Source organism: Diplotaxodon limnothrissa, linkage group LG3 (assembly GCF_057381915.1).
Source record: "Diplotaxodon limnothrissa isolate DT_005_m linkage group LG3, D_limnothrissa_male_GT1.1, whole genome shotgun sequence".
In the NCBI taxonomy this organism is placed as follows: Eukaryota; Metazoa; Chordata; class Actinopteri; order Cichliformes; family Cichlidae; genus Diplotaxodon; species Diplotaxodon limnothrissa.
In genome coordinates, this window is record NC_140598.1 from 53,019,433 (window position 1) to 53,073,807 (window position 54,375).

General features: G+C 41.8%; 3 protein-coding genes and 1 pseudogene across 6 annotated transcripts; 3 read left to right on the forward strand and 1 right to left on the reverse strand.

The window, feature by feature from the left end:
* The first annotated feature begins 659 nt into the window (after nt 1-659).
* per1b (period circadian clock 1b) lies at nt 660-21,195 on the forward strand. Its single transcript, XM_085349556.1, has 20 exons — nt 660-854; nt 9,237-10,179; nt 11,135-11,388; nt 11,504-11,625; nt 12,200-12,401; nt 12,487-12,681; nt 13,327-13,405; nt 13,626-13,732; nt 14,282-14,435; nt 14,652-14,922; nt 15,604-15,712; nt 15,901-16,060; nt 16,141-16,256; nt 16,387-16,533; nt 17,045-17,428; nt 17,632-18,446; nt 18,540-18,726; nt 19,055-19,268; nt 19,484-19,634; nt 19,733-21,195. The coding sequence occupies exons 2-20, from the start codon at nt 9,767-9,769 to the stop codon at nt 20,006-20,008; spliced, it is 4,356 nt and encodes a 1,451-aa protein (XP_085205682.1). The 5' UTR covers nt 660-854; nt 9,237-9,766; the 3' UTR covers nt 20,009-21,195.
* A 2,027-nt stretch (nt 21,196-23,222) lies between these two features.
* pcolceb (procollagen C-endopeptidase enhancer b) lies at nt 23,223-31,882 on the forward strand. Of its 3 annotated transcripts, none has more exons than XM_085350873.1 (10): nt 23,223-23,311; nt 24,467-24,575; nt 26,111-26,369; nt 26,548-26,672; nt 29,355-29,491; nt 29,653-29,919; nt 30,010-30,479; nt 30,590-30,670; nt 31,147-31,317; nt 31,752-31,882. In XM_085350873.1, the coding sequence occupies exons 1-10, from the start codon at nt 23,223-23,225 to the stop codon at nt 31,880-31,882; spliced, it is 1,839 nt and encodes a 612-aa protein (XP_085206999.1). The 3 variants fall into 3 exon arrangements, with proteins under 3 accessions (XP_085206999.1, XP_085206998.1, XP_085206997.1); XM_085350872.1 differs by having other exon boundaries at nt 29,653-29,845; nt 29,921-30,479; XM_085350871.1 differs by having other exon boundaries at nt 29,653-30,479.
* A 5,184-nt stretch (nt 31,883-37,066) lies between these two features.
* LOC146636528 (transmembrane protein 272-like) lies at nt 37,067-39,239 on the reverse strand. Its single transcript, XM_085350874.1, has 4 exons — nt 39,185-39,239; nt 39,047-39,097; nt 38,760-38,924; nt 37,067-37,272 (listed from the first exon to the last, which is right to left on the reverse strand). The coding sequence occupies exons 1-4, from the start codon at nt 39,237-39,239 to the stop codon at nt 37,067-37,069; spliced, it is 477 nt and encodes a 158-aa protein (XP_085207000.1).
* Nucleotides 39,240-50,700: 11,461 nt separating this feature from the next.
* On the forward strand, nt 50,701-52,551 carry LOC146636529 (cornifelin homolog B-like; annotated as a pseudogene). Its single transcript, XR_014905480.1, has 4 exons — nt 50,701-50,774; nt 51,094-51,221; nt 51,549-51,694; nt 52,329-52,551. The product of XR_014905480.1 is annotated as a cornifelin homolog B-like (transcript).
* The last annotated feature ends 1,824 nt before the right edge of the window (nt 52,552-54,375 follow it).

Sequence of the window (54,375 nt, forward strand, 5' to 3'; positions counted from 1 at the left end):
CTCCACTATAGCCTGGACTTTGTTTGATCTGCTGGTCAAAGTTCATTATGACTTAAATATAGATATGATGTTATTGATTGATACCGGATAAAAGTAACTTGGGTTGTCTGTTTCCAGGATTAAGCGGTATTGACTGTAGGGCTGAACTCTTCACAGAAAAACCTACGGATAAAAAGTAGTTGTAAATAAGTAACTTTCATAGTATAACAAAAAATATATCTAAATATAATAAGAATATAAAACTACTACTACACAGATGCCTACAGATGATGAGGAATAATTTCTGTTGGTAGCAGCAGTGAATTTAATAAACAATTACAAAAAATCACAAACATAATATTTCTGGAACTACACAAAATTACTTATTAAAAACAGGTAATCTCTTAACCAGCTGCGTGCTGAAACTATAATTGCGCTGCTACGGCATCCATTACGGCCAACTGCACCAACTGTGGGCAGTGGCTACGCCCTCTCGTGTTCCAATGTGTTTTTTGAAAGGAACTCAGGACCAGTCACTCTGCAACGTGACCGCCAGGCCCCGTGCCGCTAACCACGCCCCTCATAACCAATCATATCGAGCCGAGGCGGGCTTTGGGCGGAGAAACCGTCACCTGTTGTCCAATCACAACGGCTATTTCAATATTAGTTACCAGACCATGTACTTGCACGTGTGTCCCTGCGTGTAAACTACAGTTGGGGGAAGAATAAAAAAAATGTCTGAACATTCAGTACAGACCACTAAGCGAAGGCTGTCGTTGCTACCTGGATTTATGCCGTCTCTTTCAAGAATTTTGAGTTCCCCACCGCGGGATATTGAAGCACTTGCGTTATTGTTATTTTGAAGCATATTTAAGGTAAGCTGGCGCCTTTGGCACTTTGTTTTACAAGAGTTTGGATCTTTGTAGCTAGCATATAAGCTGTTTTTGTGATTACTGAGCATCAGTGTACAAATTGGAGAGATGAATACATTTAACTGCCTCACATTATAGCTACAGTACATAACTTAATATCAACTACAGTCTGTTCATCTCACAGATCATACGCGAGCTTTTTTCTTTTAACCTCCTCTGTTAACTTGATGTGAACTGATGACTTCGCAGTGTAAATGTATTTAGAAGAAGATGCCAACACTTTGAACTAATGTAACACAGCAGTAATCTACATCTACTACATCCCACCCAGTTTCCAAGACCTATTTTTCGTGAACTGTGTGAAACTAGCCCCTTTGGTTTGTGCGTGGTGGACTTGCATACACGAATATTGCACCGTGTGCTAAGAGGGGAGGAAATTTGCCCCCATGTGTTTACGATATGCTTGCTAGCGATGGGGCATTTATTGTTTTTCAGATATATTGTGACCGATCATCAGTTTAATCAGTTCATTAACTACCCATATTTTCATGATTCCCAAAGTAACCCCCCTCCTTTTTTTATTACTTTAAGGGAGGGGTTTGTGACGTGCGGTGGTCGTCTGGCAGACATGTTAGTTATGTTAAGCATTGCGTTTGGACTCTGATTGAGGTACTAAAGCAACATAGCAAATGTTTACTCTGTGTTTTAGCCAGACTAGTGTAAACTGCACGTCCAGCTAAAAGGGATTCTTAGAGGCCTCTCTCCTAATGTACACATACTGTTCTTGGTGCTGGCAGATTTTTACTGAAAGCCAAACACAGTTTTTACAGCTCTGCTCTCATTTGATGTAGGACTATTTGACTTGTGCATTCACTGTAGACAATTGCATGCCACTGCTCCTGTGACTGAACAGTGGCGATCCACTCATGCCTGTGAATTGTATTTTGTCGCCCCCAGAGGCTGCATAACTTTATCATTGCATCATAATAATATAAGAAACCATCACACGGCGTTGGTGTTTTCACTCAACCAGTTTCAGTTGACACCTGTGCCAAAATCTTGTGACATTTGCGATGGTGTCCTGTTCCAGGCTTGTAATCCCCTCTGAGTGGCAGTTTTACAGTAAATCTTCCATAAACAGTGTGGCGCACCGCAGAGGCTTGAGGGTTAAACATGAGCCTGCACAAATGCAAGCCTGCAGCTTCTTTGCACTCTTACCCTCCTGAGTGACTGAGAGTGCAAAGAAGCTGCACAGAATCTACTCTGAGCCGCTCCCTTATTCACAAGGGGTTGCCATAGTGGGTAGATTTTTATATGGAATGCCCTTTATGACACAACCTTAAAAGGATTGGTGTCTCTTTCCAGGATCAAACCAGGAATCTTTTGCTTTTTAGGAAAACGTGTCAACTACTTATTATTACAGAAGAAACTGTAGAGAAAGAAGACTCCAAAGTCAATGTCTTTCACCCAATAAGTGACCTATCAGAAAGTCTGAGAGCGGACCATGGATGGGCAGGAAACAATGACTCTCCTAGCTCATAAAGAAAAGTCAAACTTGATTTCTGGCAGCAGCGAGCTGTGCTAATGTTGCACAAGGTTGATAGAGGCAGAGACATGCAGTGGCAGCAGGGGTAATTTTCTTCGTGCTGCAATCATTTGATCACATATATGTGGGGTAATGACTCAACTCATGAGACAAGTAAACAATCTTTAGTTTCCCTCGCAGTGATACATCAAAGCACGAATGACTAATTTACCAGCGGTTTAGTCAGCAGAAACAGAGCACCACGTTCTTCCCGTTATGACTTCACAAAAAATAAAAATGTTTGAGATGAATCTTTAGTTCGATGTAAGTTATTTCTTTATTTGAACTATATACTTTTAAAATGGTCAGGTATGTTTGGAAAGACAAAGAGGGTTTGGATATGAGCAGATAGAGGGACCGTGTCTGTCTTAGTTTTGGATAAGAGAAGAAAAAACAAAAAACATCAAGGTTACCAGACTGACCGCAAACTGCTGGGAAATGTCTCAGGTTTTCTTTTTAAATGTCTCTGTTTCTGATTTGGTTTTGAGGTTTTACACTCAAAGCTGCCATTGCCTCACAGGGTTTTTTTCACTCTTGTATTACATGTTCATTGTTAAAAGTTTCCAGCTGAACTTGTTACAGAGGATGTTCACAACAGACACGTGGACAAGTCTGTGGATGTAGGGTTTTTTACCTGCTTCTTACAGGCTTTTATTTTACCCTCTTCAGGAGCTTATGTGCTGAGGTTTGTTGGCAGGCGGTCCAGAGTGTGTGCAGTCATGCATATATTCATGCAACCGGTGCTGTTATTAAATGATCAAGTTGCCACATGTTGATGTCTGAATGTAGTAATTTACACCACACACTTGATTTTTTTTAATGTTAGCCAGTGACACTAATGAAAAGCATTTTTGTTTTGGGGATTTAAGTGGACCTATTGTGCTTTTCCTTATTTTCTGTCACATATAGGTTGTTACAATGGAGGATGCTCATATTAAACATGGCCAGAATTTAATGATGATGATGGATGTGGATGTAATCACTGTGAACCAAAAGCTTGGGCTTCAGACCGTACTTAACACATGGATTGAGTCTGTTTCTATTTTTGTTTTTTTTACTCTTTGCTCTGTGTGATGTCAGACAGAGGGGATATCCTTTATATGGTCCTGTGTAGGAGTATGACAACCCCACCACCTGCTGTTAAAATCTTATGTTTTCCAGCAGGAAGAAAGTTCAGAGAATGAACTGAGGGACTGGATCAAGGCCAGGAATATGAGTGAGAATTATTTTGAGATGTGTATCATGCAAAAAAGACAATAATAGAGTCCAAGAATTAAAAAAATCAATAGCATTTGTACCTTAAGGATCACCTTTCTGCATAGAAACACTGGGAACCTGCAGTAACACCATCAGCAAGAAGGATTTAAGGCAGGCTGGATTTGTTTCTGGAAAACCTCAAGACTCTCTTTTTTGGTTGTTATAAAATTTATTTTCAAAAGCGTCTTAGCTCATAAATGGAAATATTTCCAGCTGAATCTAGGCCGCAGATCACTGCATGGAAGATTTACTGAAATCCATGAACAAGTGTTTGGCAATCAATTTTGTTAGATAAAGGGGCCCAGATTTGATGTTAAGGCTGCAAAACTTAGACTTATGACATTTTCTTTGTCTTCTTTTTATGTACATTTTTGTGAAAGTTTGCTTGGAAAGGGTAATGGAGTCATAAAAAAGTACATGTTGATTCTGTGCAGTACTGCTCTATTATTTTGCAGTATTTGATTCCAACTAGTCCCATTCCATGTTTTTACTGTCATGACCCCCATACACAGTTTGACTTATTTGTAGGTCTAAGCAGAGATATCTCAGATCATACTTTGTGCCATTGTGCCATGAATCAACCCACAGGCTACTTCCTGTGTACACCAGTGTGCATGCAAAGTGTGCATAATTGGTTAATGTGATAGCTTTGGCCATTATTGCCATCAGCTCTTCTGAAAACAGTGTTTTAAAATGAAAACCTGTTCATGCAGATGCAGTTTGAGAAAGTTCATGGCTGGCTGTTGTTGTGTTTTTTTATTTTATTTGGTTGGCACATATTATATTAGAGGCAAAGATACTAGTAGTACAGGTGTGGTCCGGCATAATAAGAACACGAGCCTTCTTTGTGGTTGGGTAGTACTAGCCAAAACAACGAGTGCTAATTGAGCTTCCTGCCATTTGTTGACAATAGACTGACAGTATCTTGGAGAATGATGAAGCTTGCAATGTAAGCAAGACCCAGTGAGAAAGTAGCCAGATGTTGTGCATGTAATGCCAAGATGAAAAAGAAAATAAGCAGAAGGAAAATCAAACTAGTTTACAGAATATTTATCAGGCTTTATTGCCATTTGTTCAGCTGTTGCTGAACCACTTTATTGCACATTTATAACCTTCCAACTAGGTTATTGCAACATAGGTTTGCACAGCTTAAATTTGAAAGTCCCCTGCAGGCTTTGCAGCTTGGAAATGCAGTCCGAATATACCTTTCGATTATAGGCTCAACCTGAAAGGTTTTTTATTATTTTATGTTGTTGCTGTTGTTTAAATCAGCTAATGGTGAAATAAGTTTATTAAATAAACATACTTCAAGAGGTACAGCAAATGTAAATAAACATAATGAAAGCCCATATTTCTGTATTATTAGTGTAATGAAGTTATTATATTATAATGCGATCGTGTGGCAGTGATGTGAAGGGGCGTGCCCGTCTCACAGATGTACACCATGTACGTTTATTACTGTCGCTCATAACCGCTGGTCTAGAATCGGCTCGCGCGTCTGCTCGCAGCGTTGCATATTTAATAGGCAAACCTATGTGGGCGGAGCTGAGACCAGTGTCTGGCAGGCCGTGTGGGAGCCCGGACTCCCTACGCTGCAGCCCAGCCTCTGAGTAGCGCGCTCTGCGATTGGTCGAGCGAGCAGACCAATCAGCGGTCGGCGAGACCTGCGGAAAACACCGCCGTGTACACGTGCCGCATGTACACAGAAAAGCCAAGAGAAGCGGGGATGCTGAGCCAGCGCTGTCACACTGCACTGTGCTGAGATGTGGAGCAGTGGGCGCTCATGCCGGTGAGGGGAAATTGAACTAACACACTTGTTTAACGCGCTCGCTGGGTTTGCAGTGATGGAGCTGTTAGCTTGAGCCCAGAGGAGTAGTTCACACATGTCCGTGCACGGAGCGTCGCCACACCTTCCTGCAGCCTCCATCTGTGCTTTACAGCAGGGAAGTATTTCATGTTACTGCCAGCTTGCGTCAGGTGGCTGTTGTTTGGTAGATGCGCTGGTCTGTGTCTTCTGATATTGTCCCAGTGCATAGCTTGGAGTGTCATATAGTTTGGTTAATATACAGCATCAGAGGTTCTCATGCACGTTAGAGCTGCTGGCTTAATTTGAGTTTTATAGAGTCTTTAGGATATGAATTTTCTCTCCATAGTCTACTGTTGGAAAACAGTAATGCAGTTACAAGAACAAGTGCTGATTTTTTTTTTCTTTGTTTAGTTAAAATGACAGAAAAATTGTAAACATTTTCTATGAAGCTGACAGTTTCAGATTGTTAGTTTGGTGCAGGCAGGCATCCAAATGAGCAAATATTCACATTTGAGGAGGAGCAAGCATTGAGCTGTGTGCATTTCTTTTCCCTTAAATCCGGTTTGTTGTAGATAATTATTGTTTCAGTTTGAACTTCAACCTGCACCATACCCTACCTGCAGTGCACTTCATGAATGCAACAAAGAAGCCTCCTCTGGTGTTCAGTTTCAGGCTCAACACATTGTTGTCAACTGTTTGCTTTTACAGCCCCAGGTGTTAAACATTTGCAGGTTTCATTAGAGATGTGATTAGATGTTTTAGGCAGCTTATCTTGTTCAGATGTCCAAAGTGTGAGATTGTTGTGCTGATGCTTCAAATAAGAATTTGGATAGCATCTGATGCATTTATTTCTTTATTCATTCTCCATATGAATAAATAAATCTTTGTCATAAAAGCTACAGACAGGTTTATGGTTTGTTTGACATGTCAGTGTGTCTTTAGTGTTAAGCCTTACAGTTAGTGTTTGAATCAGATCACTTGCTTCATTACCATCACAGTGAACAGATTTATGGCCAACTGTTGGAGCAGAGCCCAGCCAGTGTCAAGTGGAGAAGTGCTGTTTTACTGGCAGGAAAGCTGCAATGCTCCTTTCATTGGCTGATCTATATTTGTCACCATAGTGAGCGTGTGGTGTATTTATCCCGTGCAGACATGAGTTCTTTGCATTTTTGTTTACAGTTTATCATTAGCAGTTATTTTCTGCCCGAGCACTTTGCCTGAAGGATTGTGAACACAGCCATGCTGTCTGTTAGGTGACATCTCAGAAGTATTTTTGTTGGTCCAAACATCAAAGGTGATCAATGTGCAGTGATTTAAGACAGAGAAAAGCAACTGAGAAATTCAAATTAGGGTGTGTCTGACATTTTCTCCTACTTTCTCTTCAGCATGTGTCCTGTTCAGAGCAGTCCCAGTAGGATTAATGCTGTACTTTAAGGTCTGGTTATGTAACGCTGTGTGAATGAAGATAAATGCAAACTGTTGAATACCAACACTTCTGCATTTCCAGATACTGGACATTCTTGTGTCTTTTTATCTGTCATGCCACTTGACAGGTACTAGGTCAGGACATGCTAGTTCACCTAAATTGGACAGGAAATTACGCAGAAACAAGTGCTGCTGTGATTATTATCACACTTTTCGAGCTTTACCTGTCATTCAAAGCGATTGTTCATCTGATATAATGTGGTGACTGCCGGCCTTCACAGTAGGTGTGCACCAGTATATCAGCCGAACATTGTTACTGGCCTGTCAGCAAATGCAGCTTTTGATTCATAAAAATCTGGGACGACGTAGTTTCTGCTTTGCGCTGTGGTTAACTAATATGTTTACATATAAAAATAAAGCAGATTTTAAAAAAAGAAAAGAAAAAAAAAGAAGTATATCTGCATATCATTTGCATTTGACAGAAATCTAAATTAAATGAATCTCATCCCACCTCCTATGACCCGGCTCTGGATGTCTTAGAGACTCCGGTCTCACAGGGGTAGGCGAGTGATTTTTGCCTCTGTGTCACGCAGACAGAGACAGAATGATTCATTTAACCTTTCTGCTAAATGTGTACAACACAGGGCAGTCGTGAGCAGCGCAAATCAGATACAGAAAATAAGAAGAAACCGAAGACATGTTTTTTTCCAAGTAACGTGTTAGTCCTGTAGTCAGCACGCCTTGTTACATATTCTTTCCCACAGCACGACAGACATATCTTGCATAATCAGAGCTTGGTCCTACAGCGTGTATTTCCTGTGAATAATTCGAAAAAGGTGGGCGGCATACTGGCTCAGTGGTTTTTTGCAGCGTTAGCTAGTGGTCATGGGTTCAAAAGCGATCTAACATTGCGGTGTGGAGTTTGCATGTTATTCTCGTGTCTGCGTGGGTTTTTGCTTTCCTCCCACAGTCCAAAGCCATGCATGCGCCCCAATCCTGACTCTCTATCAGCCTGTGTTTTTACTCGGCATCTGATTGGCTGCGGAAACAGAGCTGAGGTTTAAAGCTGAGCTTTAAAGAGTCCACCGAGTGGACTGGGATGGTGCAGGCAGGTACTGTAATAGCCTGAGAACAGTTCTTCACCACCACCTTTGCGTGCGTCTCTGCCATCACCTGTGGAAGCATGCATGGATGCCAGCCTGCCTCACACCCACTCACTCCCTGCTTGCATATTTCTTCATCATAATTGGTCCCTTCCCTCCGCCCAGTCTGGCCATAGCACATACAGATTGTCATGTGCAAGTGTGCATCATCCATCTGACCAAACATAATGCTGATTAGCATTTCATGCCCAGAAAGGAGGGAGCTTAGGCGCAGCGCATGAATTTGTTAATCTCCTCTCCCCAACCACTGTTTGTTGCGTTTTAAGTTATTTATGAGTTACCCTCGTCACAGGCCCTGACTTGTTATCGCCTCCTGTCCCCTCAGCTGTAAAGGGCCGTTGCGTCAGCACAGGTATATCTGAGCATATTTAAAGCCGTCCTGAACAAATGCAGCATCACTGCACACCTGTCGGAGGCAGGTAAAGAGGGTTGTGGGTCAGCCAGGTGTATAAAGTTGAGAGGATTGGCGACTGAATATGAGGCTGTGTCGTCTTTTAGTTGCGTCTGCCGGTCTTAAAGGATTAAGGGGTATCACCTTTGCTCAAGGAATAAATAGCACTAGACTCTCACTTGCGTAGGTGGGCCGTATATATATACTTGGAGTTACCTTTCCCAATTATTCTTAGCGCTCTCTGATGTGAGCTTTGTTCTCTCCTCCCAGCCAGTGTTTGTTTTGACTGTCCCAGGGGTAAAAAGAGACTGAGCTTTGACGAGCGACCAGTGTCCTATGTCACACTTTGGCACCAGCACAAGTTCACCTGATCTATATTCAGATCTATGCGTACGCACTTGCAGCATACAAATAGAAACAGGAGATTACTGTTATTCCGTGGGCAGGATGAGGAGATTGTTTTTGTTTCCCAGATAATCTGAGTAAAAGGAGAACAGCTGGGCCCTAAACAAGAGCACACTCTTCTATCCTGACACGCAGCCCGCATCGCTCGGCAGGGAGAATATTTCACGCCGTATTTGATTCGTCTTCTGAGGTTGACATGATGATAAACTGATGATAAGCTTTTTAAAGCCGCAGTCCTGGAGAGATACTTGAGAGAGACCATGACAACCAAGTGTTTTATAATCCTAATATTGCTGTCCTTTCTCCCCCTCTCCCTCTCTCTGTCCATCTCGCTCTTTTTCTTTCATTTCAGGTGGCCTTTAGCGCCTAGAGCACCACATCTCTAAAGAAGCGAGAAAACCAGACACTGAGTGAAAGGAATGTTTTTTGCTCTCACCGAGAGCTGTTTTTCTCACTCTCCCTCACAATCTCTCATCCCATCTGTTGGAGCATTTATGCCAAGGCTGTTTCATAACCACAAATTCATGTCTTGTCTGCAGCGCTTTGAGTGACACTTTTTTTTCCCCGAGATAATTACTGTTCTGTTTGTTTAGAAAGGCAGCTTTGGAGCAGCCTGCACCTTTTTTTTTTCTTCCTGAAAATTCTCAAAGAGGGGTCTACAGCGCGCGCACCCCCCCCCCCCCCCCCCCACACACACACACACACCCAAAAAACCAAACCAAACAATGATATGGTCTCTGTTTGATTTGTTAAACTAACAGCCAACAACTATGATTCACATGTGCATACATAGTAGTCCCACTTAAAGCAAAGTTCAATTTTTTTTGTTTCGCCTTGGCTGACCCCCTCAATCAAGCTGTACCAGCCTCATCCTACTCTAGTATGAGTTATGACAACTCTAAATCAATGCCTAGCAGCAGCAATCGGGGGCGATTGGCAGGGGCCAACGGGAAAGACCCGGAAGCGGATTCACAGGGGTTAAATGTGCACGAAATCTGCAGCAGTGGTCAGCTTGGTGCCAGTGTCACCCACAAGGACCAGGAGAGCGGAGGGGGAGGAGGTTCATCCCCCAGCGACGGATCTCGGTCTGGAGGTTCGTCCAGAGATCAGAGGTGTCCGACTTCAGACGATATGGATGGAATCTCAAGCGGAAACGACTCCGGGGAGAGGGAGAGCGAGGGCGGGATGGAGAGGGAGAGCAGGTCTCGCGGACATCAGTCCGCACGCAGCTCCCACAGCTCTTCAAATGGCAAGGACTCTGGCATGATACTGGAGACTACAGAGAGCAACAAGAGGTAAGAGAAGTCACCCACAGCTCATTTTTTGTGTGTGTGTGTGTGTTCAGGGTGAAATCAGTATGATCTTAGTCAGATTACAATGAATGAAATGAGTGGCTGCACCAAGGCCAGGCCTAAAGAGTCTAAGAGTAAAAGCTGGAAATGAGTAGAGAAAGATTAAGATGGTAGATAGCTGGATGCTTTTATTATAAGACAGATGTCAGCATTAGTAATGCTGACGATTACTACTCTGGTTTAACTGAGCGTGTACGGTGGCTGGCGAGGACCAACGTTGTGTGGCATGCAGAAAGGATGTTTCAGCTTTTATTGCACCTGTTTTCAATGTAAGTGCTTTAAAATCAGAAATGTAATTGTATTATTCATGTTTGCCATAAAAGTGCCACAACATTAAAACTGCCTGCCTAATATTGCTCAGGTGCCCCTTTCGAATAATGGCATGGACACAGGACCCCCGAGGGTGTCCTGTGGCGTCGGCTTGTGGCAGAGTGTGGGTTGCAGAGTCGAGCCTCGGAGGATCGAGCTTGTTCCGGGGCATCCCACTGTTGCCTTATTGGACTGCTGTCTGGGGAGTTTGGAGGCTGGGTGCACACTTTGGGCTCTTTGTTACGGTAGTCGAACTGGCTGTGAGCAATTTTTGCGGTGTTGCAGGGCGCATTGTCCTGCCGGGAGAGACGGCTGCCATTGGGAGTTTCGTTGCCATGGGGGGGTGCGCCCTGGAATAGGTGAAGTTGTCGAGAAACCTCTTCTCTGCTTATACCCATTTTCATCTGAAAAGCTTCTTCTAGCTGTCAGAGTGGACACCAGTAGCCGAAACTACCTATTTAAAATAGTTTCTTTGGATTTTTTTTAAATTTATTGACACTTATGTCTGCCTGGTCGGCAGCAGCAGTGTTCACGCACTCACCTCTCACTTTCTGAATAATCATTGTCTGAAACTGTCCTCCTTACCCAGCTCCAACTCCCAGAGCCTGTCACCTCCCAGCGGGTCCCTGGTCTACAGCCTGCCATCGTCCAGCTCGGAGCACGACCCCCTCTCCACCTCCGGTTGCAGCAGCAACCAGTCAGCCAGGGTCCAGACGCAGAAGGAGCTCATGAAGGCCATCAAAGAGCTCAAGCTCCGACTGCCAGCTGAGCGCAAGGCCAAGGGCCACTTCAGCACTCTGAATGCACTCAAATATGCTCTGCAGTGTGTCAAACAAGTCCGAGGTGAGGGTCTTTTTTTTTTTTCTTTTCTAAGAAGGTGGCTGTTCTTATGTGGGAGGCAAAACACAGATGATGAATTTTAGGCCCATCTTAACTGAGAAATGTTCAATGTTTCCAGCTAACAAGGAGTACTATCACCAGTGGAGTGTGGAGGAGTGTCACGGCTGCAGTCTGGACTTGTCCGCCTTCACGATTGAGGAGCTGGATAATATCACCTCAGAGTACACCCTCAAAAACACTGTGAGTTTAAATTCGTATCCACTTCTTCCTGCATCTTAAAACTACTCTTAAAGGCTTTTAAAGGAGTGGGGCTAGTACACTATTACTGTTGTTAATGAGCCATGGGCATTATTGTTTTATGACTTTCGGTACCTCAGAGTTTAACACGTAACTCAGAGGAAAGGAGGGTTGCCTCCTGGTTACTGTCAGAGCATTTGATAAATCTACGCTATCCAGAAACTGAAGAAGCATCTGAATGTCCTTCAAGGCACACTACTGATTTTAAACTGAGATTTAGAGGTTCAGTCGACCCTCAATGAAACTACTACACAGGCGGTTTGGGGTACTGGGGCAGATGTTTAGATTTGTGCTGATGTTTGAGGACAACCAGTACATACAGGCATGAAATTTCACAGGATTAGTAGCCCAGAGCTAAATGAATTTGAAGATGGGTGTGGCCTTCAGCTTTGTGCTTGTGTTCAAAAATATCCATTTTCACAGTTTTTTTCCTGAAACAGGAATTGAAATGCGCCCCAATGAAAGATCCCAGATTGTTGGAGAAGATGGCTCATTAAATTCCTTCTGTTTTCTCCAGGACACATTCTCCATGGCAGTATCATTCTTGTCAGGGAAGGTTGTGTACATATCGCCCCAGGGCTCATCCGTGCTGCGTTGTAAGCCTGAGTGTCTCCAAGGAACCATATTCTCTGACCTTTTGGCTCCGCAAGATGTCAGCACCTTCTACAGCAGCACGGCACCCTGCCGCCTGCCCCAATGGGCCTCCTGCATCGGCTCTGGTGAGCACACGCTGACTGAAAGCGCGAGCAAGTTTAGCTATGTTTCCTTATGTTTCCTGTGCTGACTGACTCCGGTCTCCTCCAGCATCTCCTCCAGTTGACTGCACCCAGGAGAAGTCCATGTTCTGTCGGCTCAGTGCTGACCGGCCGCAGGGCGGCGAGATGCGCTACTACCCATTTCGCCTCACGCCCTACCAGCTCACCATCAGAGACTCGGATGCTGCTGAGCCACAGCCCTGCTGCCTGCTGATCGCAGAGAGGGTCCACTCTGGATATGAAGGTATTTGATACGATCCCCTGTTGTCTGTGTTTGTGTATATATGAGTTAAAATTACACCATCATCAATTTGACACTGAGAGTCACACAAGCTAAAGAGATGTAACATAGCATTTTAATTATATCGACACTTTTTACACTGTTCTTTCCTTACTGTTTGGACTGATTATGTGAGGTGATGTATGAATATGATTCTTGTAACCAGGCAGGCCCCACCTGTTTGAGTAGAGTAGCAGAACGCAGGGCAGCTTTTGGTATCAGTCGCTTCAGGTCTGACATGTGACAGGTTACTAGTTTGGTTTCAGAGCGCGTGTTTGTTTTGGTGAGACAGGATGAGTGGGCGGTGCGTTGGTGTTAACTCTGTGGCAGGATGTTTCAGTGGAAAACAAAGCAAGCGAGCCTGGGGTTATCAGAAAAGAGCGAGAGAGTCTAGTTTGTGTAGTTGCACTCTAACAGGTGCAAAGTCTGCTTCCACTATAGCTCTGGAGGAAATATAATGAAAGAGACTGGAATACCATATTCCTTTGAATATGGATAATGTAGACAGTTGATACTGCATGACTGTCAGAACAGTGTCAGACACAAAGTCTGTTTCACCCTCCAAACATGCTCCTCATCTGTTCTGTTTGTGTCCTCTGTGCCCATCAGCTCCTCGCATCCCACCCGACAAGAGGATCTTCACCACCAGTCACACTCCCAGCTGCCTCTTCCAGGAAGTTGATGAAAGGTCAGTTATCTTTGCTCTGACCCCATGCTTACTGCTGTGTCGCCTTCTGGTAATTGGTGTTTTAAGCTTAAGGCGTGCGATCGACTCATCGTTTCACTGTGGATTTGGAGACGGTTGTTAAAAATAAACAGCTATAACATGTTTTGCGATTTCACTTCTCTGAATGTTAAGGTGTGTGTAAAATGATAACTCTCAGTGTGGAAATGTGATGTGTTTGCAGGGCAGTGCCACTGTTGGGTTACCTCCCTCAGGACTTGGTCGGGACACCGATCCTGCTCTGCATCCACCCTGAGGACAGGCCCATTATGGTGGCTATACATGAGAAGAGTAAGCCTATTTAAGCCTTTCTTCAAAATGTAATCACGACCAAATTCACACAGGGCTAATGTAAAAAACACACTTTAGCTCGAATAACAGGCTTGTTAGCAGAAGACTAATTAATTGGGAACCTGTGCAGTAGGAGAGAAACGTGGACGTTAATCTGCTGATGTAACGACAGCTGCTGTTAAAATGTATAAAACCTAAGCAACCAGGTTCTCTGTGCACTGTGTGTGTCAGAGCTGCAGGTGGTGTGCACATAGACACACAAAGGCAGCTACAGGGGACAGGGTGACGCCTACATTAATCCAGCAGAGGCAATAATGATCATTTATTATGTGATCTTTCTCTCTTCTTTTACTTCTGGAAAAAATAAGGGTCCTCATTTTGACGTTCTAGTTTTGTGGCTGTTGCCGCCTGTATCTGGGGATGTTTTTGGTAGGAGCTTATGTCACACAGAAGCGTAAGGGCTGTGTAAACCGTTCATGGCTTTCATGTTTTATTTTGTTCTTTCACAACTCAGGAAACTCACATGTGTGCTTTGTCATCTCTCTTCAGTCTTTCAGTTTGCTGGGCAGCCGGTCGACTACTCGCCCCTGCGGATGTGCGCCCGCAGCGGGGAGTATGTCACCATGGACACCAGCTGGTCTTCCTTTGTTAACCCCTGGAGTAGAAAGGTGGCGTTCATCGTGGGGCGGCACAAAGTCAGAACGTAAGCGTTTTCTGTCTCACTTCACCAAAAGTTTTATGTAATTGTTCAAACTTTGTGCGTCGGTCATCTGTCCTTAAAGCTCATTAGATGCACGTTTAATACTGCCTTTAGTGACTAAACAAGGATCTTCTTAAAAAGTGGCACTTTTAGAAGACCTAAAAAAAACCACAGATAAAGAGTTTGTTTCTATTATAAACAAACTCTCCTTGTCTCCAGGAGCCCGCTGAATGAAGACGTGTTCACCGCGCCGCAGGACTGTGAGAATCGGGTCACCACGCCCGACATCGTCCACCTGAGCGAGCAGATCCACAGACTCCTGGTGCAGCCGGTGCACAGCAGCAGCTCTCAGGGCTACAGCTCTCTTGGGTCCAGCGGCTCACGGGGCTCCCACCGCTCCAACCAACAGCACCTCAGTGCCTCGGCCGCCTCGTCCAGCGACAGCAACAGTCCCGTTGTAGATGAGGCCGCAGGTGCATTCCACAAACCTGTGAGTCTGAGAAAGAAGTGCTTTTGTGTTGTTATTTTTTTTAGTTATATAACCACAGTACAACCAGCTTTGCAATCAGTTGAGTTTAATCCTCTGATTGCAAAGAGGCACATCATAGACACACGAGAAGAGCCAGAGTATAAAATTCATTCATTCTAGCTCGTTACCTGATCCAGTCTGTCTGGCAGGTTTTTTTGGATAAAGGTTGCCTTGTGATTGAAAGTGGCTGCCGAGAGGTTGGTCACTGCAGCTGCTGAAACTTCAGTTGTCACCAGGCAACCACCAGTGTTTTGTTTCCTAGCTGCAAGGGGGTTGCTGTCCTTTTACTGTAGTGTGGCTAAATGATAAAATATCTGGATTCAGACATTAGATGACTAAAGGGGCTGCATAGAGGGTTAGACTAATAAGGATTCTTTTTAACTATGAATCATGTAAGGCTACTCAAACAAAAAAAGAAATCCATCTGAAAATGCGCACAACATGTCCCGCTTTGTGAAATGCTTTCTCACAAGATTGTTTATCCCCTTGTTTTTGATACAGCCGCATTTTCCTGGGTACTGTTGCATCACATTTAGACTGTAGTGTTACGCACGAACAGTATGACAGGTTGGCAGAAGATTCAGTGCAGTGTCATTCTCTCGTTGGTTAGCTGTGATGTTTCTGGTCTTCATTTTTCTCTAGATGACGTTTCAGCAGATTTGCAAAGACGTCCATATGGTGAAAACAAACGGGCAGCAGGTTTTCATCGAGTCTCGTAACCGCCCACTTCCGAGGAAAAACACCAGCACGGGTAAGAGGCTGGAGTTGTATTTGAACTCAGAATGTCACGGGAGAGTAAATAGTTTGGTTTTTTTAATAGTTTTAGTATTCCAGGAAAGAAAAAGGCATAAAAGAAAGTTTTTTAATAATAACAATAATGTCCAAAAGCCTTCACAGAGGACGATTTTAATTTCTTGAACCTGTTTGTATCTGATCCAGTCACGGCGGCCGTCAGAGCGATCAACAGCGATCCAGTCAGAAGTTTGATAGCAGACATGACAAACCCATCCAAAAGTTTGGTCCCTGCACCGCTTGTACCCAAGGAACCATCTACGAGCTACTCCTACCAGCAGATCAACTGTCTGGACAGCGTCATTAGGTTTGTACACAAACCTGAAGTCGTTTCTGTGTCGACATTTGCCCTTTGACCTCCCACTTACCCAGCGATTTCTCACACAGGTACTTGGACAGCTGTAACATTCCCAATACAGTCAAAAGGAAGTGTGGTTCCTACTCCTGCACTGCCTCCTCAGCATCTGATGACGACAAACAGGAGCCCAACGGCAACAGCAAAGGTATTTCACTATGATCTGGAATTGATTAAGTTGTTAGGTAGGTAATGATGCAGCTAACTAGGTAGAAGACAACAAACCTGGTTGATGTTGTGTCTGTGCGACTAAATTTCTGACCGTATTGTCTCTCCAGGTGGTTCAGTTAACCTCGTAGGTGAACCACCTCCTCTGCCTCCTCTGACCATGGCCACAAAGGCAGAAAGTGTAGCCTCAGTTACGTCTCAGTGTAGCTTCAGCAGCACCATCGTCCATGTTGGAGACAAGAAGCCTCCCGAGTCAGGTGGGCCTCGTTAACACTCACGCTCTCCTTCCTGGAAGTTGCAGGACGAGTTCCTTGCACACCCTGAATGGAGTTCTTTTTTTTGTTTTTCATGTTTAACAGTGGCGTTCAAGTTGTGCTTTTTATGTGTTTGTTTTGCAATTAAACTCGCTTTTGTTGCAGGCATACTACCTGGAACATTTCTGGTTTGATGTGATGTGTTTCATTCTTCTCCTGTGCACACTGTTTTACATATTGTAATTGGGTTTTTTTTTCAGTGAATGTTAAACTTTAATGACACAACAGCTCTAGCAAACACGAGGCTTCAGCTAACAAACTCGTGTTTATCTGCAGCTGTAGATTGTATAAGATATATACGTGTATGTATGTATACCTGAATCTTTTGGTCCTACCTGCCTAATGACAGCACTGAATTGTGTCAGTTAATTGCAAAAAGAGTGATCTTTATTTCTTCTTTATATCGTTACATCCCGCCTTCTTGTCCTCTTCTCCTCTTCTTCTCTTCTCACAGACATCGTCATGGAGGAAGCTCCTACAACTCCCACACCGGCTGCACAGACTCCTCTCGACACCACCCCGACTCCTCCCGCAAGCAGCTTAGAGCTTCCCGCTAACATCGCGCCTCCTCCACCTCCTCCTCCGCCACCTCCTCCTCTCCTTCAAGCCAGCCAGCCTGATAGGGACAGCCGGAGAAGCGGAAGTGTAGGAGCCGGAGCAGCGGGAGGTGGAGGTAGCAGGCTGGGTCTTACCAAGGAGGTGCTGTCCGCCCACACTCAGCAGGAGGAGCAGGCCTTCCTCGACCGCTTCAAGGACCTCAGCAAGCTGCGCGTTGTCGATCAGACGGTGTCTTCAACTGTGCGCTGCCACGCCGCAGCTGTCAACCCCCTGTCACGAGGTAGGAGCACACTGTCACAGTCTTAGAAATGGTTTTGTATTGAATAGCTGTTTTGCAAAGTGAAGAAGTATATTTGAACTTCATCTTTGGGAACCTGTATCACCTTTGATACACTAACGTCTGTGAAACTGTTGGTGTGAAAGCTTCAGAATATTTTATGTGAAGCACCAAACTGATTGTAGGGCGTCTTCTATCTTTTGCAGGGGTGCGTTGTTCCCGTGACTACCCAGCTGCAGGAGGTAGCAGTGGTCACAGACGCGGCCGTGGCGGTAAGAGACTCAAGCACCAGGAGTCTTCTGACCAGCACAGCTCTCTGGGCCTGAGCGGGGGTCGTCAGGACCTCAGAAGCAGCACTGCTCCCATGCCCCTCAACATGCCTCTCGGCCCTCCAACAACCTCATCCTCCTGGCCTTCTGTAGGTTCCCAGGCTAGCATGCCACCCGCTGCTTTTCCCCCTGGTATGCTTCCAATCTACCCCATCTACCCACCTCTTACTCAGCCCTTACCCGTCCCAGATCCATCACGTTTCCCCCCCACCCAGATGGTTCCTCCCATGATGGCCTTCGTTCTGCCCAACTACATGTTCCCGCAGATGGGAGTGCCCATGTGTCAGCCAGGCTCCACCCCTGGACCATTTTACAATCCCAACTTCGGTTACCAAGGGGTCCCCACAGCCGCTGTCCCCACAGCCGCTGTCCCCACAGCCGCTGTCCCCATTACAGTTTCCAACCCCATGCCCACACCAGGCACATGTGCCCTGTCTCGCAGCAGCACGCCACAGTCTTACACTCAGACGCCAGCTGATCGCGAAGGCGCGGAGTCACCCCTCTTCCAATCCCGATGCTCCTCCCCTCTCAACTTGCTTCAGCTGGAAGAGTCGCCGAGCAACCGGTTAGAGGTCGCCACGGCACTAGCAGCATCTCAGCAGGCATCGCCTTCGGTGCAGGGTGGGGCAGCCAGGGGGCAAAGTTCCACCAATCAGAGGAGCTCAGATGACACCTCCAAGGAAAATGAGAATGTAAGTGTTCAGGATAGGATGTCTGACCTAAAAATGTAGCAATTGCTCACAAAAGACTTAAAAAAAAATTAACATTAATGTTTTCCCCATTAGGGTGAAGCTAATGAGTCCAACAACGATGCCATGTCCACCTCCAGCGACCTGCTGGACTTGCTGCTCCAAGAAGACTCGCGCTCAGGCACCGGATCAGCTGCCTCTGGTTCAGGGTCTTCGGGAACAAGATCCTCGGGTTCGGGCTCCGGTTCCAACGGCTGCAGCTCCTCTGGCACCAGCGGCACCAGTCAGTAGATTTAAATCATTAGTGCCATTTAAAAAAATAAAAAAAACATCTTGTTCTCGGCTGTTGATGGAATTCTTTTTAGTTTAATGGTTTCTATCAGGGACACAGAGTTCTGGGGCACTCTGACATTTAATTTAGTTGATCGTGATATGACTGTTATTAGTAAAGTGAGATGATACCAGATGAAATAAATCAGATGAACTCTAAAAGTTGCAGTAAAAAAAAAAATGTTTTGATTGAGATTGTCTCTAATTAACACTGTGATGGTCTTTAATTCTCAAGTACAGACTGAAAACTCTTCTAAACTTTTTGTGTTTTTCCCATCTAGTCAGCAGCCAGGGCAGCCACACCAGCAAGTACTTCGGCAGCATCGACTCATCGGAGAATGACCATTCCCGCAAACAGCCAGCAGGGGGCAGCAGCAGCGCGGGAGGAGACGGTGGAGAGGAGCAGTTCATCAAGTGTGTGCTGCAGGACCCCATCTGGCTGCTGATGGCCAACACAGACGACAAGGTCATGATGACCTATCAGCTGCCTGTCAGGTACAGCACTGGGCAAAATGACATACACGACTTTGATTCACTCATTCAGCTCTCAGATGACAAACTGGTTTAGAAAAAGTGAGGATTGTTTTGTTTCTCAAGACATGAAGTATAAGTGGGACCGATCTAGTCATACTGTAGAGAAATACAAGCAGCTGTTAGTCCAGAAAGGCAGCAGCTTAATACTTGTCCACTTTATTTGTCTTCGTCAACAGGGACTTGGAGACGGTTCTGCGAGAGGATCGTGAGTCCTTGAGGAACATGCAGAAACACCAGCCACGCTTCACAGAGGAGCAGAAGAGGGAGCTGAGCCAGGTCCATCCCTGGATCCGCACCGGACGCCTGCCGCGAGCCATCAACATCTCCGTGAGTACAACAGATCCACCCTGTACCATGTCAACGTGCGATGTACGATCTGTTTTGTGGCAGAAAATACAGGAAGTCGCTTCTCTCTGTGTTTTCAGGGCTGTACCGGCTGCAAGTCTCCCCCCGCTGTGCCCCCCGCCGCCCCATTCGACGTGGAGATCCACGACATGGAGCTGTGCAGCGTGCTCAAGGCCGAGGAGGAGAGCGCCGGCGAGGTGATGAAAAGCCTCACAGAGGCGGCTCACCCTGAGGACGAAGAAGAGGAGGAAGGAGTTGAAGATAAAGGAACAGAAAAACAGGACAGCAGCCAAGACATGGCGGCAGAGGAGGAGGGAGCGAGGTCAGACACTGTGGAAGGAAAAAGTGAGACTTAGCCACTGGAGTCTGACGGGACTCACCTCGCAGGTGGCCCAAAATGAAAAGCACTAGCGCCAATCATGAGCTTCATCATGAGACAATATGCGCCGTCCAGGACTTCCTGTGCTCAAAGCATCATTACAGAGGCTGTAATCCAATGAGCTTGCGCTGGGATGCTGAGGTGCGTACTGATGCAGACGACTGCCGTTTATTGTCGGACAGCAGGTCAGGCGGGACACGTTGATTCTTTGAGTCTGATTTCGATGTCAGCAGTCCAGGCACCCACTGGAACTGATAATTAAATGCCTTGGACACCACCGGACACGCACACTCAGTTTTAGAGAGTGAATTTGTCCTGTTTTCTTTCTTTTTGTCTATTTTTTTTATTTTATTTTAATTGTCCTTGTAGTTCATGTTATATTTATTTAAGTTGTAAAATAATCAAAGGAGACTAAGGTTAAAAAGTGCGCCTTTACATAAAGATGGATGTGCTTCACTTGTGTTTTCATCTCTCCTGCCCAGAGTTCTCAATCCTCACTTTTTCTTCTTCTTCTTTTCTTCTTTTGTATGAATTGTGACCCCAAATAATTAAACTACTTTCACCTGATAGAGGAAAATGTACAGTGAGAACCAAGTAATTTTGTAAGCATTGTGTATATTTTTATAATTTGATGCACTGCAGATGGAGAACACCCAAAAGAGGGTGTGTACTGTAAAAAAAAAAACAACAACAAAAAATGTGTTTAAAAAGCTATTTGTTATACGATAGATCGCACTTTTTGGAAATGGAGACAGTGTTTGTGACTCGGCAGTCGAGTTGCTTTACTTGTGGACGAGCGTGGAAATCAGCGGGAGTCTGACCCACACCTTTTAAAAGGCTTCTCATCTGCCAGGCATTAGTTTGAGCACGACAACAGTGAACAAACACTACAGACAGCGTTTCCCAAATTATCAACCCCCCTACGGACCCTGCAGCGCTTCTGTGTTGCGGATGGTGGATGTAACTCTTAAAAAGTCCTCCGAAGAGTTCGAAGAGTGTTTTACTATCTTCTCTATTCCACTCTGTCCCTTTTCCCTGTCTCTTCTCTGTGGCACTGTTCTGGTCATGTGATATCCTTTGCTTCATGGCGTCAGTGGTGTCTGCAACAGTTTAATATTTTTGAAGTTCTTTGTATAAAAAAAAAAAAACAATAAAATGACTTTAAATGGGTTTAAATGCGAAGTCAGATTTTTCTTCTTTTCCACCTCATGATTACATCTCTTTGCAGTCTATTTTTGTTGTCAGTTGGCGTGGATACACAGAAGCGTCCAGAGCGAGCTGGAAGCAGAGAGCGGATCGGGGCAGCTGCTTTCTTACCCGACCGCAGTCTCCTGCTGTTCTGCTGTGGTTTCTACCCAAAGTGGTCACCGCAGCTTAAAAAAGACAAAAGGCACGTCCTCGTTCAGACAGGCTCGAAGTGGTGAAGCTGACTTCAGTGCATATTATGATTATAACAATGGCAGCAATGATTGTAATGTGCGTGGGTCTGCTGGCAGACCGGCTGGTATTAATAACACAGCTGAAGATGCTCCATCTTTTATTATGCAACAATAAAAATGAGTCTTACTGTTGTAATAAAACATTTTACTGTAGAGTTCAGCATAACTCACGTTTTTAATAATTGCTTTTACGAGCCCTGTATGATTTTTATTCTGGTTCCTGCAGTTTTTTAAGCTTTCCTGTGCTTACACTGGATCGTTTTGTGAGGCGAGGTTAATTCTGTGGAAAGAATTTAATCTTTTTAATGAACCGTCACCTAAATTGTGCTTGTGTGCCCATGATCTTTAAAAACAGCAGTCAGGATCCACGCTGGCAGCTGTGAGATCGCAGCAGTACAGAAGTAAATGCTAAATTTGCATGCTAATGTGTGAGCCAAAAGAGGGACTACCATTATATTGAGATTTAAACACCGCAATACAAGTGCTGTTACAAGAAATTTTATTATATGTGGGAAATAGAAACCAATTAATGATAACAAGAAGAAAAATCCACCAGTCCTGATAAGATTAAGCTAGCAAACAACAGGACAGACAGAAGCTGCACCACAGTTTGGGCCATGATTAGAATTACCACTCCCCCTGACCAAGTGATCACACTCAACTGCATTAAAGTTACCCCAAGGGTGCACACCGGCTGCCATCAGAAAATCCTGTGAAAGACACACCAAGAGAAAGCTACATCCTCCAAGCTCCTTCTTCTTATTCCTCTTTCGGCCGATCACCAACTATCTGCATATCCTCCCTCCTTCGCTACATCCATAAATCCTCTGTGGTCTTTTCCTCCTGCGTGGCACCTCCATCTTCAACATCTGCTTCACCCTGTCTGCAGTTTCCTCTTCACCTTTCCTTTGCACTGTCTATTGCGTTGTATGGTTAACCTTATGTATTCAAACTCGTCTACTTTTACTACATCTATTACTTGCATGTTCACCTTTCCACCTGTTTCCCTCTCATTCACACACATGTAATCTGCCTTGCTTCTCCAGTGCACACCTCCATCTCTCCAGGCTGTCCTCCACCTGCTTTCCACTCTTGCTACAGATCACAGAGTCATCTGCAAACATCACGGTCCTTTGCTAGTCCGCATTTCACGAGCTTGTACAACCAACTTTTCATTTCTTTATCAGTCTCTCACATGGTTATGGAGGAATTTTGGGAATCCTTTACAGCCCATTGAGGTTTATTCACAGTTGTTTTAAAGTCCCACCACAGCATTTCGGTCGAGCTGAATTCTTGACTAAAAGTCCAACATGTAAACCTGATGGTTCCAGATGAAGATGGCGAACAAAAGCACGGCTTGTAGCCGGCAGCGCTGTGAAGTGGTCATTATACATGCTACAACACAGGCCCTCTGTAAGCACACGCCTACAGAAACTTACCTTCTGCATATACTTCATTAGTCTACCTGTTAATGAGCAACACAAGCACACTGTACAGATCCACTCTGGCTGTGAATCAGTGTAAGCAACACTTTTTACTGCTAGTCACCTGCATTAACCAACTTCATTCACGCACCCTTGCCTTTCTTCGCCTTCCCTCCGTAACACCCCACCATCCAACCATCACTTCCCCTCCTCTCCCTGCCTCCCCTCCCCTTCCCAAAACCTTACCCCTCTCCACGCCTCTGCGCTGCTTCTCCCTCCTTCTTTCCCTTCTGCACTCTCGTCTTTCCCAATCCGGGAGGACAGCAGGATGGAGGACTGGGTGTGGACCCCCATGTGCCTTCTTGTCATTTTGTCCTTGGGATGGACTGATGCTCAGACTAATGACACTAACGCAAGGTAAGGTGTGCGCAGCAAAGTTATTCTGTATGTATGAGCTGTCAATGTGCCCTTTGTGAACCAATTTTCTTTTCAGTATGTGCACATGTGGCAAGCAATTTTCAAGCCCACATCAGTCTGGATTAACTACTGTGCATGTGTGAGACTGTTTCCTCTCCTGGTCGCAGTATTGTGATTACCGAAAGTTCGGTAGAAATAGAAGGGTGTAGCGTTAGAAAGATGTGGTCGGCATCCCATAAACACACAGACAGGCAGGCGGACACATAATGACAGCGTGCTGTAATTTATTGTGATTAAATCTGGGTAGATGTACCAGCAGCAGTGCTCTCGTGTCATATAGTTTGTTTTTCTTGTTGCAGCTGAGAAGTAAATCTTCCTGAAATTCTTTGTTTGTGCAGAGTTCCACACAAACAAGGTGTAAATTGAACATGAGAGACAAACAAATGCCTGTGGCCTGCTAAGCTCCTGAGGGTCAGAAGGGAGGGGACTCCAAAACTGGAATATTTTGGCCAAGTGTGGCCTTAGAGTACCACAAGAGACACACCATGCATGCCTGGAGAACTTGAGAGACAGAAAAACAGCTCTGTAATGTAAGGGATTGTAAATTTTGCCTCACTGGCTGCTATGGAGTAAAATTTAAACCTAATTTCCAGCTGCAGAGTTTCTGGAGGAAAACCAGATGCCAGATCAGCCAACATCTAAATTAACGAGTCTGGGCCTGGCCCGCACGGCAAAATTAAAAGTTGAAGCTGGCGCTGCTTTGATGTGTGTTTATCCGAGTGCGAAAGAGTGGGTGTGTGTGCCACCAAACCGTGTGTGATTGGGCTGCTGCGGCGGTGTTTGCAAAGCGAACGTGTACAGTTTTCTTGCGGTGCAGTCAGAGTGTGGCGATAACACATATACTGTGTATTAACAGTCCTGGCTTGGTTTGGCCAACTTCTATGAAAAAAAAAAACATACCATGAGAGTTTACTGGGAACTTTCCCAGCCTTGGAGAACAGAGAAAGACTGTGTTTTTCACATCTAAACGTGTGTGTGTGTGCAGGTTTTTGCCTCAATGCTCTTCAGTATAGCTGCATAAGCAAAAGCAGCATTTCCTGAAGCCCACGGCACATGAAGTGAAGGGCAGGATTTCTTTTTCTCTTTCTCTTTCAGGCCAGTCTTCCACTGTGGAGGCCACCTGGTCATAGACTCCGGCATCGTGGCCAGTGAAGGTTTTCCCAGCTTGTACAAACCCAACAGCAAATGCACCTGGTACATCACTGTGAGTCACTGAAAGTAGCTGTGATGTTTCAGTCTGGGACACGGGGATAGCGAAACAGTGGTAGCACCTATGTAGATGACTAAATGTTTTGAACTGAAGCCAAATCATTGTAGTGCCAAAAGGATGTGATTGCTGTGTGGCACTAGAAAACTAAAGAAAATGTGATTTAGAAAAAAATAGAAAAACATTTAATGAAAGCAAGGTCAGGTTGACTACAGTGCTCTCAGATCAGTATACAATCTGTGCTGCCTCCTGAGCCACAGCCGCCCCAAAAATGATCAAACCACCAACAACAGGCTCATATTAAGTTGCCTTCATCATCCTACTATAAACCAGCTTGGCCCAAACTGGACTGTACCATCTCCTCATAGCTACAGGGGGAGCCAGACTGTTAGAAAGTGCTTCAACAGCACAGAAACAAGAAGCAAAACATTAATTTACAGTTCCTCTGTGAGTCCTGACAACTATTGGTTCATCCACATGTAAATAAACATGTTTCAAGAACTCCATTCCATTTACTGAAATTCAATTCAGTTTTATTTAAATGGCTCCAAGGCTCAAGGAGCTTTCTGTAGTAAAGTAAAGACAGCAGCACGGAGAAAACCCCAACGATCAGACGACCCCCTATGACAGCGGTGTCGATCTCCAGGCCTCGGGGCAGGTGTCCTGCAGGTTTCAGATGTGTCCTTGATCCAACACAGCTGATTTAAATGACTAAATTTCCTCCTCAACATGTCTTGAAGTTGTCCAGATGTCTGGTAATGAACTAATCATTTGATTCAGGTGTGTTGACCCTGGGTGTTATCTAAAACCTGCAGTTCGGCACCCCTGCCCTATGAGCAAGCATTTGGCAACAGTGGGAAGGAAAAACTCCCTTTAAACAGGAAAAAAACCTCCGGCAGGACAAGGCTCAAGGAGGAGCAGCCATCTGCTGTGACTGGTTGGGGGTGAGGGGAGGAAACAGGAAATAGTGAAATGGGACTTTTTGGGGAGAAGAAAAAACAAACACTGCAGTGTTTCCTTTTGTGTTGATAATTCAAGTAACACCTGTGCTATTCCTTTTTTTTTTTGTCATTTTAACTGTGAAATATATTATTTATTTTTATTTAATCGGCAGGTCCCTCGAGGATAACATCTACTTTTCAGATCTGGCCAACAAGCCACATTATTACAATGTTACAAATTCAGATATAACATCAAACCACATGAAACAAAATAAAACAAGTCAGAGTCAAAATAATACAAATACGAGCTCGGGGTTGTGAATAACAGTTGCATAGATGATCATTTTCAATGAAAGGACATTTTCAAATCTGGTTATTTTATTTTGGTAATCTATTTTCTTCTGGATCTATTTCCTTCAAAAACACATCTGTAGTTTTTACTCATTATTGATATGCTTCACTTTCAGCATTTTCTTGCTGTTTTCAGAGTAACACAAGCAGTATCAATGTTGAAGAAATAATCTGCCTTACATAACAAAAAACCAGGTTGTTCCTGTGTGTGGGTCATACTGAGTCTGTTGTCCCCTCCAGGTCCCCGAGGATCATGTGGTCATGCTGTCTTTCCGCCTCTTTGACTTAGAGGCTGACCCCATCTGCCGCTATGACTACCTGGACGTCTACAACGGTCACTCCCGCCTAGTGCAGAAGTTAGGTCGATTCTGCGGGACCTTCAGGCCCGGTGCCCTCCTCTCCACCTCCAACACCATGATGCTGGAGATGGTGACGGATGAAGCCACTGGTGGAAGAGGATTTCTGGCTTCTTTCAATGCAGGGAAGCCACATATGGAAGGTGAGGACAAGTAATCCTGCAAATATTTTACTGGGGCTCCAGGACACAGTTTTGTTATTCTCCTGCAAACACAGGGCAGCCTCATGCTTTTATTGTATCACCTGGCTTTTGTCTCACCTTAACATATTGTAGCACACTCTTATTTTTTAACTCCATCTTCTTTTTCATATTTCCACAGAGAACCAGTTCTGTGGAGGACGACTGACCAAATCACAGGGCTCCGTAAAGACGCCCAACTGGCCCAACTCCAATTACCCAGCAGGCATCAGCTGCTCGTGGCACATCTCCGTAGAGCCGAGCAATGTAAGCTGATCACACTACACTTCATACAGATTGAGAGCGGTTCACATCAGAATTTCTGTTATTATTATTATTAGATTCCTAATGATCGAGTAGCATTAAAGACCTGCTCGCTTATATTAAAGAAAGCTGAATTTATCATTTTATTTATTTATAGCATATCAGTGCCTTAATATTAGTTTATCTGTCAAATTATTGTGACACGTTTAAGTGAATATTTTTACCATTTTACCGTATTTTTTTTCCCGTTATTTATACTGTAATTTGCCATTATTCTTCAATTTAAAATTAGATAGCAGTAATTGAACGCATCACCAGTTTTCTAGGTAAATATATTTTTAAAGGTGCTATTGACACACACGAAGAAATTAAACCGCAGATATCCAAATATTAAGTTATGTGTAATAATGAGAAATGACACAGAAAAAAATATCAAAAACGCTTACTGAAATGTATTTAATGCTTCATACAAAAGCCTTTGATGACACCTTCAAGACGCCTCCTTTATGGAGAAACTATAGTCACATGCATTGCTCAGGCATGATTTTGGCTCATTTTTCCACACAAACAGTCTTCAAATCCTGAAGACACCTTTATGAACTCTGAGCATCAGAGCTTTCCATAGATTTTCAGTTAGATTCAGGTCAGGTGGTTGGCTGGGTCATTCTACCAGCTTTATTTTAATCTGTGAAACCAGCTGAGTTTCCTTGGATGTGTTGGGCTCATCGTCTTGCTGAGATGTCAAACCCTCGTGTCGTCTTCATCATCCTGTTAGATTTTTATCAGGTATGTGAAGGGTGCCCGCGCCATACGCTGAAAAACAGCCCTACATCAGGATGTTGCCACCTCCAAACTTCACTGGAACCTTCAGTAGTTTAGAAATTCTTCTGTAACCAATGCCATCGGTATGTTTTGCATAATAAGGCTGCGACGGTCTTAAGAAAGCTCATTGATTTTACCCTTCATTAGATGTTTCTTGTTGACACCTTGGTAATGAGACACCTTTTTATTGGGACTGAACCACCTGATATTAATTTGCAATAAGTGGAAGGATTGCTTTCTGATTACTGAAGATTTCAGCTGGTGTCTTTACTTTTTGTACCTCCTTTTCTTCATGCGTTCAATACTTTTTCTCTTTGTCATTATTACACATAACTTAATTCATGGACTATGGTTTGATTTCTTTGCATGTGTGGATTTGATAGGTTGTTACCGACATCGGGTCAATTTCATGTCAATAGCACCTTTAGAATAATATTTACTTAGAAAACTGCTGATGTGTTCAATACTTATTTTACCCGCTGTACATATATCTAGAATGAAGCATCAACATGTTGAAAAAAAAAAGTCAGATATCTACTGTTCCCCACATGGCCCACATATCTCTTTTGGTTATGTCACCCTAATTAACATATTAATTTGAATTCTGACATTTTCTACAGGCATGCCTAAAAGTGGCATTCTTCACATTCATATGCATTTGAAAAGACTGTAAAATATGTTGATTTTTGTGGCTATTCTGAACTTGTAAGTTAAATACCACAAATTAGGCCGTCTACAGATAGTTATTGACAAGAACACAAATTAGAAAACGAAGTGACATAAGTGGAAAGTAACATCCAGCGGAAATAAGGACACATGTAGGACTGGTTCACTAGCTAGGCTAGCTAGCATAAATTTTCCCGGTGGAAAAATTTGACAGCATGATGTTGCACTGAGGAACAAATGCTAAGGAATATACGCTGTACATAGCCTTCCAACTAGCGTAAAAAAAAGAGAGCAATTAATCCACCTTATAGGGTTTATTTTCCAAGGGTTAAAATGTTGTACCTGGCAGCTAAAAGCACCTAATTGTTAGCAAACACCAAACATGTATTACCTACTCACGCAGGAAAGTGCCCAGTCAAATAGTTTAGATTGAATGATTTATAAATACTCTAGTTTGTCAGTGGGTGCTTCAGTCAGTTTAATAATAAAATCCAAAGGTGTTTTCTGTATCTTCAACACTTTAAATAGTTAACTCTATAAAAACGAATAATATAGCCAATATTTCCAATCAAAGAACAAATAGATTCTTGTGGATCTAATCTACATAACCAGTGAAGCTGACAATGCACCAGGAATGCAATAACCTCAAAACAAAAAAATTTGCACATGATTGTTAACAAGAACTGGGCTTAAATCTTTGTGAAATATACAATTAGAAAATATGCACGGGCGCTGAGGTATCATTTTAATTTGTATTTCTATAATTTACGTGCACCAAATATTAGTCAAAATCAAATTTCAATTGACTGCATGTGCAGTTGAGTATGTTAAATGCCTTGTGTTGGAAATAAATGGCAGTAAAGGGGCCCATCACAAGGAAATGTACTTTCCTTGTAGGATACTTAATGCAGTTATCGTGTATGAGTGTGACAGCGGCCTTGTGCCGAAGTTAAAATGAAAGACCTCTTTGAGTCCCTGCAGGCGTGATCATGTGTGCCAAGAGATTGAACTAAAAGAAGGAGGGAAGGAAGCAAGGGCAAGAGAGGGAGTAAATGCACCTCTGTGTTTCAGAACTCCACCACCACCTCCTGATGGCTGCACTGTACACGGCTCATGAAAATTAGTCAGAAGTAAACATGTGCTAGCGCCATGCCCTGCCAAGACTTTCATAGCTTTCTGTTTCCACCTATTTTCCAGGTGATTGAGGTACAGTTTGAGAAACTGGATCTGGAGCCTGACATGTATTGTCGTTATGACTATGTGGCCTTATTTAATGGGGGAGAAACGGATGACTCGAGGAGGATAGGGAAATTCTGCGGAGACAAGCCACCAGGGTGAGATACTGTTCAGATATAAGCTACTTTGAATTAAGCTAAATACATGTATACATACCTTACAGCAGAGCTTTGCTGACGTGTTTATACTGTCACGTCCCGTTTCTTCCACGTGTCTGTCGCTTTATCCTTTCTTTCTACTTTCCCTGTTCCTTTCATAGCACTATAGTGACAAATGGGAACGAGCTGCTTCTCCAGTTTGTGTCTGACCTCAGCGTGACCTCAGATGGATTCATGGCCCACTACTCCAGCGTGCCTCGTGGGTCCCGCACACCCACTGCAGGAGGAGACTTTATCCACAGACCTCAGATAACCTCCACGACAAAAATACCCACCAAACCAACCCCCAAACCAGTTCCCAAACTCAGACCAAGCCCCAAGCCCAAACCCATTCCCAAACCAGTTCCCAAACTCAGACCAAGCCCCAAGCCCAAACCCACCCCCAAACCAGTTCCCAAACTCAGACCAAGCCCCAAGCCCAAACCCACCCCCAAACCAGTTCCCAAACTCAGACCAAGCCCCAAACCCACCCCCAAACCAGTTCCCAAACTCAGACCAAGCCCCAAGCCCAAACCCACCCCCAAACCACCCAAAAGGCAACCAGGAAGGCCACCGCTAGTAAAGAAACCTCCACTAAACAGACCCACTACTACTAACATCAAACCCACATCTAAACCTAAACCTACACCTAAGCCTAAACCTAAACCTGAAATTAAACCAACACTAAAGCCTAAACCTAAACCTGGAGTTAAAACTACACCAAAGCCCAAACCTACACCTAAACCCAAGGTCATTAAACCAACTCTTAAACCAAGAGTCAAGGTTAAACCCACACCTAAGCCCAGTATAAAACCCAAAGTGAAACCAGTGAAGCCAACCACTAAGGCAGGAGTTAAACCAACAGTCAAACCTAAGATGAAACCCACAGCATCATCTCAACCAGGAGTAACCAAAGCAGTGACCAAGAAACCCAATGTGAGCAAGAAACGTAAGTACAATAAAACGAGTGTTGAATTTTTAACCTGCTTTTTACCCCCATGTATGTATTTGTGTTTACTTGTACTAGAAAGTGTTTGTTGCCGCATGTTTTTCCTACAGCTTTACCACTGAACCCACTGTGTACACAACCCTGTAAGCGGACTGGAACCCTCCAAACCAGCTTCTGCCCTCATGACTTTGGTGAGCTACAAAACAAGCTGCAGTCTGGGCTTTGCATAACTCCTCTCCATCTATTTTCACACCTTTACACCTACAAAATGTCACTTGGTTCTACACATTTTCTCCCCATTGAAACATGCCTTTTTTGTGATTCTAGCCCACTCTACAACTAAGTGCTTTCTAACATTCAGACACATTTATACTCAGACGAATGCATCTGAGAGCAACTTATGGTTAGTGTCTTTCCCAGTCTTTGGCATGAAGACTGGGGCACCCAGAGGTCAAACCACCAATCTTCAAATTAGTAGCGACCACTTTAGGGTGGCTTTTTAGCAATGGATATTTCACTCATAAGCAGATTCCTCAGATAATCACTCAGAAAGTCTTAAATTTTTGACCAAAGTTTAAAGAAGTCTAAACACCTTGCAATGATAACTTTTAAAAAATCTTAAATTGTTTCCCTTAGTGACCACATCTTTCTTTTTTCTTTATTTTAGTGATTACGGGTAAGGTTACGTTTATAGATCCTGGTCCAAGGGGCTCAGCAACCATCGAGGTGTCACTGATCAAGGCGTATAAGACAGGAAGCCTCACTGTCACCAAATCAGGACCCGCCAAAACAGTCACACTGACTTCTACCTGCAAGAAATGCCCAGGACTAATCAAAGGTAAAAAATGAGACAGTTTTCTTGCTCTCCATCTTACAGAAATATTGCCACATAATACAGTTAGAGCAGGTTGTCAAACGTCTGTAAATACTGTGTACAAACTGGAATTTCTTAATGATGGCTTTCTATGTTTCGGGTACTACCAGTGCTAAAATCCAGTTCAATGTCAAACTGTATGCAGATGATATGATTTTGTATTTAACCAATAAAAGTCAGCGATTAAAGGCAATAATGTAGATAATAAAACCATATAGAGGTGTCATATTGCAGCATATATCATAGGAGTAAAACAGAGTTCTGGATTGGTATGTTATTTAACAGGAATTGTTCATTTTCAGTGTTGTTCCTTTAAATGTTTCCCTTTAAAAATCACAAGCTGCTCTGATGTAAATGATAACAACTTGCTCTGTATTTCTTCATTGTCTCTTGTCCAGGCCGTAACTACGTGTTGATGGGAAAAGTGGACACAGAGGGCAATGGCCATTTGAGCCCCTCCAGCTTCACCCTCCTCTTTAAGCCCGTTCATTCAAAAGCACTGGATGTCCTTTCTCGCAAATCATGCTGACATCGTGGCCTAAACCACCAATCAAACTGACAGCCTTGACTCTTTAGAAAATGTAACATTGCATAAAGAGTGAAAATATTATAAACAATATCCTGCAGAATTTTTTTCATATTACAATATGGTTGTGAGAAGGAGTTACATTTTAAACATACGATATTAACATATTACTTTTGTATTTTCTATGTAAATTATAAAGTTTCTGTGTTAAAAGATACATAATAAACACAGTTTGGGGGTAATTTTAGTCTCGACTATCCGTTACTTTCCCTGGTACACTGAAGTGCTATACAACATAAAGATCTTAGAGACCATAAAACAAATATGACATTTATCACCAGCAGCAACATGACACATGATTGTGAGGGACTGTTGTCCTACATGATGACCTCCTGAAAAGCTTGCAATGGCCTTCATATATCAACCACGCTGTCACAGATGCCACTTTAGTGCGAAGGCAGCAAATCGAACAAAGTGCTGGTCTTCAGTGATTTTGGTCCATATTAACATCACACAGTTGCTGCAGCTTTTTCAGTTGCTCATTCATGATGAAATATTTTGTTCTATCACATCCTGAAGCTGTTTTATAGTAATGAGATCTGGTGATTGTGGAGGCCATTTGAATACAACAAACTCATTGTCATGTTCAAGAAACCGGTTTGAGATGATCCCATGAACTTTGCAAAACATGGTTTGTCATCCTGCTGAAAACAGTCATCAGAAGATGGGACCACTGTGACCATAAAGGGACATGATCAGCAACAACACTCAGGTAGGCTGTGGCTTTTAAATGATGCTCATTAGTACTAAGTGACCCAAATTGTGCCAATATCCCCCACATCATTAAACCACAACCACTAACATTAACTGTTAATATAAGGCAGGGTGTATCAGTGCTTTCATCTTGTTTATGTCAAATTTTGAACATATCTTCCAAATGTTGCAGCAGAAATCGCGACACATTAGACCATTTGACAATTCAATTTTGTAGCCTCAATTTTTGCTTCCACTGCTTCAAGGTTTGACATGTTGTGTGTTCAGAGATGCTCTTCTACATAGCGTGGTTGTTAACAAGCGGTTGTTTGAATTACTTCTGCCTTCCTATCAGCTCAAAGGAAGGCATTCTCCTGGCATAAACGAGTCATTTTCACCTAGAAAACTGCTGCTCACAGGATATTTTCTGTCCATCTGACCATAGAGATGTGTGAAAATCTCAGTAGATGAGCATTTAAAAAAAAAAGAAAAAAAAAGACTCAGACCAGTTGTCACGTTAATGGGTCTGTTGACCCAGCGTTTTAAGTTTTAGTTTATTTATGTTGATGTTTATGTTTAAGTTTTTTAGGTTAGCTAAGTTCATTTGTTTATCAGATTCCCTTTGTGTTTTTCTACCCCTAAATTTAAGTTTCCCTCACCCTTTATGTGTTTCATGTCTTATGTTGTCAAGTTCGTATTGCCATGTCTGCGTCTCATGTTTCCTGTTTTATTTTGAAGGTCTGTGTCCTGTGTCAGTGTAGTCGGCTTTGCTTCCTTCATCTCGTAATGTCAGCTTAGTGTTAGCAGTTTCCCCATGTGTTTCCACTTCCCCTAATCACCCTTGTGTGTATTTAGTCTGTGTGTTTCTTTTTGCTCATTGTCAGGTCGTCTGTTGTCCTTTCTGCTATGTTTCCAGGGTCCAGGTACCTTTGTGTCCATGTCAGGTTTCATGTTTTGATTTTTTTTAAGTTTATCTTTAGTTTCCACAGTTTAGATTATCGTTTAGCTTCATATTCATCAGTTTTGTTTTGTAATATTTTACCTGCCTTAATAAACGGCTCGCTTTATGTTAACATTCAAGTTTTATTCCACGTCCATTTGTGTCTGCATTTTGGGTCCTCTTCGTCACTCTATACACTCTGCCTGTGCCAGACTGTGACACCAGCCCATTTAGCAGTAAAAAGCATTCAAAGTCCCTTAAATTACTTTTCTTCTCCATTCTGATGCCAGATTTGAAATTCTGTAGATCAGCTTGACCACGACAACATGCTGAAATGCACAGAGTGGCTGAAGTGATCGAACGATTGCATATTTGTATTAATGAAAAGTTGAACATGTCTACCTAATAAACTGGTGATCAAAGTAGGAAAACCTGAGATACAGTGCCATCCATAATGTTTAGGACACCATTTTTGTAGTTTTGCCTCTGTACACCATCAAACAATCAATATTTGACTGAAGTACAGATTTTTAGCTTTAAGGGGTTTCACAAAAACTTTGTAGGATTTAGTTAAGAATTACAACCATTTCACATCCCCCATCTTCAGAGATTGTCACAGTGGGTTTTTTTTAAATTGGGCTTCCACACTAGCTGTCTTACTGTGTAATATATTTTGTTATTAAGATTGGATTATGAGGTATTTCAGGGTATATTTTCTGTCAACATCTTTGAAAAACAATTTCACAACTCATTTTTGTACTTTTTGCTTCTTTATTCTCATATTTGCAAAAAGAGGATGAAGTGCTGGGATTTTCTGAGATAAAGTACGCAGGTCTAAAAAACTGAAAGCATTTTAGGTGATTCAGGAGTGGAAGTGAAAAAGCTACAGTTATGATGGACAGCCTCCTTAAGCTTCCCGTCATGATATATACAGAAAACATTTACATTAAACAAGTTTATTCAGCTTCTGCACCTTCTCTGGTAACTTTCCCTGGGCACATGTGAAACAGCCTGAACTTTATAAAACGAAAAGCCTGTTTTTGTTTTCCTCTCATTTTTAATGACTCTTCTCTGAGGTGTTTTTGTGTTTGTTTTAGCCGCATGAGATTTGAGTTTCTTCAAAATGCATAATTCCTGTTTTCAGTTCTCAGTCTGACGTGGTTGTGCTGATCCATGTTTCAGTGTAAAAATGTACTGGACAAAAAATAAAAAATACAGTAGGCTTTTTTCCACAATATTATTTTCTCATTATGAAACAGAACAAACCCACCATGGATTGGAAACTTCTAAATGAACACTGTTTCAGAGGGATTTCTTTAGAATACAATACTGTGCAAAAACTTAGAGCAACCCCTGATTTCTTTATATTTTGGAAATAGGTGGAGTGATTTTTAACTGTACAATCATATGATGGAAATGGTCAAAGGAGCTTGCAAAGAAAAGCGTCTGGACTTCTTTAAGTTGCTTGAAGACGTTTCACCTCTCATCCGAGAAGCTTCTTCAGTTCTAAGGTCAAATGGTGGAGAGTCCCAGATATAAACCTAGTGGGAGTTTCCCCCCACAGAGGGACAAAAGGACCCCCTGATGATCCTCTAATCGCCTGAGCCAAGGTGTGAAACTGGGTGTGGGTCCCAATCAGCCAGAGTTTCGGGTGAGTTCATTGTGAAACCTGGCCCCACCTTATCATGCGAATTTCTGAGGTCAGATGGCCCAGGACGTGAATGGGCGTTAAGGCGTCTGGGAAGGGATCTCAAAACTGGATTATAGATGGCAGAGAGTTGGTGTCGTAAACCCCCGCCTCTGTTCAAAGATGGTCGCTCACAGTGGACATAGATGGCTTCTTTCACTCCTCTGGATGGTTTGAAAGAGGAGTGAAAGAAGCCATCTATGTCCACTGTGAGCGACCATCTTTGAACAGAGGCGGGGGTTTACGACACCAACTCTGGTGTCGTAAACTGATTGGGACCCTGATTGGGACCCACACCCAGTTTCACACCTTGGCTCAGGCGATTAGAGGATCATCAGGGGGTCCTTTTGTCCCTTTGTGGGGGGTTACTCCCACTAGGTTTATATCTGGGACTCTCCACCATTTGACCTTAGAACTGAAGAAGCTTCTCGGATGAGAGGTGAAACATCTTCAAGTAACTTAAAGAAGTCCAGACGCTTTTCTTTGCAAACTCCTTTGACTACGATGACCTGGATGACTGAGAACCTTCACAGACATATGATGGAAATGCAGTATATAAAGAAAAAAGTGTTTCTACAGTTACTAACAAGCTTGGAAGTCCATATTTGCTGTGACTGCGTTTAATCCTTAATCACAAATATGACAAACTTTCTTGTCATTTCTGTAAGAAATCTTCAGGAATAGATCTCCAGACATCTTGAAGGACATTCAAAGCTCTTCTTTGGATGTTTCTGCCTTCTGTTCTGTTCTCTGTCAAACTGATCTCACACTGCTTCAATAATGTTGAGATGTGTGCAGATGCACTCTCACCTGCCTGCTGCCACTCCTGAGCCGCCGCTGCACTGATCCCATAGCTGACGATCCTGGTGCTTGCTGGACTTTCTTGGGTGACCTGAAGCCTTTTTCACAACAATTAAACCTGTTTCCTAAAAGTTCTTGATGATCCGACAAAAGGTTAATTTAGGTGAAATCTCAGTTGCAACAACCTCCTTGCCTGTCAAACCCTTTTTATGCAACGCAATGATGAATAAGAAGAATGATTTCAAGAATCCCCTTTTAACACATCCAGTGTGCTATTCCAACTCAATCAGCATGACATGATCTCTAGCCTTGTGCTCATCAACCTTCTTTCCTGTGCTACCGAGAAGATTATTGAAGCGGTCTACTTTTATGCCAGCGATGAAATGCAGTGGAAGTGGGTTTTTTGGGATTAAGTTCATTTTCATGACAGAGATGAATTTTGCAATTCATCTAATCACTCTTCATAACATTCGAGAGTATATGCAAATTGCCATCATAAAAACTGAAGCAGCATTTGGCCACGACTCCACTGCTCAAGACCACTTTAAAAAAAAACAAAAACAAAAAAAAACTCTGGTTGCTTGGAAGCCAAATATGAAGAAACGATGGGTGGCTAAAGACTTTTGCACATGAACATTCAGAAAGTAAACAAGCATTTTGATACACAACCAATTTACCCTCTGACTAAACAGCTCTATCCAATAAATATTCTGTTTTGAGCTATTTTAAATATTCTTGTTCATTATTTTGCCTAACATTATATATATTATTAAAAACATCCAGTCAAATGTTTAGATAACAGAAATCTGCCGTGAAAATAATAATAATAAAAAAAAAAGATTAAACATTTTCCACTAAACTTTGTATTTTACCTGTAAATTGTGACATTTCTCTGAAAAGAAAAAAGTGTGTTGTGTTATTAAACGCTCTAAACATATATAAGACACATATCAAAGCCAAATTCCAACATGTTCAAAGCTTCATTTTTTATTTATTAGTTTTCTTTTCATCCACGCAGCAGACTCCGAGTGTTATCATCAGCCTCTCGTTGCTTACGACAGCAATAGGACAAGAGGAGCACACCTAACAGGATGTAGGTCAGGTTGGTGCTCCAAAATGCAAACAGGTAGAGCGTCTTGTTGCAGTATGGATCGGCTTTTGTTGTGTTTTTATTGTAGTTCGGTTCGTAAATGGAGTAGATCATCACATTACCTGGAGAAATATTAAACAAAAGAGACTCAAAGGTGCTTGCTCACTAAGAAAATAGTGCTGTAATGCATTAATTCTCATGCCACGAAAAAATCAATTTGCTCCACAACATTAACAGCTTCTCAAATGTGCTAACTCATTATTTTTTGCTTTGGTGTTTAAAGCTGCACAAATCCATTTCTGGCCCCATGAGAGGGGCTGAAAACCCCTCTTTATTTCTCTGTTGTGAATGATCTATTTTAACTTTTAAATCAGTGAACCAGTTATTAAATGTCAGTCAACGGATCTGTGCAGAGCTGAAGTTTTCACGTACTTGAAATAAAATAAGGAAATAGCTCCTCTTTAAATTTCTTTTGAATAAGCATGTCTTACACTTCCAGTAAACAAAGGGAAACGATAATATAAGACTCAACAATTAATTTTTATTCTTTGTCAGAGACACGAGTCTGAAACCTCTATGTCACGTATCCATTCATGCAATCAATATGAGTACTACTGTACTATCATGGGGACATTCAGGACTTTCTGTTGATACCACATTTGTGCGGGTTGTGCTAACAGAGCACATGGACTTTGCAGCTTCCACATTTCATGGCCACAGCTGTCATGATTCTATTGCAGAAACTGTCTTTATCAGTTCAGTTTCAACTGTACTGAAATTACCTTCAATTTTTTTTTATTTTATTTTTTTTAAATTTACATAACACGAAACATGAAAACAACACAGCCGCCACAAACATATGGTCCTCTGATTACATCTCACAGAAAACAGACAACCAGGTTTTAGGAAATAAAAATTCAGAGCACACAAACCAGAGGGAGGCGCTCATTTCTGAAGGTATCATTAAAACTGAAACCATTCTTCAGCATATATGTGGTCACAGCATTGCTACCTCAGGCTACCTAAGATATGAATTTACTGGTTTAAGCAGATTCTTGAAGATTAGGCTTTCTAGAGAGCCTAAACTCTTTTAAACAGAATGCAACAAGGCTGCCTCGGTCTGTAAGACCACGGAAAGATCATTGATTTAACAGGCTGGTGTGCTGCAATATATCGTTACGTTACACCCTTCTGTGATCAAACAAGACCTGATGCATCACACGTCTAAAGATGATAAGGAACAAATAAATAATAATTTAAAAAAAATAAAATAATGGAACATGTTTCTTTCAAACACAATACTTACATTACCTTCAAAAATCTAAATCTCAAAATATGTTTTTCTGGCTCTCAGGAGGTTAATCTTATTTTCCCCACATGCACTGATAGATGGTTCCTTAACAATCGTATTATTAGCTCTAGTTTTTATTTTAGATTTGCAACATCAGCTACTCTTTTGCTCTTTTGTTTTGCTACTCATCTAACTTGGTTGGGAAATAAACAAAAAAAACAAAATAAAATCTGCTTTGCTTGTGCAGGCTGTCTGTAATATTTCTAAAATCAGCTGACTTTTGCTGTTAAGAAACTGGATTCAGCTCTCAAAGCTCACCTGTGATGAACCAGCAAACATAGAAGATGATGGCCACAGAGCACAGAACGATGTTGCAACAGTTGTAGCACCAGCTCAGTGCCAACAAGATGGGTACGAGTATGAAAAAACACATATAGACGGGGATGAAGGGCTGCCTTGGACAGTCGGTGCTGTACACCAATCCTACAGGGCACAAGAATAAAGATGAGTGTCTTTATTAAACACCTTTGATTATTTGATTTTTCAAACTTTGTTTCCAGCATATAAATTAAATTCAAACATCAGTAGATTCATCTCTCACTTACCAACTACCCCTTGAGCAATGAATATGATATCGAAAATCACCAAGGTACAATCTGAAGGAAGGCAGTGATACTTTTAGTCATAAATGACACCATGCAGCAGCTGCAGATGTGCAAAAATGTTTCAAATTACTCTCTTACTTAATATTACTGCCCAAGGCCGGCAGATGTGTTGTGACCTGTTGCTGTCTGGCATTATGCCTGGAAAGAAATCAAACATACGAAGACACAAAGAGAGCCACATGATATTCCTCCGCCAGTCGTCTCTATTTCTCAGTTACGTAGCAAAAGAAAAGATTTGTTGAAGGACCAGCTCACCAAAGAAAAGTTTCATTTAAAACTTATTTATCACTGCAAGATCTAAACGCGTGTCAGTATAGTCAGGGAATGAAACTTAAATTATGTGAAAGAATTAAAGTGAGATTTTTTTGCAGGCCTACCTGTTTGTGTGTCACCGGACTCCTTTGGAAACATGACAAGGACTGTTGTTAAAACTTGGTGACATTTAATGTGGCTATGTGGGCAAGAGCGTATTGTCAAACTTCCTTTTACAGCGTTTTCACGTTAGTGTATGCCTCTTTGTGTTCCCTTTCCATTATTGTTATATAAATTTCACAGATTTTAGAGTTATTGGGTTTTTTGGTGTATGGGTTTCCATAAGCTTCACGTTGGATAGAAGAGCTCACAGAAACATTTGCTTACATTATCACAAAGCTTCTGATAATTATTCCTTATTTATAGTTTTCCTTTTGCTGTGTGTTTCTCAGCAGAAATGAAATCGTTTGCTTTCCCAAAATCACACTTTCTGTTTTCAGTTCCCAGGCCGATGTTCTGTGTTTTTTTTTAAAATATTGGTTTAGTATGTGAAATAAAAATATTTTTCCCCGATGCAACAATTAACAGGAAGTGAAAAAGATGCAGTAAGCTATTAAACTGGACGTCTTTTTAAATCATCTATTTTGAAATGTAAAAAACAAACAAAGCCAAAACGCCACAGATATTGAAAAATTAACACACTAGAACAGGGGTCGGCAACTCCAGTGTCCCTGCAGGTTTTAGATGTGTCTTTGAACCAACACAGCTGATTTAAATGGCTAAATTAGCTCCTGCAGTTCTCCAGAGGCCTGGTAACGAACTAATCATGTGATTCCGGTGTATTGACCCAAGGTGAGATCTAAAACCTGCAGGACACCGGCCCTCAGGGCCTGGAAATGCCCACCCCTGCACTAGAACATGGAGTGTATGTAAATAGCCTTAATAGTAGTCTAAACTATAAAAAGATGGCAAACGGTAGTTTGTAAAATAATTCAGTTGAATATTTTATTGAACAATTAATTATTAAATCAGAATATGGTCATCTGTGTCAAGGTTTGACTGAACAGACTCAAACGCAGGACTCAGAAGTGCAAGTTTAGTTAGTTTACTTACAGTGAGGGGAACATTGTGCTATTATAAGTCTTTCAGCAGTTCTTAGGCAGCAATTTTGTTTTTCTGATCTTTAGCGTTTTCCAAAAAAAGACTCTCCTCTCTCCACTATGCAAAACACTCTCTCACAGGGGCTCACAGGGTGGGCCGTCTTAAACAGAGGAAAGGATACATTGGAAATCTTTGTCATGATAACAGGGAATGAGACTTACAGACAAGCGAGGCGAATACTACTGCAGTCAGACCACACTCAAGTGAAGACTGAAGGTCAGGTCTCAGCTTAAATAGTAGTCTGCTGATTGCCAGATGATTCACAGGTGCTTGATTGCTTCAGGTGCCTCAGGGAGAGGGTGGACGTCCCAGGAGGATCCTGGCCTTGCAAGGTAAGTGAACACATACACAGTAACCCCGCCTTAACAGGAGCCTCCCGGGGACCCTCCGGGTTTATGTGGATGACTATGATAGAAGTCCCAGAGCATGGTCTTATCCAGAACTACCGACTGAGGGATCCAGGAATGCTCTACTGGACATACACCTCTCAGTGCACCAGATACTGAAGAGCCCTCCCACAATGTCTGACATCCATGATGCGTCTCACCGAGTAGGATATGGGATATGGGACAAAAAGGTTTGGGCCACGGTTGGGGAATTGGTGATGCTAAAGGGCTTGACCAAGTACTCGAAGTGGCCCTGATGGGTGTTAAATCTTTCCACTGTCCCCCCCTCTCGTATCAGAACCAGGTGATAGGCGTCACGGAGATCCAGTTTTGTGAACACGGCTGCTACTTGTAGTAGCTCGAAAACAAAATTGTGAAAAGGCAAAGGGACAGGAGGACCATGGCGGTGTCCAAATTCAGGGGTTGTATCCTTTGAAGGCTGCAATTTCAGGCCGATTAAGTCACAGCAAAATGGCTAGGACTTTCCAAATTCTCTATATCACTCATCCACCAAGGACATAGCTGCTACTGTTTTCGTTGCTAGACAACAGGACCCTTCAATTAAACAGTCGCACGTCCGGTCTTCACGGCCTTCGAAGGACTCGGTCTTACATTGTGTACTTAAATAGAAATACAAATACTACTGTTAAAAAAATACTCCAGTAGAAGTTGAAGTACTGTAAAGAGTAGCTCTTTGGAGGATGTTTCTATTTTTTGGTGAAAAGCTAACTGAACTTTGTGCTTTATCAACATAATGATAAATAATATCAGTAGATAGGAATAAAAACTTTAGTCTATTTTTTTTTATTCTAATCTTCTCAGCTTGAATCTGATAAAGGGGATGAAGGAAAATTAAAAATATATTTGTATTTTCTGTTGCCTCCAGTTTAGAGGACTTTGCCTCTGAACAGAAAAATGTGTACAGTCAGGGGTTTGGTGGATTTAGCAGGTGGGGAAAACTGGTTTTAATCGATCAGTGTGGGGAAAAAAAAATCATAACTCACATTAATTTGTACTGAGAGCTCAAGTAGATTTGCAGGCTGTGATCAGCTGACCTGCTGCTCTTTGAGGATGTAAACACCTGAATTATACCTGATGTGAGCAGATGTTTCATGAGTTGTCCTGGCTGATTTCCATCCTCTACACTGCCAGTAAACTGTTTATGCCATCTTTTTTCTACATGGTATGAAGGTGGAATTCATTGAATGAATTCAAGGAACTTCAGCTAAAATTCAAAAGAATCTCTGCTGAATCTCAGTTGACGTGACTTCACTCTGAGCATGAAACCACAGCCACTATGTACCTGACACTTAAAAAACGTCACTCCCTTTATCCTCGCTCCTCCTCAGTAGGGTTAGCTAGATGCTTAAATACTGCAACTTACAGATACCAGCCGTCATTCCTTTGTGGTGGCAAAAACAAAACAAAACAAACAACAAAAACACGCAGTCCCACTTTTAACCCCTGACTTTGGTCTTCCATGTGTTTCTGTTCAGGCTCAAATTAAAGGCTCAAAGGCTTCAATTCCTCTTTCACTCCCTGATTTGTAGTTAGATACTAAGTTGTTCCCGCACAGAGCTCAGAGATCTGCAGAAAAGGTAGGACAGATATTTTATACTAACGAGCAGCTTAAAAGAGTCAGTAATCTTTGAACTCATGACACTTTGGTATAAGTGTTATCAGGAAGACGTGCAGCTGCAATGATGGATACATTATTAATATTATTATTATTATACTTCAACTGCAGTAACAAAATAAGCGGACTTAATGATGCATGTCACTTAGGCTGGATGCTAAATAAAAATATCCATCACCGTAGAAGTGACAGCTTACATCTGTTTTACTTTCTGTGTTTGAAACAGTGTTCTTCTGGTATTTAATATGTTATATAATTTTGATATAGCATTTTACATTTCTGGCTTCCTCAAAATGCTGTATCATTTTCAAAATGCTGCTTTCAGTTTGCGTGAGTTGTGTTTTTAAGCAAGTCACATCAGGCCTCTCCACGCCATCTTGTGGAGAGGCCTGAGGTTACTTCACCTGCTCTGCCTATTTCTGAAGTGATCGGCCATGAATTTGAATTTTGGCATCAAAGTTCAGACCTACGTGCACAATTACAGCAGGTTTTATTACTGCAAAATGCATTTTTAAATAGTCAAAAACTTCAATTTAGTTTTATTTATATACTGCAAAATCACAGTCACAGCTTTCTCAAAATGCTCATGTGGCCATTAAGTTCTGCATAGTGACGTATCTATTGTTCAGTTGTACTCTTAAAGTATAAAACACATACTAACATCTGTATTTCACTGGCAGCTCATTCAGTTATTATAAGGTTATAAACACCACATAGACTTTATCAGACACCAGTTTTAAAGATGCAAAGAACACATGCATGGCCTTTATATGTATATATATATATATATATATATATATATATATATATATATATATATATATATATATATATATATATATATATATATATATATATACATTCTTAGTAGTTTCTTGCACAGTGAACTTTTTTGTCTGTATTGCACATAAATAAAATGTGCCTCTGGTCTGAGGTCTTCATAGTGCTTTACATGAAGCTAAAGATCCTGTTATCTGTATCTGTATTTGTGATTTATCTCCTCCAGCCATGGCTGTCCGACAGCAGCCCACCCAGGTGATGACAACTGCCAGTGCTGGGCAGTGGACCACCGGCCTTTGTGAATGTTGTGTTGATATGGAGACCTGTAAGTCAACCGACCTATTTCTGCAAACAGCAGCGATTAGTGCATCAACCGTCTCCTTAGACTTTGCTTCAGGCCTTCTTTGCAATCATTTAGCAGAGAGTCTAAAGTCAGCAAATATTCAAGAATTTCTAAAAGCATTGAGACTATCTCACCAGAATGTCCAGGTAGTAGTATTATAGAGCAACAAAGTTTAAGTTGCTTTAATGGGAACAGGAATTTAAATGTTAAAACTGACCTAATCTGGTCTCTTTGTGGTTTCACTCGGGGAAATCTGAAATAGCTCCCCCTGGAGGATGCCAAAAACATCACAATGGTACACCAGTGCAAAATTTAAAGTGGATCAAACTCAGTGGAGACCTTCATGTCACAGTGTCACACAGGGACATACGTAACTGTGCTCTTCAACATGTTTTTTTTAATGGATTATTATATCTCTGTATGTATGTTTTAAGATCTTCTTTCCTTTTTTACAATCAGGTAAAATGTTTGAAAAAAAAAAGAGCATTAAAAGATTTAAACAACATATCAATTTTTTCCCCCAAAGTGACTTTTTAAAATCAAAGACAATAAAACAAAAGATACAAGATTTTTCATTTGATGTGATCACATTCATGAGACATTAGAAAACTTCTTGTAAAATCTACTAGCGTTAACATTCATAATGCCACACACATAAATGCTGTGGTGGAGGTGTTTCTGCAGGTAGACAAGCAAAAGAAGAAATGCTGCCCTGCTTCCTTGGTACTCTCACAGAGGAGCATTAAAGGACAATTTGACTGACTGGAAACTGGAACAAAAGCATGCAGTCAAAATATGAAGAAATAGCCACTGAAACTTTCATAATGTACAATGAGCCATGCAAAACATGATGTAGACATGAGAAGAGGAAGATGGGCAACAAACAGACAAACTGACAGCACGGAGAAGGAGAAGTGCTAAACAATGAACTCTCCATGTCTTTATAAAACAGATTGAAATAGTAAAAATCTATGTTGTTTGCATTGTGATTTAAAACATAGTTATTATATATGAAACGTGGACATTTTATATATAATAACTCTGTACGTGTTTCTCGTCAAAGGTTGCTGTGGCTTTTGGTGTTTCCCCTGCATGCAGTGTGATGCAGCCAGTAAACATGGATGGTGCTGCGCACTGCCACTGCTGGATGTTTGTGGTGTGGTGTCCTGCTTACTCCGTGGGTCCATCAGAGAGCGCCACAACATTGTTGTAAGACTGCTTTCAGATGGAGGACACTGTTACAAACTACATTTAAAAGATAGATGAGTTCACTGGAGGAGGTGCAGTTTTAAGACTTCCTAAAAGTCCTGGAGGTTTCTGCTTGGAGTAATAAGTTATGATATTTTCAGAATATAGTAAAAGTCCTGAGATCGGTCTTTATTATTGAATGTGTGTATTTCAGATGTGGTTCTAAAATGAACTTCATTGCATAAAATGTGGGAAGGAACCTGCACATGTGGCTGCAACTCTCAGATATTTGGTTACCAGCTCCACACAGCATTTTTAAAGGACATGTTACTCTCAGTGCTGACGCCAGCCTGTTGTAACAGTTAGCTGTAGCAGGTTCCTGCCAGCATCAAAAAGCTGATAGTTAGTGAATATAGTGGAGCTTTTAGCAGATAAGGAGAAAGAGACTGCCGTCATTCATTTACGTCTTTATTGTTAGTAAAAACAGATGAATGTTGAATGTTGTGATGTGAAATTTACTGTCTGGAAATCACAGGAAAACCTCCTCTGCATGTTTCTGTTACTATTCATGTTGGTTTGAGTTCAGAATAATCAGTGCCGTACCTACACAGTGGCAACCACGACAGCACAATAATATTTGTTTTTATATAGCGCCAAATCACAACAGCAGTGGCCTGAAAGTGCTTTATATTGTAAGGTGAGGAAGCTGAAATACTGCAGAGACCCCGTAACTCCTGCTGCTTCATCCTCTCTTTCTGCTTCTTCTCCTCCATCCTGCAGGGCTCGTTCTGTGATGACTGCTGTAAAGTGTGCTGGTGTTACCCGTGCGTTTGGTGCCAGATGCATCGTGAGCTGAAGATCAGGCAGTAATAGCAGCCCGCCACCTCGACTGCTGCCAGCACGTCTGTGGATGCAAACATTTCGGCTGTGTGTTGAGGGCCTATGTCACTGCTGAAGAAAAATGCTTTAAATTTGTTGTCATATTAATGTGTCGAATCCTATTTGACTTTTTCAGGCCAATAAAATCCTGTAATTTTATACAACATCATGTGTGAAATTAATTGTCCTAGTGTTCAGATATAAACTAGTCGTATTCACTAATATATGCAGATGAAGTAATTGTTTGTAATAGTGGAACCTGTCGGGCTGAAACTGTGTTTTTCTGTTGTGCTTAATTCATTATAACATTGCATCATATAATGCTGCTGTATTAGAGCATTACTACTTCATTTAGATTTATTTGACCTAAAACATTTGAAAGAAAATCCACTGCTTCTGTAACAGTACTTTATCACCTTATATTATTTTTCCCTTAGAAAATTTGTTAGAAAAATAAAAGTGCGCCATGCAAAATAAATAAAAATATCTAGCAATGAAACCAAGAGTACCCGAAATCATAAACATTTGAGTTCTTTGTCTAGTAAATCTTTGAGATTGGGCTCTTCTTATTCTGATGTGCCTAAAGCTTTGCAGCATATCGTTGCTTCCAGTTGCCTGAGGCCTCTCTTCTTGCTACACTGATGTAAGCAAACGGTGGACCAGTACACTGACACTGTAGATGTAGTCCCATTCGATACCTGATCTTTGTTTACTCTTGCTTCCTGGGTGAAAATGTGTAGCGAAGAATCGCTGCAATAGTACTTATCGGCCACTACATGCCCCCTTAATGCCTCTACATCACAGAACTCATGGCTAAACAACAAATCTGAGATTCATATTTTTTGACCAGATCATGCATGTACACAACAACGAAGCCTTGACTGCCTTAAGGTAAACACTGAAAGGTAAACACTCTTATTTTTGCCTACCTTATTTAATTACTAAATACTACAAACTGTTCTATTCACTTCATTTACACAAAGTTGTGTCCAAGGCGAAAATATGAAGAGTTCAAGAAGTTATTGGGTATCCAGATTTTTACAGACCCAAAATGGGACCTAAAATTCCCAAACTGTAAAACAATGCTTAACCTTTCACATGAGGCATACTGAGCGTCAGCTGAACAATATGAAACTGAGGCTACAATTTGATATTCTGGTGTGACGAGTCTCGATTTCTGCCAAAACATTCAGATGTTAGGTTCAGAGTTTGCTGTAAACATTATGAAAATATGGATCCATGCTCCATTGTATCAACAGTTCAGGCTGGTGATGGTGTGAAGATGCTGGTGATATTTTTTTTGGCACACTTTGGGTCCCTTAGTACTAACTAGCATGCTAGTAGTTAGGACTAGCATCATTTAAACACCAGAGCCTAACTGACCATTGTTATGAGATGTCAGAGGCTAACCTCCACTGAGGAAGTGTCGATAGAAATATAACACAGAATTCAACAACAAGTATAACTGTATTTGAATTTGCTGAAGCTAATCTTTGTAGGAGCAAAGATATATTTTATTCGATGTAACAAACATACATATTTTGTTCGATGTAGTGAATAAGCAGAAAAGTACAAAATGTGTTGATTCTGAATACTGAAGTGTCATCTGAGTTCTGAGTTAGGCAACCGGATGAGCCATGGGGCATCTGCAGGGTTAGGGGGGTTACTGCATTTATAAGTAAATATTAGGAGGTATTTCAGGGTTTAAAGCATGTGATTTCTTGGCCAGCATCATCTGCCTGATTCCAAGTACAAATTTCGTAAGTCATGCCATGTACGCAGTTTGCAGATTTCTTGCTTCCTCATTTTCATGTTGCCGATGTGCATGTTACACAGATGTTACAACAGACAGTTTCTCATCATATTGTGTATTAGAAACATTCAGGTTACTATAGACAAGTTTATTGAGCTTTTACCCTCTTTGATAATTATTCCTTACATTTTTGTGGTATTTTGTTGTTATGAATTCTGAACAAGTTAGTACATTTCAAACAGGCATTTGGGATCAAACATTTTTTGGAGATTCAGAACAGTTCCCTTTTTGAGGTTTGGTTTCTCTTTTTTTGTTTTTCTCAGCGTCTTAAGATCCTCTTTTCAAAAACTCAAACTCAAACTCAAACTCAAAAGAAACATAAATAATAAAACAGAATACAATTTTAGATTTTTTGTAGAGCAAGTCCAAGTGGAACTGATAAGGAGGATCGGCAGGCAGACTAACAATTCCAAGGAAATGATCTACTGGTGCGCAATTCCCATCCCTAGACAGGACTATTTATACACATCCAGTACCTCACTACAACACCTGCCTTACTTCACATAAAAAACTTCTAAAGTATGTAAGCAGATACAAGTGACCATAATATTTTTTACTGCAGTAATGCATTGCTCCTTTTATTATTGTTTTGGTGACGGTTCACAGAGAGGCAAAAACAAAATGGTCTTCTCTGATAAATGAACCATTCATGATGCCATGGTAGAAGCAGCAGACAGAGAGGTCTTCACTGACACATGTGCTTTCATCGCAGTTAACCTTTAATGATATGATTTACGTTCGTTTTGATTCGCTCAAAACTAGACGAAAACTATTTTTTTTGTTTGGGAGTTCTCCCTCTACATTTTTACATCTCTCTTGATCTATAAAGGCCTGACCGGAGGACAGGAGACAGTTGCCATGGTGAAGTGGGAAGAGTGGTCTTCTTATTACAGAGAGAAGTTTGTGCCATAAAGGGCGAAAGATAAACCAAGTGCAGTTCTATTATAATGCATAATAGAACTGTTTACTGCCTGGGTGTTGTGCTCTTTGTTCGTTTAGGTTTGCTAAATGAAGTAAGAGACACGGTGCTGTTAGTAACTCTCACCTTTAACTGTCTAATAAATTTTAAGAAACGTGTACTTTGAGTTTATGTTGTCTTCTCTCATAAAGAACCTGACAATACTTCAGATACTGTTATCTTCTGCCAAGACATCAGCTGCCTTGTCCTTCCATACCTGAGAATAGAAGCTAACTGTTGTGTTGAGCTTCTTCTTTAATCACTTACATGTAAAATCTACAAATGTGATGACTTGGTCCTCACGTTTCACTAGCTTTACACCAGATGTGTGCGCTGTGTGTACTCATTCCTGGAGCTGTCAGTAAAAATCGAACATGGTGACCTATTCTGAGTTTATACTTACACGGTTACACCGTGTAACAGATTGCAACTACCTGAGATTTCGTTAGTTTTATTGAGTTTTGGTCTCACCTTCTAATTCATTGTGATACCCGTGCAACCCATGCAGGACATACACTAGTTATGTACTTTACTGTCTGGGCCAAAAACATAAAAAACCAGCTTTGACAGCACGACACTGCCTGTGAAATCAACTAAAGACCCAAGCTAGCTCGTTAGCAGCTAAAAATGGCATCTTGTTAATTTAATTAAACTGACAACAACTGTCTTGTTTCTTCAGACTTTAATCATCTTCAATAAATATCCTTACAAATGTGACACTGTTTAAGGGGAACTAACAGCAATATTTATAACAGCAAGATTTATTCCCAGGAAGCATTTTTACGGCAAAGAAATAATCAACCAAACACAAATTTCCTCATCTTCATGTAAATATCCAGCAGCTCCATTTAAAAAAGCAGACATCCCTCCAGCCATAACAGTAAATAAGTGAAATAAATTGTGGTAAAAATACAGATAAAAATACATTTGAGCTAAGTCATCTTGTTTCCTTTCCCAGAAGAATTTGACTCCTGAAATGTCAAGAGAAAAACCTGAGGTAGTGACCAGTTTATAAAATACTACATCATCTCTTGGACATTTACATTTTTTGGTTGATGGTGTAGTATTCAGTCCATAAGAATGCATTAATATGCAGGGTTGGTTCTTCTCCAATCTACATGTTACTATTATTATGATTATTATTATTAGCAGTCGTATTACACGTTGAAGTATCATCGGTGCACTTACTAAGCCTCAGGTTGCCCTAGGTGTGTCCATCAGAGTGTGAGTGTGAATGTGGGACAAGGTGCTATGGAACAGTAAAAAGCAGTGTTTGGATGTGTTTATGTAGTAAAGAAACACTAAGTACTCAGAGTAGAAAAGCAATATATAGGTACCAGTCCATTTGGCTTTCAAATGTCAGTGTAAGTACTCTTAGACCTGCTGGTGACCAAATGTTTGGTTAAAGTACAGACTTTCTGCACTTAAGTACAAATAATACTGTTAAAAAATACTCCAGTAAAACTTGAACAACTGATTCAACTTCTTTACTCAAGTAAAAGTAAAAAAGTACAAGCTCTGAAATGTACTCAGAGTAAGAAAGTAAAAAGTATCCCTTTGGAGGAAGTTTCCATTTTGTGTGCAGAGCTGAGTGAACCTTGTGCTTTATTGCAACCGCCCCCCAAAAAACACACACAAAAAAACACAGTCCCACTTTTAACCCCAGACTTTGGCACAGTCATCTCTTGTTATGCAACATCCTCGGGTCATTTATAAAAAAGCCTGTCATATGTTTCTGTTTAGGCTCAAATTAGTTCGATGTTTGGAGGCTCACAGTGACAGAACTGCGTTAAAGCAAAAGTAACTTTTTTACAAAATGTAAGGTGTAGAAAGTACAGATATATGTAGTAAAAAGTAATCATTAAAAACACGCTACTCAAGTACAGTACAGATACCTGGAGTACAGTAATAAAGTATTTGTACTTCCCACCTCTGGTGTCAAGTGTGTTTGGATTGACAGCAGAAGTACTGATGGATTCATAGAATAAGTCTTGTTGCTGCTCATCGGTTAAGCAGTGTGTTTTCCTTTCCCAGCACTGAAGCAGGGGCTCAGTGAATTCCTAAACATTCGTCATAGCAGTTACTGTGCATCATTACAGTGATTGGTGTGGACTTCCCATCAGGCTCAGCCCTCCGCGGCTCTTGAGTAATCCGTGTGTGTGCGTACTCTCGGCACCTCCCCTTCCTGTTATTGGTCTGTGCTTAAATGCTGGTGTTTCCAAACTTTTTCTCTTGTTTTGAAAGCTCAGAGAACCAGAGAAGACAAAAGAAGGTAAGAAAAACATTTTACACTGATGAACAGCTTAAGAGAATCAGAAATCTTTGTAAAATCATGAATGTAATACGTGGTAACATTTTTCTGAGGAAGTCAGAGATAATAAATCTGTGCTTAAAACCGGTGTCAGCTCTTTTGTCTGGGCCGTACATAAATCATTTGTACAGCTGGCCAAAGGTATTTGTTGTCATTTATATGAACCAGGAATCATCCTGTTATAACATGTATCAAAACCAGTCTTTCACCTTTTTCATGTTGAATTTCTCTAACCAGATAACCACTACAGCATTTCAATCTGTGTCTGTGTTTCCTTCAGCATGGTGTTTCCTACAGGCACGGCTGTCCACAAGCAGCCCACCCAGGTGGTGACAGTCGTCAGGACCGTTGAAAACTCTGGCCAATGGAGCACCGACCTCTGTGATTGCTGCTCTGATATGGAGAGCTGTAAGTAAACCCAGGAAACCCTACAAACAGCAGTGATTTCTGCATGAGCGATCTCCTCAGACTTTGTTTGCAACAAGCTAACCGAGTGTTTGAAGTCAGTAAAAAATCAAGAATGAATGAACTATCTGAGACTACATGATAGCAATGATCATTTAGCAGCATTATGGAGTTTTTCATTATTTTACATTTTTCACCAGAAAACCAAGTTTTCGTAATTGGAGTGGAAATGTCTCAATACGTTGTGAGATGTGATGATTCATGTGCTGAGGTGTCTGCTGAGGTGTCTGTCTGTCTGTAAAATAACTCTGTACCTGTTTCTCCCCAAAGGTTGCTGTGGCCTTTGCTGTTTCCCCTGCATGCAGTGTGATGCAGCCAATAAACATGGATGGTGCTGTGCAATGCCACTCCTGGACGTTTGTGGTGTGGTGTCCTGCTTACTCCGTCAGTCCATCAGAGAGCGCCACAACATTGAAGTAAGGCTGGATTAGAGATGGAGGACACTGTTACAAACTACACTTAAAAGATAGATGTGGTCACTAGAGGAAGTGCACTTTTATAACTTCTGCACTGGCTTCATTTTTTGAATTGAAGCGAGTTGAATGTGTGTCTTTGTGATGTGGTTGTAAAATGAACTGACGTAAAATCTAAATGTAAATTTTATGAGATTCATATAAAATGCACACAAATTGTGCTTTGTGCAGATCCTTCTCACTCACCGTCACCTCTTCAATAGCTCTCAGATGTCTCTGTGTCCTCATTATTTGTTTATAAGTAACCACATCATGCAGTGCCATCATGAACGTGACCTGGATAAAACTTGTGGTATTTTGCAAACCGTAGAATTTATAATGGAGAAGCTTGAGTTGAGAAAGAGGAAGAGTAAAGTTCTTGAAATCTGAAATCTCTTGCCCTCATCGTGGGAAAAAAAGTTGAGGTTGCTTGTTTTGACAAACTCTCAGATATTTGGTTACCCAGCTCTACACAGGGACACAGCTGCCAGATGAGGGGATGACAACACCCCACTAAACTTTTATGTCTGAGGGGTAACAACAGTAACTCCTGCTGCTTCATCCTCTGTCTATCTGCTTCTTCTTCTCCATCCTGCAGGGCTCGTTCACTGATGACTGCTGTAAAGTGTGCTTTTGTTACCCGTGTGTTTGGGGCCAGATGCATCGTGAGGTGAAGATCAGGGAAAACAAGTAGCCCACCACCTCGACTGTGATCAGCACGCAAGTTGTCTGTGGATATGATGCAAACATTTTGGCTGTGTAATGAGAGGCTATGACTTTGTCAGGCCAATAAAATCCTTTAATTTTATACATCATGTGTGAGATTAATTGTCCTCTTCTGCAAAACAGAGTTTAACCATTGTTCAGATATAAACTAGTCATCTTCACTAATTGTGAACTTAGATAGGATAGTGAGAAAGACATTGTGAGATCACACTGTCCACTCACATAACTTTTCACAGTATTATAATATATGCAAATGAAATAATTGTGTATGGTGGTGGAACCTGGCAGGGTGACGCTGATCCTTAACAACATGTCGTTTCTAGACAAAAAGCTGACGTACTTTATTGTCATAGTTGATAAAGTTTCTTCATCAAGCTTTAACATTTACAGAACAGCTCAAGATCCAGATGAGAGCAAGTCAAATGGACATTATTTGTCAAAGGCCAGCAGCAGCAGCCATATTCAAATTGATAATTGTCATGAACTTTTTGGGTTGTAAATTCTGTTTCACTTTTACTTAGACTGAGAGACGAGGACATTAACATTAACACATCAACATGTGTTTCTTGTCCAGGTGTGTGGAGTGGCAGAAGGATTTTTATGCCTACACTGAATAATGCTTCTTTAATTGCTTGATAGTTTAGTGGATTGTAACAAGCTCAGCTCCTCAACTCTGTGCGGTGCTGTAAATAATGGATGAAGGTTTATTTGTCTTTTAATGGTGCCTATTAATGTCTGGACAAGAACAGATTATGTGCAGAACAGCACATTACTGTAGCAGAGAAGCTCCAGAGCTACCCAAGCCAGTGTTCAGTGCTATTATGTCACTGTTTTAACACTCCCAGCTTCAACAATCCACTTAAAAGCTTCTTATTAACAGTTAAATAATTCACAGTGATCACAGTGGCCACACAGATGTTCATATCCCATAATCGTACACAGTGCTGTGCTCTACAACCCACCTGATGCTCATCTCTCAGTGCATTTATCCACTGCCTCTGAGAGAGAGTGCCCTTGTTCTTCCACAGAGTAATAGATAAAAACATTGTGGTTATTATGGCAAGTGGAGTCACACACAACATAAACACAGCTACACCTCCATGTGGTTAAGAGACTGAAACAATGTTAAGCATGTTTCTCCTTTTATCTGCTTTCTTACAAATAGTTCAGCTAACTTAGGAAAGTTCTGATCAACGTGATCGAGCCTCTGCATCAGGCGGGATAATTACTGGGTCCACCTTAAAACCGGTGTATTTTACTCTAATCGCACTACAAAGGTTGCTTTTCAAAGTAACACTGCAATAACTACACCTTTAAATTCAGGTTTATGAAGGTGAAAAAGTTTGTTTGTAACAAGAATGCAATAATGTTCATTTTTGGCGCAATGTATGCATGACATTATGATTGGGTGATGACATCCTCTAAAGGTTTTACCCTAGAATCACGTCAGTTCACCATTAAATAAATGAAACAGAATTTACATGTAAATTGATGCGATTGCCTTGCAATATATTTAAAACAGGCTTTGTGGTAACAGTAGTCTGTGTAATTCAGTTCAATTTTATTTATATGGGCCAATTCACAACAGCAGTTGTCTCAAGGAGCTTCATATTGTAAGGCAGACCCTACAATAATACATACAGAGAAAATATCAACAATTATATGACTCCCTATGAGCAAGCACTTTGGTGAAGTAAGATGGAAAAACTCCCTTTTAACAGGAAAAAACCTCCAGCACAGCCAGGCTCAGGGAGGGGCGGGGCCATCTGCTGCGACAGGTTGGGTGAGGGGAGGAATACATGTCACGGCTTGCGGGATGAGTCGTGTAGAATTTAATGAGGACCCAAGATGCTGGCAGCTGAGATGCAGGGGAGTTTTATTGAGAAGGTGGAGATACAAACAGAAACGGCGAAGGCGTG

What these genes read in the sequence shown, in the direction of transcription:
- per1b (XM_085349556.1), top strand. Translation starts at nt 9,767, where the DNA reads ATGAGTTATGACAACTCTAAATCAATGCCTAGCAGCAGCAATCGGGGG. An exon ending in GGCCTCCTGCATCGGCTCTG is followed by an intron (nt 12,402 to 12,486) that starts GTGAGCACACGC and finishes GGTCTCCTCCAG; the next exon opens with CATCTCCTCCAGTTGACTGC. An exon ending in CCTCCAAGGAAAATGAGAAT is followed by an intron (nt 18,447 to 18,539) that starts GTAAGTGTTCAG and finishes TTTCCCCATTAG; the next exon opens with GGTGAAGCTAATGAGTCCAA.
- pcolceb (XM_085350871.1), top strand. Translation starts at nt 23,223, where the DNA reads ATGGAGGACTGGGTGTGGACCCCCATGTGCCTTCTTGTCATTTTGTCC. An exon ending in AATGCACCTGGTACATCACT is followed by an intron (nt 24,576 to 26,110) that starts GTGAGTCACTGA and finishes TGTCCCCTCCAG; the next exon opens with GTCCCCGAGGATCATGTGGT. An exon ending in ACCCAATGTGAGCAAGAAAC is followed by an intron (nt 30,480 to 30,589) that starts GTAAGTACAATA and finishes TTTTTCCTACAG; the next exon opens with CTTTACCACTGAACCCACTG.
- LOC146636528 (XM_085350874.1), bottom strand. Translation starts at nt 39,239, where the DNA reads ATGCCAGACAGCAACAGGTCACAACACATCTGCCGGCCTTGGGCAGTA. An exon ending in CATTGCTCAAGGGGTAGTTG is followed by an intron (nt 38,925 to 39,046) that starts GTAAGTGAGAGA and finishes TGTGCCCTGTAG; the next exon opens with GATTGGTGTACAGCACCGAC. An exon ending in TGTTTGCTGGTTCATCACAG is followed by an intron (nt 37,273 to 38,759) that starts GTGAGCTTTGAG and finishes ATATTTCTCCAG; the next exon opens with GTAATGTGATGATCTACTCC.